Consider the following 72,089-nt stretch of genomic DNA (forward strand, 5'->3'; position numbering starts at 1 on the left):
TCATGTTTATAATCTTAAGACGTAATGTAGAGAACCTGTACTTAAACTGTAATCACAATCATTTTAAAAACTTAGAGCAATTTAATTTTAAAAAAAAAAAGTGTGTGTGTGTTTTGCCCTCGTAGTTTGGGCATGACACTTTAGCAGGGTAGACTTAACGACCTTTCTCTAAATCTCTTAATAGAGTGCATACTTCATTGTGTGTTTGTAAAACCTCTAACAAGGTGGATCTAGTAGTCCAAATTGCTCTTAACAGGGTAAATCATCAGAAGTGGTCAATGTAAGCCTTAACATGCCAACTTTATACTGCAGTAGTGAAGTTTTGTGGGTATCATTCCCACCCCAATTTTACTTTCTATTTGGAAGGTTTTTGGGTCACCAAATTCTGTGTTCATGTGTCATGAATGTTTATCTTTTAGTTTCTTATGCATGCAATAGATTAGATGAATTAATGGTGAATGGATTATGCTGATTAAGTGTTGAATTAATTTAAAGCTTGTAAAGTTATTGATTCAGCCCTCCCCTCTCAATAATCTAGCTAGTCTTGATTATTTCCAACAGAGGCATTTTGACGATCTTGGCTACAAGTAAGAGATTTGAAGATAAATGAATTTACTAAAGACTAAATCATGACCTTTGATTTCCATAAGAGTGCATAAATACTAAATCATTACCAACTAAATAGTAGTATTTGGATGTTTATGATTGAATTTTTCTATTATGCCTATAAAAACTTCAAACCACTACTAAAAGATTTCAAACACTTAGTATCGACTTTCAAATCAGAAAGGTCATCTTCCACCCCTTATTCTTTCGTACTGTACTTGCAAAGTGTCAAGAAATTGCACTGAAATAGGTATATTTTATTGATTTGAAAGCAAGTTTACAATTGGATCTTCCCTCTTTGTCCATTTTTGAATGTCTTAAGCCTAAATAGGTGGTTTCCAACTATTCCACTCAACCATCAAATAGTTTGAGCCGTTGGGACTCCTAAACCAAAAAGTTGCTTAGCAAATTGTAATAGTTGCTTACAACTTTTAAGAAACTTTTGCTGCTATTGCGAGAAATGTTGCATTTAAACTTTATTAACACTTAGAAACCTTGTTAGGCTTCCAAACCCCTAAGATACACTTAGAATAACATGAAATGACTAACATATCATCCATTAGGACCAAGTGATGCCCAAAGTTTATAAACACACCAAGGGGTCTTGTGTCCTTAACAAAATGGATGGGTCATAGGGAGATCATGAGATCTATCCCTTGACCTTATTACAAACATATTGATGAATGAAAGTTAGGATACAATAGTGATTTTCATTCAAAAATTTAGGCTTAACCTTAGGTTCATAAGGTTTATAGTTATATGGTAGTATAATGATCTTATTCAATATCAAAGTATTCAACACTAGTTCAATTAAGTCTCCTAGAGGTGTACAAGTGTGCTTAGATTTGGAAACCCATGATGCTTTATCTCTACTAGGGTAATTATATTTGTTTGAGTCAATATTCAAGTGGAGAAGCGTATTATTTTGTAGTTTGAATGTCATTGGTCATTGGTCAAGTTAATGTCGTTGGTCAAGTTGATCACATTAGGCTCCTTCCTCATTTTTTCCATTTATTTCATAACAACTTCTAAAGGTGAAGGTTCCTCCTTTTGAATCAAGTTGTCAACATTGAGGTTGTATGAAAATTTTACTCCTTGAAAGAATAAGTGCATGAAGCATTTATATTTTTCTTGATCCAAGTTCAATTTCATGAGCTTTTGTTAATATTTATCTTGTTGAAATTGTAAGATTTCTTCCTTAGTGATTTCTGGATTTGGATCATTATCTTGTGAACCATGTCTAGTATGTTTTGACCTTTGGGGTGAAAGTGAACAATGTCTAGAAATTTAATTGGTAAATCCTTAAAAAAATTGTCATACTTCTTCCACATAGCCTTAGGTCACTTTCCTTCGCAAATCTTATATCTAGTTGTAATTGGCATGAAAGAAGATACAATAATTAAATATAATAACTAGAATAGACTATAATAACTAGGTTAGTAATATTTCCACTTTTCCAAAGTGATGATATAAAAAGAGAAAAAATGTATAAATTATTATCCTTTTGCATTTTTTTTCATATTTTTTCATAACATCAAGAAAATAAATTGAAGATTAGGATACCCATTTTTCTTCTCTATAACATATCAAAAGATGACATATGGTTGTTTTGGACAAAATCTTTGCTATAATACTATGAGCCACTTTTTAGACATAAAAACCCCTCTATTTACAAAAGAGCTATATGGGATAATTATCCCCTAACCATACAACTTGATAAATTATCTTAATATGATCCTAAAGTGAGGATTCTTCAATTGGATTGAACCCATCAACTCTCTATATGTTCTTTTTATGAAAACCTCACCAAACAAGGCAAAAAACTAGGGCCTCTTCAAATCTGACCAAGAAATCACTTTTAGGACATGTTAATTGATCCTACACCATGTTTATGATGATTAGTTTGACTGTTTTACATAAAATCATGGCCTCCTTTAGGAAAATCTCCTGTTGCTATACCTATGGCATCAAATTTAATGCAGAGTCTATAATTACAATATACCACCACCTCCTGTAGTGCCTAGTAGCACCCAACCCACTGCAAGATGCCAAAAAAATTTACCAAACTCTTCCCAATGTTGATCTCTATCTTTCTAAGTGGACTTCACTTCTCCAAGGTCTTACCCTCTCCTTAGGGTTCACAAAAAACTTGGGTCTCAATTAGGCTTTAGGGACATTAGCCCTCAACTAGACCAAATAGGAAAAATGAGAGAAAATACTTTCAAGGTTTCAAATAAAGACTATTTTTGTCATAGTCAGACCTATCCCACCAGGATTCATCCACTTTCAAGGTTCAAACACCTCCAATAGACCTAGTTCCCAAATCTAGGCCTAAGAATCCTAGTAGGTCTATTTCTAATTTTCAAGGGTTGGCTCTCAAAATCTCCAAACAAAGTGGCAAAAAAAATACATTTTTGGGTACTCTTTTCTAGACTGTTAAAGATCCCAAAGTTTTATGGGCTGATCCTACTCCAGCATACCCAAACACCAACTAGGTTCATAGTCCTAATAGGCCTAATTAGGTTGGCTTTCCAAAGAAAGTGAGAAGAGATGGGGTCATAGAATAAACACAACCACTTGAGAATCTTCCTCACCATGCCAAAAAAAAATTCCACCCTTCCCCTAGGTCACAGCGACAAGTTTGGGAGTTCTAGACCACTTTTTCTTTAAAACAAGACTGAATACATGGTGATATTCAACCTAGGGCCTGCAAGCAAAAATAAAAAACCACATTTTTTGCCCTTGAAACTCTGCCATATGTGAAAATACTCCCCTAAATTTATTTCCACTAAAAATAAGCCTGGTCCCACCCTTGTGTTGCAAGTTAGAGGTCCATGAATGCAAACTAGTCACATTACAATACTAACCAGACAACCCTTAGTAAAACAACAATAACTTGCACAAATGAATAGATAAAAACCTAAAACTGAATGAAGATGAAAGGTGATTCAAATATCTATTCAACCATATCACTATTTCACATGTTATAGTTTGTACATGTCTATATAATAGTAAAATAATGTAATAAGACCTAAGATGTAAGGTCAATTGAACTCTAGGTGCCATTATAAGGTAGAGTGCCAAATTGAACTAAGGGGTCAAAAATGAGTAATATAGGTGTTTTTTCAAGGAAAAAAGGATTTTAATGTTTCTTAGAAGGTTATAAAGGTCCTTATGGTCATTAGGTTAATTTTTAGGCATTTAGGAGTTAAGATGTCAAAAATTGCAAAAAATTGCAAAAATGTTGACAACCTTGCAGGAGTTTGGGAATTGGTGAAGAGCTAAGCATTTGGAAATAAGTTATTTTAGTATTTTTGAACCTTTTCCAATTCTTAGAAGTGAAATCAAGTGAAAAATGTAAAAATTGCACTTTTTGTGCAAAGTTGCATTGTTGAAAGTTGTAAGAGTTGCTCAAATTTGCAACTTAGTGGAAAAAGGGTCGTGGATCAAATTGTTTATTCTATTAGCTTTAGGTGGCCAGGTAAACCTTATCCCCAAGATCATCCTATCCCACTGAGCACTCAAACATTCTCGGGCACGCCGAACTGAAATGTCCCTAAGGGTCACTAAATTCCATAAGGCAATGATCTTTGACATGGCATATCTCAAAGCTCATGTGAGGTATGGATGTGATTTTAGTTCTTATAGGACCATGTTGTAGAGACCTACAATAACCTCTCTCTCTTTTTGGATATCTTACTCTATTTTGATTTTGCGATGCCATCTCGAGTGATGTTAAAACTTTTAGTGTTGGGGAATACAAAGTTGCAAACTGCCAAATCTCTCTCACCTTTCATTGTGGGATCGAACTATCTATTATGTTAGCTCCAAGAAGCCAAGTAAAACCTATCCCCAAGATTTTCCCATCTTTTTGAGTGCTCAAACATTCTCGAGCATGCCAAACCAAAACATCCCTAAGGGTCACTAAATGCCATAGGGCAGCAATTTTTGATGGGGCATATCTCAGAGCGCGTGCAAGGTATGGATGCAATTATAATTCCTATAGGACCATGTTGTGGAGACCTAAAATAACCTCTGTCACTTTTTTGAGATCTTACTCTATTCTAATTTTATGATAATCAATGCATAAGGTAAAGGCATTACGAAGGAATGAGATCAAAGGAAAATATTCAAGGAAACAAAAGTGAGTATGATGAACAACTTTTTAAACCTTTGTAGTAGTGTAACTATCTATATCTCTAAAAAACTCTTAAATCTTTATCAAAATGCTAAATTCCATGAAAACAATGACATGGTATTAAACTTAATATTTGTAATTATTTCTAGGGCTTTGTGGTAGGGTTAAAGAAAGTGGAATCGTTTCGTATGTAGATGGAATAAGTAAAAGAATGTCAAGTGGAAAAGTATGATCATGACAATATTTAAAATCATTTTGAATTTTCTTTCAACTAAGAACAATAATAGTGCTTAGTCCAAATGAGTAAAAATTACATGTGAGAGGCCTATGTAGTAGTTATGTGCAAATGGAATAGAGGTGTCCAATTGAGATCAATGATTGATTAAAGTATAATGAAAAGCCTCTTAAAAGCTAGTTTACTACTATATCACATAGATTATAGTCATATGATAAAAGACATGGAGAACCTTTATGGTAGAGGTATATAAGAACTAATTTAATGGATCATATGATAGTGAATTTTAAAAATAATAAGACATAGTGAGATAACAATTTTAATAAATCTAGTAATCATGTGTAATAGAATAGAAGACATTTAGTACTATTTATAGTAGGAGTAATAAATTAAAATGTTTCAAGGATCTTTTAACAGAACATCTAGTTCTGTAATTACAAGATGACTCACAATCAAATACTACAATGAGTTGTAAAGTTGTGAGTTAGTTCATAAAGGGATAACTACGAAGGAACAATCACAGTTCTAAAGCTATGAAGAGGAGCTCCAAATTAAATTTACATGGTGGTAGGTTGGTAGTTTTAGGAAACTTATTATCTACTCCTATTTTTTCAATGTTGAACTCTATTAGAATAAATTCACAAGTTTTACCTAGCATGAACTGAGAATTCAACAAAGACTTTTAAATATTTTTGCATCATATTAGTACACTAGTGATATATGGTGAATTTGAGGCTACACTCTATCAATATATTATTATATTGTTATGATGAATTGTGATCTAATGAATAAGAACCTAACAAATCTAGAGGTCCAAAGTTGTGCAATTGTCATAGCATTAAGGATAAGACATTGAAATATTGAGATTTTCCCTTTGGGGAATGTGATAGTTATAGCATCATGGAAATAGTAGTGCTAAATAAGATGAAAATAGATGATCCAAAATTCATGGCCTAAATGAGAAAAGGGATTCCAAAAGATGTCAAAATAACGAAACTCATGGTTGTCTTATTGGTGATGTGAAAGATGATTTGTATAGTAGACAAAGTGTCAAATTCAAGAAATTAAAGAACAAAAAGGTTTAGGAAAGTAGTTTGTCATAGATGAACATGGGACATGCATTCCATTATCTTAAAGCTTTGGCATAATAAGGTTTTAATAATATTCACCATGCATTAGTTATAGTTTGTGACCAAGTTTTGAAAGGTTTTGTAAATTTCTTCAAAGACACTTGTCTTCTGCTAGTTTTGGAGTTGTTTATCATGAAAGGGCTGTAAGTCTTGTCTACACTATGAAAATTCCATGGTCTTCTAAATTTCAAGGCTATAGACCCTAATATATTATATTATGCAAGCAAGGGCCTTGAAAGTGAGTGCAAAGAATTCTTTGACCAAGCCCTAGGTAAGCTAGGCAATGCCCGGCTAAGGATTGTCAACAAAGAAAGAGCTCGAGACAACAAATCTTGAAGAATGAAGACTTTCCCTTCTGAGGGATTGAATAGGGGTATGAGGAGGTTCTAACTTGTGGAGGAGGACTCTTGATGAAGTGTGGAAGGTGTCTTAAAAGTTAGGATGGTGGGAAACCAAGAAAACCCTACCAAACACTCAATTTTGCTATTTTTGTTGTACAACCTATACGCACCCTGAGACCCTAAAAATCCTTGAACATGGGTTCTATGTATCAACTTTTCTTAAGGTTAGATGTGTTGAAACTCTAAGATAAAGGAGCTATTTGCCCTAGAAATCTAGTTGGAGGCCTAATTAGGGGCTCTCCTTGTAGCCCTTTTGTGAAGAAATCTTGAAATCAGGTACAAACCCATTGTTGTTATCCATTCAAGCATAGTACAAGTGTTCCAATAACACCTTAGGAAATCATGGAAACCTTGGTTGGACTAGGGAGTGCTATGGTACCCTAGTAGACCTATGAAAACATTGGAGGGATACTATTCCTAGAAGAGTAAGGGAGTGATGCTGCAAGTTTGGATTAGTTAACCTGGTGAGAAGGTTGGGAAAGGTCAGGGGATGTTCTATGTAGCAAGAGATCATATAGACCACATAGGTGTACAGAAAACACCCAGATCCACATATAATATACAAGGTTGCACAAGGATGGGGGTACTTGGGGTACTTAGGGTATGGGTATGGGTACAACTATTTTTTATAATAGGGGATGGGGGTACTTAGGTATATCAAACTTTATTTTTAATTATACTTTCATATTTATAGAAAACCTGAATTTATGAGTCATGACAATAATTTTTCAAATCAAGAATAGTGATAAAGTTTGCAAATGTAATGTATTGTTTTTAGTTTTAGATTTGTTATATGTTTGTAATAATAATTTATGATAAATGTTTAGATGCATAACATAGAAGGTAGGTTTAAACATGAACAAGAATATCCTAAATCATATGACAATGACATATGAAAATGATAAATTTCTAGCTTTAACACTGATAAAGTTTATTGTTGGTCAATATTGTATCAAAGTTTCAAACTGATTAGGTATTGAATTAAGCTTGATAAACAAATAACAAAGAAGGAAAACTTTAAACATGAACAAGATCATAAATCATATGATGATGACATATTGGAAATGATAAACTTCTGCTTAAATAGTGATAAAGTTTATTGTTAATCAATATTCTATCAAAGTTTCAAATTGATTAGGCATTGAATTAAGCTTGATATACAATGAGTTGATACACAAACAAAAAAATGATTAAAAAAAAAAATCTCAATCAAGGTCCTTAGCTATGATGCTTTCCATTTAGTATCTAGTACTTGGGATACGTGTACTTGGTACTTGGGTATGTGGGTATGAGTACCAGAGGTGTCATACATGAAGGAACATATAATATATTATGATAACCAATAATGTCATAGATGAACAAACATATAATATAAAATGATAACCAATAATGTCATACATTAACAAACACATAATATATTATGATAACCAATAATGTTGTACATGAACAAACATATCATATATCAACCAATTATGTCATGCATCAAATATATGTCATACATCAAATATAAAATTTCATACATACATCAAATGTATATTGAATATATCCACTGACATAAAATCCAACATATATATCCACTGATGCCTATACATGTATGTCTATCAACTATATCTTCTCCTTCCCATGAGGGGAAGGAAAAAAATCTCTAAAGGTCTTTGGTGGTCGTGTGGAGGGAGATGATGGCGATGATGGGGTCTTCCTCACATGCTCGCGCGCCCTCTTGTTGAGGCTCTTCTCTAACTCAAGCTGATACAAACAAAGTAAATATGAATCAATAATTATTATACATTGAAATCAAATACATGTACACACAAAATTAATTATTTTCTTATTGCCATCACATAGTTGCTCTGCAAGTCCACCTCGAAGACTCGCAGATGAACAGGTGTAACAAGACCCTACAACAGTTCAATCAATATAATTACTTGTAAATAATATTAGAAATTTAAATACTAACTTCTATAAACAACAACTAAAACCAAGAAAATTCTTTCATTCCCTAGTCAATGGTTGTGAACTGGCCATAGTTGTAGCTACTCCACGATTGTCGACATGTCGAAGATGAGGAGGAGTCTTCAATGTGAAGAGCTACATGTCATAAATAAATGTTACATGTTACATGTAACATGAAACATGAAAAAAAATAATCAAATGAATTAAATTAACATGAAAAAAATGTACCTCTATGAAGCTTGTATCATGGCTAGGCTTGGAGTCCGTAGTGAATGTCGACGATCCTGTAGAGAACTAATGCACATGCATAAATTTTTTTTTCAATCCTTCATATGATTAATTAATAAATATATGTATTAATTTTAATGATTAAATCGATGCATACCTTTGGACTCATCGACGGGATGAAAAATGGGGCTGAGGGATCACTACCAGGGTCGCCAACACTTTGACCCTAAATTTTGAACAATGTCAATACATGCTAATTAATTAGTCATTCAATATACATATGAAATTTGATAAAATTAGTTTATTATAATTGTAATTTATCTATGTGTCAATGCCAAATGTCTCATTCAAGAATTGATCAGTCACTAGTCCATCATCTGCACCATCTCTAGCATGACTGCCAAATGTGCATAAGGATCCACATGATGTGCACATGTGACCATGATGTGTAGAAGGATCCTCCTCAACTAATGGAATCATGTAATGAATGAGGGTTTGTGTCAAAGCACTAATAGTCATTAGAGTGCTGGCCTCTACATGTTCCTTCACAATTGAAAAAATAGTCACATGCTCACCCTGTGGCTTGACCGCAGGTGCCCTAACCACATGAGGGTCATGATGTGCCCTTGGACTCTCAAATGATGACCCCCCACCTCTACCCTAAGAGTCTAATATATCAAAATAATTGGGGATCTCCCCAAGGAAAAACTCACAATACAATTTCCTTAAGAAAAACATTGGGACCTCATGATTATTGCAAGGAGGTGCATCAACAACCATCCACCAGTTGGAAATATAGATGGAGTAATTGAGAGGGGGGTGAATTAGTTACCACAAAAATAAATCCATAGATCCCTTAGATGTCTGATAAAACTAGTTACTGTTGTCACTCTAAAAACATACAAAAAATGTTGTAACTCAGTAGATGCAATGTATGATAACTTTAATAGATCTTAAACATTCATAGTGATTAACATGCAAGCATAAAAGAAATAACATGAACACATAAGACACCAAATTTAATGTAGAAAACCAATATGGGAAAAACCACCAAGTAACTAGCTACTAATTTTCACTCTTTTGAAGTGAGACGTATTAGGAGCCAACCTAGTTAAAGGTTTCAAAACACATTATTAGGTGTGACCTTGTTAGAGGATTTAATCACCCTGTTAAGAGTGGCCTTGGAAAAGGTCTTTAGAAAAATTCAATGGAACTTTCACCTTGTTAGAGGATTTACAAATGGCTATTAAACCAACTCTATTAAGAGATTTAGGAAGCACTGCTACAATGGAAATAAATAATAAAATGACCTGAATGAGATGCAACTAAATTGTTGATTACAGATCTCTATTTTGCTTCACACAAGATTCTTCCTTATCAAATGAAACTTTTCTACTCCTCAAGGATATTTGACCATCCTTCAAATAATCAATACACTTGCATAATCACTCATACTCCTTAGAATCTCAACTTGACCTTTCATTTATACCTTACAAATTATCAAGTTGGCCCAATTACAACTTACAATTACTAATAATCATTACCTTAGTCAACTAGAATCAATATTTCAAATAATTAAACTTTATTTCTCAAATTAACAAAAATCTTTCATTGGCCAATGCTACTTGGTAAACACTATTCCTGAAAAGATTTCTTGTGTTGACCAACAGAAGCTCAGTTAACACAGTGATCATGTAAAATCCTTTGGTGACCAAGTGAACTTGGTAAACACTAACTTCCCTTCATTAACCATGAGAGCTCAATTAATACTACTTGCTACCACATTTTCCTTCAATGCTTGAGTGAGCTAAATAGACACTATTTCCATAGAGAAATTTCTAGGAATTCTCGATAGACTCTGAAAGTTGTTCTACTAACCAATTGAGCTTGGTAGATACTAACTGCCAACTGATATGACATTTGTATAAAATCAAAGACAACACACAATTAGACAATTGTATCCAACAATTTACCTCTTTGGCATTGATGGCAACACAACATGTTATAGCACAATACAATTTGAAAAAAAGATTTTCTCTCATAGAAATTTTTTCCCTCTTAGATTTTATGCCACAAACTTCTCTAATGTAGTAATCTCCCTCTATGAAGGAATTATATAACTTCTTCTTCAAACAAAAAACTCTCTTAAAAACAAATTTCAGAAAGATATGACAATAAACTCTCCCTCTTTGACAACACATGCCAAAGAAAACACATACCAAATGAGTATCAATGTACCTTGAGTACTAATTCATATGCAATGTTCCCATGTCTATGTTGCATCAACTGATAGATCTTCAACTTGATTCCTATTGATGCATCACTAAAACTTTATTTTAGTGAGCTTCAAATAGAGGAATGACCCTTAACTTAGCTCTTGGATACAAGAATGCATCCTTAGGTAATAGCTTGGTGAATATGTCTACAATCTATTCTTTTGTATGGACATATTCCAATCTAATCTCTTTATCCTACACCAATTCTCTAACAAAGTAATATTTTCTTGCAATGTGCTTGGTTTTGAAATGCATCACTAGATTCTTTGATCTGTTAATTGCACTTGTATTATCACAAAACATAACAATTGGTTCTTTGATCTCAAGCTTCATGCCTTGCAATAACTATTTAAACCTATCAGTGAATAGATTGTCCTTTGAGAAAATGCATGCAAATTTGACCCTGAGTGCCCTAGTGAAAGGACAAATCAACACCAACAGTTGGATAGGTTATCATGGGATTGATAACCTTCCTCTAAATTTTATTGGGTACAACTCCCCATATGAGGTATTTAATGAATCAATTGTGAATGCTTTTAACTAGAAAGCACAAAAGGATATCAAGCACCTATCCATAAATACAACATAAATGTGAAAACCTAAACTACTATAAGAAAATAAATGGTAAATGATACAAAGTCCATTCACCCTAAAAAATTACAAAGGACAAAATTAAGAAATACATTCTCCATCTTCCTGAGTAGGTGCAGAAACAAAGCTATGGAGATGTAAAATAAAATTTTAGAGAAGACTAAAGTGACACAAAGACCACGGTTAGTGGAAAGTAGATTGCTCAAACTCCAAGTTTTGACATACAATTAACTTTCAAGTCTCCCTCCTTTGAAATAATAAAAATGCACTCGCTATTACAATCACCATTAATGAAATCTAAATTTTTTCTTTAAATTTCAAACAAAACACAACTTTGTTATTTCTAACACACACAGTTTAGAAAGAAAGAAAGGAAAACCTTGGCTATGCTCCTCCTGACCTTCACAAGAAAATGGGCTAATGTTGGAAATAATATAGAAAATTTTCCCTCTTTGTTGTAGCACCAAGTCTGTAGTACTAGAGAGAAAGGATGGAACCCCTTTGACTTTTATCTACCTGATTAAATAGAATTCCATGAAAATTTCCTTTGGTTTTTTTAATTGCTTCTTGTTGGTTGGTTCTTTTCATATTCCCAAAAATTTTCTTTTTCCATCCTATTGGTTCTCCTTGATAATCTTTATCAAAATTTATGTTTTTTCCACCATTCTGATGACTCCTCAACTTTATCTTTGTAAGATCAAATCATCTTTAGTTATCAAAACTAATTCTTGAAATTGCCCCTTTTTGCTGTCAAGTTGTCATCGGCTTTTTCTATCTTCATATGATATTTAAATAACATTACCCATTAAAGATGATATAATGTTTTAAAATATTATTTACTTCTTTCCCAATCTTCATTTGCAAACACTTGTCATCATATACCATTAGGTAACTTTAAATGAGGATTGTTAATTTAATTATATGAATTGCTTGACTGGGAGCACTTAGACAACTGACACATATTCCTGAGCACCATCATTATGCACATCTTCCAATTTACACACAACATTCTTTTTCAGATTTCTCTTGACTAACATGTAATTCTATAATCATGAGCTAACCATTGATCTATTGATTGGAACTTGCCTTTGCGTATAGATTTTAATGCAATTTCTAAGCTTAGTGGAGAAGCTTCTTTCAGTTTCTTAATAATATTTTCATACCATGCATCACTTTTACTAGCTACTTCTATTTCCAACACACATATGATATCCTCAACAATATCCCTCAAAAAATAACGATCAATAGCATCCATTCTTCAAAGATAGCTTTTTGCATCTAGCACGTCAACATCATAATATTCTTCCAAAGTAGTTTTAACCACTGATGGACCCTCTATTTCCAATGATCCAATTTTCTCTTTAGTCCATTTAATCCTCATGCTAACTATAAAATGTGTTGCAAGACCAGTAGAAAGAATTTTTGCTCCATTCAATCGTTCTCTAGTTAGAGCCAAGTACTCCTCAAGATAACCAGTCAAGTGAGAGAGAAAAAAAAAGGGGCTCCAACATCAGGATGGAACCCTATATGTACTTCTGGTGTAGCAAATACTTATAGTTTTATCGGTTACCACACATGATGTGCCAGGAACAGAGATACTAGCCCCTCCTCCCATTGTTAACCCATTCAATAATGCCACATGTGTCTTCGCATAGGTCCCAACAAGGTACATAAACTGATAGGCTTTATTGAAGAAGTCTTTGTATTCTTCCACTTTTCCTTTATTGGCCAACTGATAAATTTTCACATCACCCCCACTACAGAAAGCCTTATCACCGGTACCCTTTTACGACATGTAATAGAATCCATTGAAGATGTCATTCATAAAACTTGTAACCCAAGTTTTGTTGGCATATTGCTTGTGCTAGAGTTGGTCTTCCTAATTCTTTATCATATGCCATTTAAGAGAAGCCAAAGCAACATTGGCATGTATTCTTCCTTATCCTCTAATTTTTTTTTGTCTTGAAATATTGAAACTTTGTCTCCAAAAATAGTAGTTTCACCAATGGCTATACTCATGCCATGATCGATTAATATAACCTTTTCGATACAAGCAGCTAGATGCATATCCATAGTGAAGACTTCATTGATGCAACTTTGCAAAACCAAAGCTAATACTTGTTGACCCTGATTCCACAATGCATGTACAACATGATATGATTGTAAAGTATGGTAACCCTTTGGATATAATAAAGCCCAGCTATATGATCTACAAGAAGGATCTTTGTCCTTCAATCGAACTCTTCATGCATACTATCAATGTAATTTGCTTGATATTCTCTAGCCGATAGAGCTATTAAGGAACTTTAGCCTCAACAACTACCTGATTCTATGTTTTATAAGATTTTAGCAACACTTTTCCACATTCTACCATGTGTTGGAGCATTCCATTAAATAATTCACTTCATGCCATCTATGTTTCAATTTATTAGGTTCATTAGTCGCATTGGTGGCTATGAGAAATGTGGTTCCAAACTATGATTCAATTTCATCAATAGTTTTTTTTATCAATAAAATAATACTTGATATGCATGCCATAATGACACTCTCTAGATGTTTTGAAAGTAACTTTGCTAAATATTTTGAACCCATCTGAGCAGCTATCATATCAATACTCATATTGATATAAGTTTGTGAGTGATTAACGAGTCCAACCCATGGATCCTTCAAAAACTTTCAAAGCAATTAGGTTCTTTATTTATGAGATCAAGCTTTGTCAAGACACATTTGATGCTGCCAATCAATGAAGTTTGGTCCCTATATGGTTTAGAGCCTAAATATGCACATTCCCCATTGAACACAGTATCGGGCCTTTCATAGTGCCATTTTTTATTTAACTTCAAATTTCACATTCATTACTTTGCATTTGCTACCAATTTCCATTCAATATCAATGCATATATTTATGAAAGATTTAGGCCCAACTATTTATCTCAACCCAGGATATAACTATTAACTATATGCATGGGTTTTCAAGCATCACATATGTTGCTTTGGTTCGACATAAAGCACTGCAAACTCCTGGGTCTAAGATTAGTGACCTTGTGTTGGAGTGAATAGATCTCTATTGTTTCAAAAAGGAACTTTTGTAGTCCATAGCTTGGTTTCTTTTTCCCAGATCAACCCATTTTTCAGCCAGATGGAGAATCAACTAAATTAGAAGTCACATGTGAATGATCTTTTTTAGTGTATGCTTATATTCCTATTAAAGAATACCCAACATTGAGAATTTCTAAGTCTGACCAGATGTTGATGCTAGCCAATAATTCTAGGTGATATGAATGAAGCTTGAATTTAGAGTGCTTGTACAATTGGATTGCTAGGCCATGAACTGAATTCAATTATATCCTCTCCTTTATTCATCATATTTTATGAATTTAACTCCCACAAGCAATGGTTATTTGCATCTTTATCTTGTTAATATCAATTTGATAAGATTTCTAACTATGGTCATTTCTTTCTAAATGAAATCTTCTATTTGAAAAGATTTGAAGGGATTTGGCACCATGGTCCTGAACTGATTTGTGCCTTTCGAACCAAAAAAACATTGGGACTACATTTGAACCTTTACTCTAACCCTTCGATCTGAAAGTTGAAACTCAGGTTTCTAGATTCTGTACATCATACTCTGCACTATTGAACTGAATGTGAACATCTTAGAATAAACCACAAAACTTGCATGAGCAAATTGAATTGTTTTGAACCATTTCAAACTACTTTGAACTACTTCAAACTTCAGTTCAAAGTGGTTCAAAAACTCTACACTTGAAGTTTTAAAACTATGTTCATATTGTGTGCTAACAAAACCAAACAATATTAGAATAGTTCACTACTACTACAACATACTCTACTTCTGATGTGGATTGAGATGTGCAATTTTTCTTTTTACTTGTCCAAGATACCAATATTTTACCAAGAAAGAATGCTCCACCACTTGTACTCTTTCTATCATCAATGTTTCCTACCCAATTAGCATTAGCAAACACTTTTAAGTCTAGATTTCCTCCAAATTTATACCATAAGCCATAATCGTCAGTTGCTTTCAAGTATGTCAAGATCTTTTTGATTTCCATCATGTGATTTTCTCTGGGTTTTCATGAAAATCTTGCCACTATACCAACTACAAGAGCAATATCAGGTCTTGTATGAACTACATACTATAATTTTCCAATGATTGATCTATATAAAGTTTGATCTACCTCTTTTGAATCATCATCTTTGGTAACTTTAGTCTAGTACACATGCAGGTTCCAACTGGTTTTGAATCTTCCATATCGTACTTTTTGAGTATCTCCTTGATATACTTAGATTGAGTGGTGTAGCTACCATTCCTACTCTACTGATCTAAAGACCAAGAAAGAACTTAATCTCACCAAAAAAAGACATTTCAAATTCTTTTTTCATTTTCTCTAAAAATTCTTTGCATAGATCATCATTCCCTATAAAGAAAGTGTCATCCACAAATATTTCTGCCAAAACAATCTTGTTATTTGGTCCTTCCTTAATGTACAAGCTACTGTATCATTAGTTCTTTGGAAACCAATCTGAATAAGATAGTTATGCAATCTCTCATACCATGCTCTAGGGGCTTGTTTAAGACCATACAATGATTTGTGTAATTTGTAGACCATGTCCCTTTTGTTTGGATCAACAAAACCTTCAGGTTGCTCAACATAGACTTCTTCATCAAGAATACCTTTGAGAAGTGTTGATTTAACATCCATCTGATATACCTTAAATCTTTTATATGCAACATATGCAAGTAAGGTCCTAACACCTTCCAATCTTGCAATAGGAGAAAAAGTCTCTTCATAATCAATTCCTTCTTCTTGAGAGTACCCTTTACATAGCAATCTAGCTTTGTTTATTGATACCTTACCATCTTCATTCAACTTATTCTTGAATACCCATTTTGTTCCAATCACATTTTTATCTTTAGGCCTAGGTACAAGACTCCAGGTTTGTTCTTATCTATTTACTCTATCTCTTCATTCATATCCTCAATCCAACTTTCATTTTCCAATGCATCTTTGACATTTCTAGGTTCAAAATCAGCAAGTAAACAAGTACCTTTTAGCTTACTTCTTGTCATAGTACCTTCTGATTTGTCTCCAATAATCTGATCTGGTGCATGATGTCTCCTGACATACTTGGCCAATATAGGTTCCTTGCCTCTTGAATGAATTGCATTGTCATACTCTTGAATTTCAACTTTAGGTTCTGGCTGCATAAACTTGGTAAGCATTATATCAATAGCTGCAAAATATGACTTGGGTTCTTGTGACTCAGTTTGAACTGCTTGCAACTCAGTGACTAAAGAAGACTTGGGAGTAGAAGTCTCTTGGTTAATAGATGTATCTAGCATTGTATCAGGTTCAGTGAAAACAAATCTCCTATAATCTTCTAGTTCCTTTTTGCTTTCTTCTTCAATTCTTTCTGCAAACTCATCAACTTTCACATGTGCACTTTCTATGATTTTGTGAGTAGACAAATTCAAACATCTAAATGCCTTACTCTTGCAAGAATATCCCAAAAGTACAGCTTCATCACCTTTTACATCAAATTTTCCTTTTCTAGATTCTTTCAAGATACGACATTTACTTCCAAATACTTTCAGGTAACTTACATTGTGTTTATAGCCATAACATAACTCATAGGGGGGTTTGAATGAGTCTTTCAACTATACTCAGTTTAAGGTATGATCTGTAGTGCTAATAGCTTCCTTCCAATATTTGATAGCAATGTTGTTTTCAATCATTAGAGTCCTTACATAATCCATGATAGATCTGTTCCTTCTTTTAGCTATTTCATTTTGCTCGAGATTTCCAAGAGCCGATACCTGTCTTTTGATTCCTCTTTCAATGCAAAATTTATTGAATTCATTGGAGATGAATTCACCACCTCTATCTAATCTCAAAAATTTCATTCTTTTCCCTATTTCATTTTCTACACTAGCCAAATACTATTTGAATTTTTCAAATGCTTCTGACTTCTCTCTCAGATACACACCAGTCATCATTTTAGAGCAGTCATCAACAAAAAGAATGAAGAACTTTTCTCTAGTATAGCTCTTGATTCCAACAGGTCCACACAAATCAATATGCATAATTTCCAAAATATCTTTAGATTGAAAGTTTTTACTTTTAAAGCTAGTCTTTCCCATCTTACCAATCTGACAATTCTTGCATAGACCAACATTAGGTTTCTTCAAACTAGGAATATCTCTTTCCTGAATTTTCTTATCTTTACCATGTTATCAAAATTCACATGACATAACCTTCTATTCCATAGCTAACTTTCTTCAACTTGAGCAATAAAACATGAGCACTCACCAAGATCAAGATAGAACAAGTTACCTTTTGTTTGTTTGCTTGGTCCAATCAGCTTTCCTTTGTCATCCAACAGTCTTGCCTTTCCATACATGAATTCCACCTTGAATCCAATATTGATTAGTTGTGCCACACTCAAGAGATTATGTTTTAGTCCTTCAACCTAATACGTATTATCACATACAAGTTCATTGGTTAATGAGATTCAACCTCTTCCTTTTATACAACATGGTTCATTGTTTCCAAACCTTACATTGCCACCATCATAGTCTTCAAAATGTTCAAACTTAGTTTTGTCACCAATCATATGATGTGAACATCCACTGTCTATGATCCATGTATTATTTTTTCTCACATGAGAGATAAGTGCCATCTTATCTTCTTCATCATTGTCAAATTCATTTTTCACAGCAATGTAAACAATTTCATCTTCACTATTATCAAAATCCTTAAGATTCCTTGGCCATAAAAAATATTTTCTTACCTTTTTCCTTGAAATCTTTCTTTCCATTGCACTTGTGACCTTTCTTCTCATCCTTTCTAGCTTTGTTTGGCCACTTGGCTGCAATATGGCCAATTTCTTCACATGAAAAATAGATTAGGGGAACTTTACTTTTGTATTTTCCTTTGCCTCTAGAATATTTCCTTCCAAGTAGAGCTTCAAGAACTTCAAGATCACTGTTAGAGCTTTCCTCTGATTCTTCTTCACTTTTTGACTGAGTTTCCTTTATTTTATTGCCCTTTTCCTTGAGTGAAAGCTAGGCTTCAAATGCCAATTCAATGTTCCTAGAAGCTAGAACATAATTGTCATAGTTATATAGCTCAAAGGCTGTCAACCTTCTTACTATGGCATCCAAATTTATCTTATGATTTGCTTCACATCTTCTTTCTTAAATTGCAAACACTCTAATTTCATAAATGGGAAGCAATGTTCTAAGAACCTTACAATTGTTTCTTTGATATCTCCTCCAGAAGCTTTGAGTGCATTGACACTTGCTTTGATCCTTTCAACATATTTGGCAATTTTTTCATCCTCTCTTATTCTCATCTAATCAAATTGTCCTCTGAGACTTTCTACTTTGGCTCTCCTTATATTGTCATCACCTTTGTAGATAACCTTCAGCTTGTTCCACATAGCAAAGGTAGTTTTGCAGTCCTTGATGTCATTACATTCATTATAGCTTAGAGTAGATGCAATGTCTATCATCATGGTGTTATGAGTCTTCTTCTCAGCAATGTCATTAATAGATAATGTACCAGAAGGAGTTGTGTGTTCTTCATCAAAATATTTCAATCCTATATCTCCAATGGAAGCCAGAGAAAGTCTCATGAGACCCTACCATGCTAAAAAGTTATCCCTATTAAGCCTTGGAATTTTTCTCTTGTAAGACATCCTGATCTTTAGCTTAGGTCTTTGAAACTCTTCCTACAAGCACCAAAAGCTCTAATACCAATTGTTGGAAATATAGATAGGGTAACTAAGAGGGGAGGTGAATTAGTTACCACAAAAATAAATCCACAGATCCCTTAGATGTTTGATAAAACTAGTTACTGCTATCACTTCGTAAACATATAGAAAATGTTGTAACTTGGTAGATGTAGTGTATGTTGTTAGAATTCTTTAGTATAACTGAGAGGGGGGGTGAGTTAGTTATCCAAGGTCCAAATGCCCTATTAATACCTTTTTACTACTTTTAATGAATCCATACACTTTTCATCCATCCAAACTTAAATCAATCATATAAGCAAGCTATAGTAAATAAATATGCAAAGATAAAACATCCAAGATCAACACATGACACAATGATTTATGTGGAAACCCAATTTGGGAAAAACCACCAGTAACATGCTACTTGATTCTCACTCTTTTGAAGTGATGCCCTGTTAAAGGCTTACAACACACTATTAAATGTGACCCTGTTAGAGGATTTCGCCAAACTATTAGGAATGGGCTAGTTAAAGGTCTTTAGAACATTCACTTGGAATGTCACCCTGTTAAAGGATTTATCTTATGTCTATTAAACCAACCTAAATCCATAGGATTTAAACTTACTATTACAATTGCTAGAAAGTAACGATAATGGTCTTTTGATATGATATAACTTACAATATACTTTGCATATTTTAGATCACACTTTCAATTCAATCCTTATGCTTGGCTTCAATCACTCTAGCTCTAACTGCTTGTCTTCCTCTCAAGATTCATCTCCTTGAGTCTTCTTACTCATTCTTCCAATGCAATCATTCTTGTGGTCATCTATCCAAATAGAGTTCCTATGCTTTCTTCTCCTTAGTACCTTCTTTAGTGCTTCATGCTTTTATGCTTGACCACCTCTCTCTCTCTCTCTCTCTCTCTCTCTCTTTTCATTAACTTATGTCTTCTTAAATAGAAATCTGATTTTCCTTTGCTGCTCAATTCTCCCTCTCTAATTTTAGGATTTCAAAATGGATTAGGTAGAATATAATGTATCTACTCCATATCTTGTTCTCTTATAGAAACTTCACCAGTTGTATCCTTAAAAAAATTCTACATGGTGTTCTGTGCCACTAGCTCATCATTCTTATGTTCCTTTTAATTCACAAATTTCTAGATAACAACCTTTTCAGCTTAGATCTGGCAAATCTTTGCTTTCCAAAATAATGCAGCAACTCGACATTATTGAGTTACTGGTGCTTGGCACCTCTGTATTACTCGGCACCTATACCTGCTCGGCACTTGGTTCTGCTTGGCACTTGATAAACTCTGTGTCATTCGGCATCTAAACTTGCTCAGTATTTGAAGTTTACTCGGCATCTAAAGTTTACTTGGCGTCTAAAGTTTACTCGGCATCTGAAGTTTACTCGACATCTGAAGCTTACTCGGCATTAACTAGGAATTTGTTCGACTCTTACTAGGTTGCTCGACTCCTTCTCTCTAATGAACTTAGTTAAGTTTTACAAAAGACTTAGCTAAAACCTCAAATCTTTGATATGTTTCAGTGTGCCCATTCTTTGTATCTTATAGTATGTCATCAAATACACTTTTTCATCAATGGCTTAGCTGATTCTTGTACTTCATTACAACATCATAACTTCAACCTTTCTCTAGGTGCTCTAGTTACATCTTATTGATTGCCTCCTCCTTGACAATCAACTAATTGATAGTGTTTGGATCACTAAAGCAATTGTCATTCCTGCAAGTAGCAAGTTTGACATCAATGAAAAAAAAATGATTGAGGACATTCTTTACCAATTCCATGTATTATTCCACAACTCTTTTTATGATCATTTCAATCATTTCCAACAATCTCCCTCTTTGGCATTGATGGAAAACCAAACTAATCAATTAATCAACTTAGTTACCACCAAGATTGTAGATGTTGTCAAGATTGTATACGTTGTCTCGTTGCATTTTTACTACCGATCTCATATATCTCCCTGTTTCATATATATCTCCCTCTTTCTTTGTATTGATTAGATTTTTGCATATTTCTCCCTCTTTGACATAAATGCCAAAGATGTAGCATCTTTATCATGAAAAATATAAGCTTTGGCTTCTTGTTGATTTTCTTCCTCTGTCACCATGCTTGTGACTGATTTGGAGTTTCTACTCCTACTGTCATCCTTTGCATCAACCTGTTAATATTTCAATGATTTATTCCTATTGATGTAGGGTAGCTTCCTTGTTGCCTTAAACTACTTGAGTTAGGGGTATTACCCCCAACTTGCCTCTAAGATATTCATAGGCATCCTTGGGCAATGGTTTGGTGAAGATATCTGCAGTTTGTTCCTTTGTGTGAATGTATTCCAACTTTACTTGTTTGTCTTCTACCAATTCTCTGACATAATGATACTTGATTGCAATATGCTTGGTTTTTGCATGCATCACTGAATTTTTGGATATGTTTATAGCACTTGTATTATCACAATACAATATCAAAAGTTTTGTTACTTCTTCTTTCATTCCATTCAATAGATGTGTGAGCCATACAATATTTGTGCAATTGACTACAACTGCCACATATTCTGACTCTGTAGTGGACTGGGATGTACATGTTTGTTTCTTGCTAGTCTAGGTGACCAGCCTTTTGCCTAGAAATAATGCACCTCCACTTGTGCTTTTTCTATCATCAGTGTTTCCTCCCCAGTCTGCATCTATATATGCATTGAGCTTAAATTTTCCATTCTTTTTGTAGTATAGTCCAAAGTTATCAGTTCCTTTAAGATATCTCATTATTCTTTTTACTACTATGAGATGATTTTCTTTAGGATTAGCAGAGAACCTAGCCACTATTCCAACTGCTAATGCTATGTCTGGTCTACTATGTACAACATATTGTAGTTTTCCAATCATGGATCTGTACATTGTTTGATTGACTTCAGCTAACTCATCATTTTTGGATAGCTTTTGCCATTGGTGTGCTGACTGATTTGGATTCCTCCAATCCAAATGTTTTAAGAATTTCTTTGATGTATTTTGATTGTGTACCAAATATTCCATGTTTGAGTTGATGTACTTGCAACCCAACAAAAAATTTGATTTCTCCAAACATAGACATCTCAAATTCATGTTTCATTTTGTCAGCAAAGCCTTTGCAAAGTACTTCCTTACCACCAAACACTATGTCATCCACAAAGATTTCAAATACAATAATGTCTTTACCTTCTTCTACTTTGATGTACATGTTGCTGTTATCATCAATTTTTTCAAATCCAATTTGCACTAGATACTTGTGAAGTCTCTCATACCATGCTCTAGGTGCTTGTTTCAAACCATAGAGTGTTTTATGTAGCTTACACACCATATCCCTATTGTTTTCATCAAAAAATCCTTCTGGTTGTTCAATGTAGACTTCTTCTTCTAGTATACCATTTAAGAAGGCAGATTTTACATCCATCTGATAGACTTTAAAATCTTTGTAGGCAGCATATGCAAGTAAAGTTCTTACTCCTTCCATTCTAGCAACAGGGGAAAATGTTTCCCCATAGTCTATTCCTTCTTCTTGAGCATAACCCTTGCATACTAGTCTAGCTTTGTTTCTGGTAATCTCACCATTCTCATCTAGTTTGTTTCTAAATACCCATTTGGTGCCAATCACATTCTTGTCAGTTGGTCTGGGAACCAAAATCTAGGTTTTGTTTTTTCTTATTTGATCAATTTCTTCTTCCATAGCTTTATACCAGTCATCATCTTGTAATGCACCATATACTATATTGGGTTTAGATTTGTTGATCAGACATGATTCATGTCTTAGTCTATTCCTTGTCATTGGTCTTGTATCTTTGTCACCTATTATTTGTTCAGAAGGGTGATGTCTTTTTACATATTTGGATAACCTTGGCTCTATCCTTGGTTCCATGTTTGATCTTCTAGATTCACGATCACTATGCACTTTGTTGTCAGGTTGTTCTTCATTATGTGTACTATCTTCAGAATCAGATTGTCCATTTCCTTCATTCTGCAACTCAGCTTTTGAATGCAACTTGACATTCACTGGTTAAGACTCAGCTGAGACTGAAGTTTGTTGTTGAGTTTCAATTTGATTGACATCATCCTTATCAACAGTCATTCCTTCATAAGAATACACAAAGGTTCTGTACTCTTCCATTTTTTTTGGTACTTCAGCTTCAACTTTTATGTGCTCATCAAAATTTACATTTTCACTTTCCATAATTTTTTTAGTGTTAGTATTCAAGCACTTATATGCCTTACTTCTAGTGGAATAACCAAGAAATATGCCTTCATTACTTTTTGTATCAAATTTTCCATTTCTAGCATCTTTAAGGATAAAGCATTTACAACCAAACACTTTGAAATGTTTTACATTGGGTGAGTAACCATACCATAATTCAAAAGGTGTTGTATTTGTACCTTTCTTGACTTGTATTCGGTTTAGTGTATGAATAGCTACACTTACCACTTCTCTCCAGTATTTTAGAGCAACAATCTTTTCCATCATTAATGTTCTGGCACAGTCAATCATAGATCTATTTCTTCTCTCAGCAATTCCATTCTATGGAGGAGTTCTAAGAGCTGACGTTTGTCTTTTGATTCCTTTATCATTACAGAATATCTCGAATTCATTTGATGTAAATTCACCACCTCTATCTGATCTTAGGAATTTCAAGCTTTTTCCAGCTTCCTTTTCAACTCTAGCCACATACTACTTAAACATTTGAAAAGCATCAGATTTTTATTTTAAGAACACAACAGTCATCATCCTGGAATAGTCATCAAAAAATAGCATTATGTATTTATCTCCTCTATAGCTTTGTATTTCCATTGGACCACATAAGTGAGTGTGAACTAACTCAAGTATCTCTTTAGATGTATAGTTTTTGCTTTTGAAACTTGACTTTGTCATATTTACAAGCTGACATTGTTTGCACATGATATTATCAGGCTTCTTCAATTTTGGTAAACCTCTAAATTTCTTCATTTTACTGATGTTGACTAGATTATCAAAGTTGACATGACACAATCTTCTATGCCATAACCATTCATCATCAAATTTTGCGAATAAACAAAAAACATCATCCATACCAAGGTAAAAAAAACTACTCTTTGTTTGATCTCCTTTTCCTATCATTTTACCATCAGTATCATAGATTTTTGTAGTTTTGTTTCCAAATTCCACTTTGCAACCTATATTGCCTAAATGTGAGACACTTAGTAAATTGTAGTTTAATCCTTCAACATAGTATGCATTGTCACATGAAATTTGTTCTATGAGCTTAATGGAACCTTTTCCTTTGATTTGACATGGAGCATCATTACCAAATCTAACACTATTTCCATCATACCGAGTAAAGTTAACAAACTTAGTATTGTCTCCTATCATGTGATGTGAGCATCCACTGTCTATGATCCATCTATCATTCTTTTTTATACATGTTACCAGTGCTGTGGGCTCTTCTTCATCAGATTGGTCCTTCATAGCTACATAAACAACTTCATCATCATTGTCATCAGAATTTTCTTCAACAATATAACACTTCTTACCTTTTTCTTTGTAATCTCTCTTGTCATCATCTCTTCTGTACTTGTATTTGTTGCCTTCCTTGGAATCCTTTTTCTGTGGACACCTTGCAGCAATATGACCTACTTCATTGCAATTGAAACAAATGATGGGCATGTTACCTTTGAATTTTCCTTTGCCCATGTGAAATCTTCTAGCGAGCAATGCTTCCAATTGTTCCACATCTTCCTCATCAGTGCTACTATCACTGGATACATACTTCATTTTTCTTCCTTTCTTTAATTTCACCTATTTAGCATCGTTTAGTGATAACTTGGCCTTAAAAGAAAATTCAACATTTTTAGGTCTGTAGTTGTCAAAGTTAGATAACTCAAATGCACTGAGTCTACCTGTTATACCTTCAAAACCTAGATTATTTCTTGGTATACATCTTAGCTCTTGTATTGCTGATACTCTAATAGTATAGATAGGGAGCAAGGTTCTTAAGAACTTACTATTAATAGTATCTTCATCTAGTTGACCACTCAAGCATCTTATTGCACTTACCACTTCCTTTATTCTTGCACCATACTGAGCAGCATTCTCATTTTCTTCCATTTTCATGTCATCAAACTTTCCTCTGAGACTTTCTCTTTTTGCTCTTTGTACATTTTGATCTCCTCCATAGATGTCTGATAGGGCTTTCCACATTTTGAATGTAGTGTCACATCTTTTGATATCATCAAATTTAGCATAGCTGAGTGCAGATTCAATTTCCAACATTGTTTGATTGTGTTCTTGCTTGTTTTTCATGTCTTCTGCAGTAGGAGCACCTGTTGGATCTACATGTTTAGTAACAATTGAATTTTGGGCATAATATCCTATGGATCCAAGATGTAGCTTCATCAAACTTTTCCATGCAACAAAGTTGTCTTTGTTGAGCTTGGGAACTTCTCTCTTTGGCATTTTGATCTTTTCTGCTTGTAGTCCCTTTAAACTGAATCAGCAGTCAGGCTTTGATACCAATTGTTATAATTCTTTAGTATAACTGAGAGGGGGGGTGAATTAGTTATCCAAAGTCCAAATGCCCTATTAATACCTTTTTACTACTTTTAATGAATCCATACACTTTTCATCCATCCAAACTTAAATCAATCATATAAGCAAGTTACAGTAAATCAATATGCAAAGATAAAACATCCAAGATCAACACATGACACAATGATTTACGTGGAAACCCAATTTGGGAAAAATGACCAGTAACATGCTACTTGATTCTCACTCTTTTGAAGTGATGCCTTGTTAAAAGCCTGCCCTATTAAAGGCTTACAACACACTGTTAAATGTGACCCTGTTAGAGGATTTCACCAAACTATTAGGAATGGGCCTGGTTAAAGGTCTTTAGAACATTCACTTGGAATGTCACCCTGTTAAAGGATTTATCTTATGGCTATTAAACCAACCTAAATCCATAGGATTTAAACTTACAGTTACAATTGCTAGAAAGTAATGATAATGGTCTTTTGATCTGATATAACTTACAACATACTTTTCAGATTTTAGATCACACTTTCAGTTCAATCCTTATGCTTGGCTTCAATCACTCTAGCTCTGACTGCTTGTCTTCCTCTCAATCTTTGTCTTCTTGAGTCTTCTTACTCATTTTGCCAATGCAATCATCCTTGTGGTCGTCTATCCAAACAGAGTTCCTGTGCTTTCTTCTCCTTAGCACCTTCTTCAGTACTTCATGCTTTTATGCTTGACCACCTCTCTCTCTCTCTCTCTCTCTCTCTCTCTCTCTCTCTCTCTCTCTCTCTTTCATTAACTTATGTCTTCTTAAATAAAAATTTGATTTTCCTTTGCCACTCAATTCTCCCTCTCCAATTTTAGGGTTTCAAAATGGATTAGGTAGAATACAATGTATCTACCCCATATCTTGTTCTCTTCTAGAAACTTCACCAGTTGTATCCTTAAAAATGTTCTACATGGTGTTTTGTGCCACCAACTTATCATTCTTATCTTCCTTTTAATTCACAAATTTCTAGATAACAACCTTGTCAACTTAGATCTGGCGAATCTTCGATTTCCAAAATAATGCAGCAACTTAGCATTATTGAGTTATTGGTGCTCGGCACCTCTGCGTTACTTGGCACCTATACTTTCTTGGCACTTGATAAACGCTATGTCACTCAACATCTGAACTTGCTCGACATTTGAAGTTTACTCGACATCTGAAGTTTACTCGGAATCTAACTGAAGTTTACTCAGCATCTAAAGTTTACTCGACATCTGAAGTTTACTTGGCATTAACTATTAATTTTCTCGACTCTTACTAGCTTGCTCGGCTCCTTCTCTCTAATGAACTTAGTTGAGTTTTAAAAAAGACTTAGCTAAAACCTTAAATCTTTGATATGTTTCAGTGTGCCCATTCTTTGTATCTTATAGTATGTCATCAAATATACTTTTTCATCAATGGCTTAGCTGATCCTTGTACTTCATTACAACATCATAACTTCAACCTTTCTCTAGGTGTTCTAGTTACATCTTATTGATTTCCTCCTCCTTGACAATCAACTAATTAATAGTATTTGGATCACTAAAGCAATTGTCATTCCTACAAGTAGTAAGTTTCACATCAATGAAAAAACAATGATTGAGGACATTCTTTACCAGTTCCATATATTATTCCAACAACTTTTCTTATAATCATTTCAATCATTTCCAAGATATGTTAACTTTAATAGATCTTAAACATTCATAGTGATTAACATGCAAGCATAAAATAAATAACATGAACACGAGTCACCATATTTAGTGTGGAAATCCAATATGAGAAAAACCACCAAGTAGCTAGCTCCTGATTTTTACTCTTCTAAAGTGAGCCCTATTAGGAGCCAACCTGGTTAAAGGTTACAAAACACACAATTAGGTGTGACCTTGTTAGAGGATTTAATCACCCTATTAAGAGTGACCTTGCAAAAGGTCTTTAGAACAATTCAATGGAACTTTCACCTTGTTAGAGGATTTACTAATGGTTTATTAAACCAACTTTGTTAAGATATTTAGGAATCACTGCTACAATTGTAAGAAAGTAACAATGAAATGACCTGAATGAGATGCAACCGAATTGTTGATTATAGATCTCTATTTTTCTTTACACAAGATCCTTCTTGATCAAATGAAACTTTTCCGCTCCTTAAGGATATCTGACCATCCTTCAAATTTTCTCACACTTTTCTTCTTCAAATAATCAATACACTTGCATACTTGCTCATACTCCTTAGAATCTCAACTTGACCTTTCATTTATATCTTACAAATTATCAAGTCGGCCCAATTACAACTTACAATTACCAATAATCATTACCTCAATCGGCTAAAATCAATACTTCAAATAATTAAACTTTATTTCTCAAATTAACAAAATCTTTCATTGGTGGACCATGCTTGGGAAACACTATTCCTAAAAATATTTCTTGCATTGACCAATAAAAGCTTGGTTAACACAGTGATCCTACAAAATCCTTTAGTGATCGAGTGAACTCGGTAAACACTAACTTCCCTTTGTTAACCATGAGAGCTCAGTTAACACTACTTGCTACCACAATTTCCTTCAACACCCAAGTGAGCTCAATAGATGTTGTTTCCACTGAGTAATTTTCAGGAATGCTCTATAGACTTTGAAAGTTACTTTGCTGGCCAACTGAGCTTGGTAGATATTGACTGCCAACTGATATGACATTTGCATAACATCAAAGACAACACACAATTAGACAATTGTATCCAACACCACCATCTATCCCAAAAATTATTTCTAATACCATCGTGTATGCACCAATAGATGGGGAACCATTTAGTTGTCTCTCTAACAGTATCTTGGTTACCAAGCTTTCTAAATAATGCACAAATCCTCCCTCTTGGTATATCTTTTTTTTCTAAACATCTTGATATGATAATTTATTTGCATAATTTATTTTTTGTTTATCCCTCTTAACCTGCCAAATATCTAACTGACCACTAAAAAAAGCTATGTTGGTCTTAATGGACTCGAGGGAGGATGCCAATTGAGCTCTCATTGGATTGGTTTGTTCACAAGCTTTCAACCTACCAATGAGTGCTTCTAATTCAGTTTTGCCTCTTTCTATTTTATTTATTATGTTTTCTTGTGTGCCAAGAGGAGGTCTTCTAAGTGGTGCAGGTTATGAAATTTGTTGTTCTTATTGTGGAGGATTTTGGTTTGGATCTTGTTGGGGATTTTGGTTTTTATCTTCTTAGGGATTTTTCGTTTCATTATTCATATTTCCTGATAAGAAATCAATTGAAATCTAAATAAATAAATAAATTTAAATAAAAACTAAAAAAAAACTACAAAACAATACAAAAAACATATAAAACAATGCAAAAAGAAGGTCAAACAACACACATTATGCTCATGATCTCAAACTTTGACAGCGAGGAGGCATATTGACAAGGCAAGTGGTGAAAACCTTCAATTTGTTGAAATCACATATGCACTATGACGAGGGGAAGTTGGAAAATGAAGATAAAATGAATGGGCTATGGGTTTGCAGCCCATTTATAATAATTGGAGTTTTTTAAAAGTGCATACATGCTATGGCTTTGAATACCCAAGCTATAGCATGTACACACTATTGAAAGTTAGAAAAGAAAATGGTGTCACCTTTTTGGCACCACAACTTGGTGTAGTTACCCATGTATGTATATATATACATACATACATACATATATATATATATATATATATATATATATATATATATATATATATATATATATATGTATGTATGTATGTATGTATGTATGTATGTATGTATGTATGTATGTATGTATATTGTGAATATATACATGTACTCTTTAAATTTTAATGTTTATATGTTTATTTTTATGTATGCACATGTTACATGTATATTTATTTTTAATGTATATATGTTGATATATATATATATTTGTTTACATATATTTATTTTTAATGTACATATATGTTTAAATTAATGTATGTATGTATATACATACATACATACATACATACATATGCATATGTGTATGCATATAAATTATGTATACTTATGTGTGCAGATATACACACATGTATATATGTGTGTGTGCATGTATGCCACATACATTGTGTACATATAGATATGTAGATATGTCATACACAAGCATACATATGTACATGTCCATATATATGATGTAGTGCTAATCCAGATGTACCCCAAAATGAGGTGATCTGAAAACCAACAAACAAACACACAGTGAAAAATAAACAAGAGGAACAAGGTTTAGATCCAAAGACAAGAGATTTCATATATTTCAATCAAGAAAGTTACATCCAACATACTTGATAGTATGAACTTCTAGGATATGGCCATTACAAAGATGAATGCATCTTTCAAAGAAGAACAAAACTCTAGACTAGAACTACTCTAGACTAAGGCTCCACACTTCCAAATTCTACATCTCCATGCTTGCATAATAATCCATCATCAAATCATAATGCCTAAGACTCTACCCAAGACCCCTTTAAATACTTTCCAAAATGGCTTATAGAAGATTCTAGAATATAGAAAGGCCACAAGTCAGCTCACAACAAATATTAACTACCTATACCTAAATTAAATACAAGCAAGGTCAGCCCAAACTAGAACAAGACACAGACCACTCAACAACCAAAGACTTCAGAAAGAAAAAAACTAGCACTAAACAACCACACAAGCTTGGCATCGAAAGAGTCACTCGAGAGCAACTACAAACTTGACATGCTCCAATGCTCAATAACCACATAGAACTCAGCAACCAATGGATAACTCAACAAGCAAAGGAATCACTTTGAAACCAAAGGAATCACTCAGTAGTGAATAAGAACTCAACATCAACTAAATGCTCGGCAATGCAAGACATTACAACTTGATAGAAAGGAAAACTAAGAACATGTAGGATATTAGTTCTGATGCAGGAGCATCTAGAGGTATAAGGGCAATCCAGTGTCACCCAAAAAAATGTATTTAGACTTAGTTTTTGTTTCATGTGTTTTTATTTTTGGATACTCATTTGGGTCAAATAAAGGTTCCAAATCTCATAGTTCCACTATTAGTGTTCTAGGATAGACTATTTGAACACCTTGGGATACATGTAAATGTTGAAAAATAGGAGTGTGTAATTGAGCCATCATTTTGGTGAACTAGAAGGTTTAAATTGGTTGGATGAATGTAATTATAATTTAGAGCATTCCAGAAAAAGAATCAAGTCAAAAGGCCCCACGGTTTGAAAGTTATTGCAGTTTTTCACTTTCTGAGACCTCCTAAGAATGCTTCAAAGTTAGATTAGGGGCATTAAATGACCTCAAAAAGGACCAAAAAATAGGGGACAGGCAAAGCCTATCCAAAGTGCTATAGAGCACTTCGAGAGCTTTTCGAAAATGTAAATGGTTCATCAATCGGAGCTACGGTTCAAAAGTTATGCCTCTCGAAAGTTCGGTTACCATTTTTGGATTCTTCTAGATTTGCACCAACTTCTAATGTGGCTTTTGGAGCCTTCTACTTGGTCAGTGGATGCCTACTAGCACTTTCTAGAATGTATTCCTAGTCCTTAACCCTCTGGGGTCTATTTAAGGACATTTTTGGCATTGTAAAAGGCAGTTTAGAGTGAAATTTGAGAGGAGGTACCAAAAGGAGAAATTATCTTCAATTTTGTGCTATTGTAAGCCCTTAGGGCATGTTTTGAAGTTTATTTTCTCTGTACTGAATGTACTAGCTTATTTTCACAGTTAATACAATTTCCCTTTTCCTGTTGTGTCCATTCTGTGCTTGGGTTGTGTCCCCATCAAGTGGTATTAGAGGATACCTTTGTTAGTGGTAGCAGAGCGTGTACTCCATCAAGTTCAGCCCATAATGCTCCTACATCAGACTATCAAGGTAAATCAAAAATACCTCAAATGCTCCTGCATTAGTCACCCTAGGTAAATAGAAAAATATGTCCCACATTTTGCATCCAAAAGAAAGTTCCACACTCTACTTCATCTTCAGAAAAGGTTTCTGCTCCATCATAGATAATGATCAAATCTAAAAATCAACCATCTATGCTTTATCAATCCAAAAATTAGAATATCATCCATCCAATCAACATACTCACTCAACTAAAAATTACAATGCTCCATCTAAAACTTATCATCATCATCATCCTCATACATGAAAACTAGATCAGCAACAACATCCAAATCACAAACTCAATCAGCACCAATATATGAACTCAGATCCATTATAGCAAAAGCATATAAATCTATAATATAGGAATCCTCCAAAAAATCAATAGTAAATGAATCTATATTAGGAACATGCAACAAGAAGCCTATGTTAGTAGTATATTTACTCATTTTTCTAGCAACATATAGATCAACAATATCATGAAAATCCATATTAGTAACAACATCTGTATCCTTCAACATCTTAGCAACAACATATAAGTTCAAATCCACATCAAAAACAACAACGTCATGTAAATCCACATCAATAACACCTTTGAAACCTCAACCATATTACCAACAAGTAAATCCATCTTCTTAGCACAAGCAACATCCAAAGAAACTACTGAGCCTCCTCTCATGAACTCCAAAGTAGTCACCGAGAAAACCCAAGATGCTCTTACATGAATATATCAAGCATATATGTATGTGTACATAGATGTTTGAATACACACACACACACACACACACACACACACACACACACACACACACACACACACACAATATATATATATATATATGTTGATGTGTGTGCATGTTTTAAAAATATGTGTACACATACATATCTATTTATCTATCTATCTATCTATCTATCTATATCTATATCTATATCTACACACACACACACACACACACACACACACACACACACACACGCACACACACACACACGAATGTATATATGTACAAAAGAATGTGATATATATATGCATGTGTATGTATATATATTTATATTACACTTTTTTTTAATGTATGTACACACAATATTTTTATTTATACTTGGCTACATAACACAACTTAAACTAAAAACTTTGAATGATAACCCTAAATTAACAACTCACAATTGGAACCCTATAAATATTAATAACTCAAGCATAGTAAGACCCCTTAAAATGAATTATTTATCCACCTCTTACTACTCCTTAAAAAATGTATTGAACTATGAAAAATAACATCACCCTAGCTCCCTATGAAACCTTTAAATGTATACATATATGAACTAAAGACCATGAAACTTGTAGTTTAGAAATTCATGTGATGGATCGATGTTCAATTTTGATATTCTCCCCTTAAGCCATCATTTTAGGATATTTTCAACATTATCATATAGATTTTAATGTTTGATTATAGATTCTCCTAGGTTAATGAACATCCTAAATTAGGACTCCTTTACAAACATGTATGAAATATCTACAAGACCTAGTTTAGAAAATTATGATGGATTAAGGTTTGATTTTAGGCTATCCCATTTTATGACATCTTATTAGGATCCCTTACATTATTATGATCTATTTCAATAAATGTTCAATTGTAGATTATCTCTTTAAGTCATCCTATTAAGACCCCTCAAATATCCATTTGCACATATAAAGTTGAGATCATCTTGCTTAGTTTGGAAAACTATGTTCTAGATTAATTTTATATTATCCCCTTAAGCCATCATTTAGTCCAAAACTTTCAATATTTTCATATAGATTTCAATGTTTGTTTATAAATTCTCCTAGGTTAATGAACATCCTAAATTAGGACTCGTTTAAACACACATTTTTGAACTAAATACAAGGAATATATAATAAATTATGATACATAGAATGATAGAAGATACGTGAGATTTAAGGACCTATATAGTTGAAATTTGGTACATGTGACACATAAGACCATATATATACAAATTGTGATAATCATATATGTTAGGACCTATAATGTATTAGAGGCTCCTTATGACCTACTATATATCCTAGTCCAGCCATGGTACTACTTAATCAACAATTATGACCCTATCGAACCCATTGATTTATCTGCCTCTTACTACCATTTTAGCTCGACCATAAAGTTTTCTTGGACCCTAACTTAGCACACATAAAATATATCCTAGAAGATCATTAACCTATTTTGAGTACATATGAAATATTACTCCTTAATATGAATAAGTACTTGTAAATATTCATTTGGATCCCTTTATATATGTATTAGGACCACTTATTACCCATAATGTATCATAAGCGGTCCCAAGACTCATTGATGGGTCATATGACCCAAGTTAGGACCTTTATTATATATTAAGACCCATGAGGACCCAACATACATTAGAAGGAGTTTTAATGTGTCATGGGGCCATTTATGACCCTTATAACTTAGGTTTTAATGCATTAAGATGATCCCTTAGTAAGACCCCTTAGTATCCCACCTTTAAAGTCCCAAAATTTAACTCTATAAAATAACATGATCTTAGGTCCCTATGACCCCTTTAAATATACATGAATATATGAACTAAATATCGTGACACTTGTAGATTATAAATTCATGTGATGGATTGATGTTCGATTTTGAAATTTTACACATGTGCCATCCTAATCTAGGACAAAAAATTACCACATGTAGACCCTTATATAAATATAGACATGAAGTTACCGAATGATATATATTTAATTAAAGATAATCCTCTTAACATATCCTATCTACAATCCTACTAAACATGTCTGCCTAAACTAGAAACCATGTGATCTATCTAAGAAAATTATGATAGATAGACTTCAGATGTTTAATTTTATATTCTCCTCTTAAGCCATCATTTTAGGATCACTTTCAACATTTAATATGTATGGATTTCAATGTTTGATTATAGATTCTCCTAAGTTAATGAACATCCTAAATTAGGATCCCTTTACACAAATGTATGAACTATATAGATGACCTAGTTTAGAAAATTATGATGGATTAAGATTTGATTTTAGGAACTATCCCATTTTAAGACATCTTATTAGGACCCCTTAAATTATTATAATCTAGCTTGATACATGTTCAATTTTAGATTTTTCCCTTTAAGGAATCTTGTTAGGGCCCCTTTATGCATGTGTGCACATGATATGTGCATGTTCAATTCATGTTTAGGACTTAAGTATGTGTATGCTCATTTCATGTATGTATAATGCTTATATGTTTATGTTCATTTCAAGTTTAGGAAGTTTATGTATGTCCTTGCACACATATGTTCATTTACATATCCTAATTTAATCATGACATATGATCATTTCATGTTTAGGATTTATATGTGTGTATGCTCATTTCACATGTATATGACTTACATTTGTATGCTCATTTTAGGTCTAGGATTTATAGCTATATGTGCATGTTATCTAGATTTTTAAATGCCATTTTAATAAATATTAGGTACACACATTTTCACGCTCATACATAAACTTACATACTAGACAACTTGACAGATGGTGGATTAGTAGCCTCCCATTCCACCCTCATAGCAACCTCTACCCCCCACCTAATAGGCTCCTATCTCTCCCTAGAAGGCTCCTATTTCACCATAGTAGCAACCTATCCCCCCCCCCCCCCCCCCCCCCACCCCCAATAGGCTTCTATTCTACCCCATCATAAATCTATTCCACCTTAGGAGCTCTATCATCACACTAATTAGGAGATTTAGATACTTCAAGAATCCTTGAATAGTAGTAAATGCTCTAGTGTATACAGTCATGCATGCTAGAGTACTTTATGTATCTTGACTTATATTGAAGATGAGATTCATGATTCTTCTCCATATGCTACACATACCATATAGGTAGTCCTTGAGGGTAAGAGATAGGAGGTCTCTTTGGGTTTTTCTTTGTAGGAGGTATAGGGCTTAGTGCCTAAAGAAATCCTAAAGAGGGAATATTTCCTTTATTATCTTCCAAAGAAGTTTGTGAAGGGGTATCAAGTCATGAAGTGTACATATCCACATATGGATTCATTAATATACCTAGGCTTCCTTGTTGCTCATGGTTGTTATCCAAATAGTGACTTGATTCTATTATATTTTGTACTATATCTTTATGTCGATGTTCTCTTACATAGGGTGGGGAACTACACTAATTTACCAAGGCATTTAGGATAGGGGCATAGTAGACTAGCTAATAAGGATGCTTATCTATAGGCAGGTCATTAGACACTAACACAGAGTGTGATTTTCAGAGAGAGGGCACATGCTATTGCCCTTGTATTTGGTCCCTTAGTATATAAGGCTATGTGGAGCACCTAGTTGTCGGGGGTGATTCAATGATTTGGGGATATTATTGTAGTTATCAAATCCATATTGAGTGATGTGGTTGGTCAATACTTGATGTCTTATTAATGTTATTTATTATCATCTAATGCTTAATCTTCAATAGACCTATACAATGCACCAGGCATCCCTTTACTAGCCAGTTTAGAGGGTGTCATTGGAGTGTTGGCATGAGATACACTGATTTATCTAGATGAGGATCTATTAGATTCACATTGATTCATACTAGCAAAGCTTGGTATATCAATATCAAAATTTTGAACTTGTGTGGGTAGTACTAGGTCGCATCCTTAGCCACATTATTCTAATCACTTAGGTGGTCATCATAGTGGTATTGCACATCATAAACCACCTACTAACCACTATTTTTTTACAGAGGGACATACATATACTATAGACCCTTTATCTAGTGCATAACATGCTCAAAATTTAGATATGGGCCTTCATGATGTTGATTTCAACTTTTCGAGCACATGATGGATGGACTTGTTGACATGTGAGGATTCTACTTCTATTCCATCTCATATAGTTATTCTATTTGGGTCATCATTATTGGGATATGTGTTGATCACTAATCATGCCAATGTAGATGCAGAGGTAGGGTTAGATGAGACCTAGTTAAATCTGGATATATTGATGGACACAATTGGTTCTAGATAGTCTGTGTATTATGAGATGCTAGCATCTACATAGGTAAATCTTATTCTTTTCTAGTAAATTAAATTTTTGAATTTTTAATAATTTATGTCTAGACCATATGTATGTATACATTTTCTAATTTTATTTTTTGACTATATTTATTGTAGGGGCCATGCCTCTTGTTACTCCATCTTTGATGCTTGATCGTGTATGTTGCTGAGACTCATTGGATGATGTTAGCCATGGACAATTGAGTTTTAAATGTTTCATTAGACACGCATACATGTATAAAATGCACAAGTTGTAAATACAAGATTTAATTTATGATTAGACATTGATATCACTTTCTCTTTAATATACAGGGGTCAACACATACTTGAGAGAATCTTGATAGTCAGTCTTCGGATTACATTGTGAGGAGACATCACAATGAGATTCATGCACTTAGCGATCCATAGTTTTTTTTATAGTTTATTTGATCTACTTTCATTTAAAGATACACTCATAGATTATATATACACTTAATATGCACATTATTTGTATTTGATTTGATAGATACATATGTATATGCATATTATTTATATTTGATATTATCTTTTGAGATCTAGACAGATACATTTTTGTCATGCATTCGGTGATAGACATATTTTAGACTTGAGAATGATGTTTGACATATGTGATCATGTTCTAGTTCATATACATTTGATGATTCATCTACATATATACATTCTAGAAATTTGTTTTACATGTTAGATTATCTTCTAGTATATATATATATACACTTTGATGATTGATGTATAGATATGTGATTAATTTTGTTCTATGAAAATGATATTTATATATGATGAAATGACATCTGATCTAGAATTTGTAATACATGCACATGTGTATGTATGATGGTGTTTATTGTGAAACATGTTCAAGTTGATCTTTAAAAATTATATATGTTTGATTTAATTTAATTTAAATAAATGTTTGATAATTTTATTTATGTCCTAATTTGAACAAGTAGTTTAGATATTTAGATATAACATGTAATTTATGTCCCTTTTTGAACAAGAGTTAATCTAGTTTCATTCTCTTAAGATGTGTGTCCTAACTAGTTACATTCTCTAAATGTTTCTTTTGTTGTATGTCTTTTCAATAATTTGCATATATCTTGACTAGTTACATATGCTAGTTTGAAAAATTTAAAAGTACAAAACACAATTTTTTTGATGAATAGTCTCTTTCTATTATTATAATATTAAAGTTGCATATTCACAAAAAATGGGGCCAAGTAATATACAAGGATCACCTTGCAGGAGTTCAAACAGCTAGAGATCAAAAACTTAACTATTCATCAAAAAGACATATATAAAGCCCTCAGGTTATAAGCGTAGTCTTAGCCAAGGTAGGAGGATCATGATTTTTAGAACCCCATACATTAGTGAAGTTAGTGGATGGCTCAAGAGGATCCCACCCATCATAAGAGTCATCAATTTTATCTTTATCTTGATGACCCTCTAGCTTAAGAGGAGAAATAGCCAAGTCTAGGTGAGGGAAATACCACTTTCTAGAAGAAGGCAACATAGGAGAAGAAGTAGTAGGAGAAACCACTAGGAATAGGCCAAAACCATGCCTTGGGGGAGGGGAAACTAAGTGTTAGAAACCTCTAAGACCACCACTAGGAGACTAGTGGGGAGGCTATTCCCTAAGGGTGTGAGATCGACAAACAATAGAATTGTGGCCCTACTAGCTACAGGGAGGCATATGGTCTCCAAAAATAGAGTTGGGCAACACCCTGACAACAATACAGGAGGAATTTTCCCAATGAGCCGAAAGCTCTTAAAGGTGGGCCACCTCCAACTTAACTTTATCAATTTGTACTTGTATCTATATCATTACATTGTTAAATATGAAAGCTTTAGTGTACATGTAAATATTAATGTCAAGAAAGCTATGAGAAAATAAGATAAAATTTTGATCTTTTCAAAGAGTGAACATGATTTCCAATCTGAAAGTATGCCAAATTTGATAGTACCTAATGGGGAGCCTGGGTGAATCCCCCAACAGCACCATATGCCAAGAAAAGGGTTCTAGATGGAAGGGCTTGAAAAAATCATGAATCCAATGCCAATACTTTTGGGCACATCTACAAAGCATGAAAATATGAAAAAGTATTTTTGGCTTCCCACAAAAATGGCATCTTGGATTAGGAACACTCAAATATTAGAGTCAAGGGCCCAAAAGAAACCCCTGGAGGAGGATTCACCAAAAAAAGTGTGCAATATTTGGCTCAGTGATAACTTTCCATATAGTGGTGAACCTAAGTCTCCAAGACTTCTGAGAAGATTGCAAGTGCCTATGCTCATTGAGCATGTCCACCATAGGTAGGTGGGGAAGTAGCTAGTGATAACCTAACTTGGGCTTGTACCTAGTCATGGGAGTGGTGGGATACCATTTCCAGTCCTTCCACAAGGGTTTGATAGACTGAATACCAAGCTTGTGCCACATATACGAAGGCATTCGAGAAACTAGAAGATCAAATTCCTATCAATCTGGAAAGGATAATAGGAATTACCCTTGCATATCTTCCCATGAGAAAAGGATCATGGTGATTCTAAAAAAAATATCTTTAGGATTTTGGAAGCCACATTTGAACAAGATGTAGACATCAAAAATCGTCCCAAATGACTATATTAATCTAATTAATACTAGTCACATTCCTCTACTTATTTAATTAAATCATTTTAATTAAATAGGTTCATTTTTGCCTAAGTATTTAAATTTAATTTACATACTCCTAGCTCTAATGTGTTAATTTAAATTAACACATGATTCTCCACATATTCCTTTTTTAAATAAATTTTATTTATTTAAAATCCTCCATATTCCCCTTAATTCTTCTAGACCTTGATTAAAATAAATTTCATTTAATTTAATCTTTATCCAAATCGCCTAGAAGTATGTGCATTCATATGAGTTGTCATCACATGGGTCCATATATCTTTTAAGCACATGTTATCTACACCATAGGAACCTTCTACACACATGCCACCTCATCAGTCTTATCCATCTATCTAGAATGTGAGATAAGGTGCTTAGTTGTCAAACCTTATCCTTATCTCCTAGTGGTTTCTAAGCACATTCTAGATGCTTCCTCCATCTACTTTAAATAGACGTCTTGTCTCAAGCTTTCCCCAGAGGGGGGGGGGGGGGGGTTAGGAGTCATTAGAAGTCATTATCATCCATTAGGTACCATTAGAATCTCTTATCATTGTATCATCATTCTGTCATTTTGATTTCTCATATCATCTAGTCTAGGTACATATTCCATCACTCACACTTGCATTCACACATCCAAGAGATTCATCCATTGTTGTGTTCCTAAGAGCATGCCAAACATACTCTCCATCTAAGATACACCAACAAGGCTTCTTATGGACGCCTTTGTTGAGTTGTAGAGGTGGAATGGTCTTTTTTTGTCATTTTCTTATTCATTTGTTCATAGTTTGAGGTTTGCATAATCTTGGTTACAATTTTATGCAATACATTTTGGCATGCCCGGTGGGACCTACGTCCCTGATCTCGCTTCAGAAGTCTGCTAATAAAACTTTCTGTAGTTTGGATTAGCATTTTGTCATCTCTGATAGTCTCAGTGTCATCTGCGTTGCGCGTCTACGCATACCAGTGTCTCCATAGATCAACATCTCCAAGAACAAGCGTCTGCGTCGCCACCAAAAAATTAACTTCTGCGCTCTACATTTTGGCATCTGCGCTCTGCATTTTGGCATTTGCACTTTGCATTTTGGCATCTATGCTCTACATTTTGGCGTCTGTGCTCTGCACTTTGGCATCTGCGCTCTGCACTTTGGCGTCTGCACTCTGTACTTTGTCATCTTCAAGTATAAGCGTCTTCGAATATTAGCGTCTGTGACTGTTGAGGTTTAAACTAACGGTTAACCGTTTCTTGAGCATTTTGTGAGTTTACAAGTCAAGGATTTATGTTAGAGGACGAACTAGAGTGTAAAAGGCTTGGTCACATTTGAAATTGGAGCATTTTAAATGGGTACATTTAGTATAGAGCACATTTGGATTTGGGCCTTAAAATGAAATCACATCCAAAGCCTTAAGGAAAATTAACTTCATTTCAACATTTTCATTTCAGCATTTTCATTTCAGCATTTTCATTTTCAGCATTTTCTTTTAGTATTATATTTTCTACTATTTAAAGTTGGGAAGAACATTGTATGCTATAAACACGCGTGTCTTCAATTAGAGTAGCAAACTTAAATTTTTGTGGATAACAAACAAGTGTCTTTTAAACCCCAAGTCCACTTACGTATTCTCTCCCCTCGCGCCTTTGGGCGACCTTGGGTGCACAAGAAATAAGTGGATTTGTTTTTCATTTTATTAGGAGGCCTACTTGGGGATTTCATCACCCCTTGGGATGACCTCAACTCCAGCATTCTGGCGGAGTATAAGAATTGGGAGGTGAATCGAAAGACACCTCTCTTGGAAGTGTAAATATTGTCACTCTTGGCTAAGCCCCAAAGAACTTTATACCTTTGGGAAGTGAAGGAGGAGATTTGGGTTACCGTCTTCCCTCGGCTGTGTGGCAGTATTTCCTTTCATCTACAGATTCGGGCCTCACGTACCTTGTGTATATTGAGGACACCCCCTAGTTGAGCCTTGTATAGCCTAGTCAAACCTTATAGGATTATTGGTGTGTTTGGCGTGTTTGAAGCACATTGGCATTGTACATATTTCATTGTTTTCTTTTGCATCTTAAACCTACAAATTCAAAAAAAAATCATAAAAGTTCAAAAATTCAAAAAAATCAAAAAACATTTCAAAAACACAAAAACAACCTCTTCTTAATCATCATTCCAAATCATTTCACGTCACATACTTCTTCCATCCAAGACATCGTTCCCTCTTACATATCTTACCTTCATCATTCAAAATGTTGCTTGACATCTTCATCCTCTTTATTTATCTAAATCATTTCCTTGTCATTCAATCACATTCCTAATCTTCATCCTAGTCATGATTCATCATTATTCATATTCAATTTCCCTATTCAAGCTCATCATGCATTCTTAATTCGATCATTCAAATCAGCATTCTTCTAATCCAATCCCTTGTCAAATTCAGTCATCCAAGTCATAATCAATCTTTCAAAAACTTCATTCGCATCTTCTTTTATTTCAATTTGACATCACATATTCTACTTCAGACATAGGAGCATTGTCTTATCATTGGACTTTCATTCAAATCATTCACTTTGTTTGCACTATCATAGGGTTCTTATCAAATCAAATCGAACCCTCATCCAATCCAAATCCAAACCAAATCAATATCAAATCAATTCAAATTCAATCAAATCAAATCATATCAAGTGCAATCAATTTCAAATCAAATCAAATCAAAGTCCAATCAGCACAAAGCTCCTAATTCCAAGTTCATATTCCCTCTTCAAATCTTTTCATCACTTTTCATCTTGCATCCATGGATTCAAATCCGCTTCTTCCAATGATTGACAATATTGCATGACAACATGGTCTCATACCTCCTCCATATCAAATTCCTTCTCAACACTTCAATTCTAATCTATCTCATGTTCATCATTCTCCTACCTTTGACAAGGGAAATCTATCTCCTTATCCTTCATCTGTAGACAATTCCATCCATAGCCAATATAATTCTTCCATCATAAATAACCTCGCCATAGGAATTGAGGAAATAAAGAATACACTCTTGGACAAAATAAGTCCACAGGAAAAGGTCATTTTCTTTGCTATGTGTCCTTCATTTTCTAGCTCTCATATCCCTCCATACAATTCCATTCATGGCCCACACAATGCCTCAGACGTAAATAACCTTGCCAAGAAAATGGAGCAAATGAAGAATTATCTCTCATATTTCAAAGGCATTAGTTCTCATGTCCCATCCAATCCTAATCCTCCATGTAATCCCCCTTACTATGAACCTAATCCAAATCCTTTATCCATAATTCCACCTCCACAAAATCCTAATCCTATAATAACATTATCCTCTAGTCTTCCAACTACATCATTCCCTAATCCTCCAACAACATCATCTTCTAAGCCTCCAACAATGTCATCCCCACTTCGTTAGGGGTATTTCACATCACTTTTGGCTAGATTGAAAATTCAACATAATGTGAGACAATCACCCAAAGCCACACCTCCAGTTCCATCTCAAGACCTTCCTTCAAAGCATGATGTTATTGATTCCTCTTCTCCTCTAGATCTGAGCACTTCTCCATCCCATCATTCTGCTATCCCTCAAGATTCATCCATCCCTCCTAGTCCATCTTCTGATTCCCCTCCTAATCAAGATCAAGACATTACACCTATCAGGCACATTACCGATTCCATTCCATCTCCAGCATTACCATCCATAGATATTCCCCTTCATGAAAAAGTTTCTTCCACTCCATTCACTAATACTCCTCCATGTCAAGATCAAATTACTCCATCTCATGATTCCATTTCCTCCACGCCCACGTATGATGATCCAATTACCATGCTATATGATCTTCTTTCACCACATGATTCCATTCCTTCCATGTCCTCATATGATTCTAGTCCATTTCATGATCCACTCCTTGAGCTATATGATATTCTTTCATGTCAAGATCAAATTACTCCATCTCATAGTTCCAGTCCCTCCATTCCATCTCATGAACCTATTCCATCTCACAATCCACTCGTTCCACTCAATGATCCTCTTCCAAGTCAAGATCAATGCACCCCTTCATCCATATTTCACGATCCCTCTCCATCTCATGATCCTATTATTCCTCATGATCCCCCTCATAGCCCTACTCCTTCACATGATCCTATCACACCTATCCAATCTCCTCATGAACCCCATACACCTAGACTCACATCTTGCGTTGAGAATACTAAGTATCCCCTTAAAAAAATAATTCCTCAAGATGTTGGTACACCTTCCACTTTTTCCAATTCCAAAACTCTTCCTTCCACACCTAAAACTTCTCCTCCTTCATCTTCCAAGTCCATTTTAGGTCCTTATAGTCCATCCATTCTAGGTTCTTATAGTCCATCCATTCTAGGTCCTTATGTTCCATTGTCAAACTCTTCTTCCCTTCCTTCCATATTAGGTCCTTATATACATCCCTCTACCTTATCCACATTTTCCAATTTATCCCCTCATAGTCCTAGTAAAGATCAACAAAGGCACACGTCCTTGAATTCCTTCCAACGTTCACTTTCCATACGTTCTCCATCTTATTTACCTTCATGCACCCATACCATGGCCAATGGAAGAAAATTGGATGCCAAAGAAAAAGAAAACAAAGTCGAAAATCCACAAAAGCATAAGGATCAACATGTCCCATCTAAGCAACATGTCCAAGAAAAGAAAAATTAGATCCAAAATGCAATCAAAAAGCCACAAAGGCTAAAAATCAAAAGTGCAAAAGTTATGTGGATACCAAAGCTACTTAATGTAGCAATAAATCTCAAAGAAAGATTCCAAATGACATCCAATTCTGCTAATCCAAAGGCCTCCCTCCTTCATAAATTCTCCCAACCTCCATTTTCCAAATCCATTTTGGGTCCTTATACACCCAAATCCACCATCCCAACTCTATCATCTCCTTCATCCATTTTGGGTCCCTATATCCCAAAATTCTAAATTTCTCCTAAAAATCCTTCACAATTTACTCCTTTCCACCACCCTTCAAGGTGTGTGTGCCAATGAAGATCTTTCCACTTCCTTCACAAGTCTTCCAACCTAGTATCCATCAACCATGTCTTCCTCCTACCTACTCAACTCCCTTAATCCAAACTTTTTCATAGGTCATTGTCTTCTATTCCCCAATTCAATTTAGCATTCTTTTCCTTACCCTATCAACATCTACGAGAAACCAACAATTCCTTGAAAATAAAAAATTAATAAACAAATTAAAGAAGCATAAATATCAAGGGATACATCCATATACCTAGATGCTTGAGTCCTCCCTTCATTTTCCTACTATGTATCCATTGTCTTCCACTTTCACTTACCTATCCATTAACTTCCCTTTTTCCACTTGCACTCTATACTAGGGGCAAGTTCCATCCATATTGTTCTTCCTTACCTCTCTTCTATATTCCATCTATCATCCATTGTCATTCCCATCTTAGCTCTTGACTTACACTTTCCATATCCCTTCCGCATTATCCACATGTCTTTATACTTTTCCCATATTTGATTGTGACTTTCCCTTTCCTCTCATCCATCCATAAGTACCTTCCATATCCTTTCCTACATATTCCCATAATTCTTACATATATTTGATCATGTTATCCCTATCCTATAGTCCTTGTCATGTTCATGTTCATTTTTCCATTATCCATACATTATCCTATATACTTCCTACATTCTTCCATATGTTTGATCTTGACATGTTATCCCTATCTGGCATTCCATAGTCCTTGTCACGTTCATGTTCATGCATCCATTTTCCATCCATATGCATACATATTCCCATCCTCTTTTCATGTTCATTCATATCTTTTCCATCCATAATCCTACACACGTCTATCCTTCTTCGATATACCCTTGATCTTGGTTATCCCTTTCATTTCATCCACTTCTTATCACGCATTTCCTTCATATCCTTCATATCATTATCCCTTTTCCATCCATATACTTCATATAATTATCCCTCCTCCATATCCTTCGTATCATTATCCCTTTTTCATGCCTTCCTTCATTCCACTTTCATACCCATGCTCATAATCAATACTAGAGGCACAACAACAAAAATGCTCATACATGCTTAAGAAGAGCACATGCCTTTTCTTCCTCCATATGCGAGCTTTCACACCATCCATCCATTTTCATGTAATCCTTCCCCACCATTATTTCCTTCCATTTTCATATCCTTGGAATGGGGCATTGTTGGTCACTCCTTTGAAATATGGTTCTTGGTTCCCCATTATCTGACACTATATCCGTTGGTCATTCATATTATTCCTCCATTCATATATCTATAAATACCATGGATCTCCCTTGTCATTGGTCTCAATCCATTCTATTCCACATTCATTCACTTCTACTCATTCATATCAAATTCAATCCAAGTCTCCCAATCTATTCAATCAATTCATTTATCCTCTAATCTCATCATATTCTCTTCTTCCAATCACTTTATTAACATCATTTCCATAATCAATTCCTTCATTCTATTTGCATCTACCTTGATCAAATTTCTAGTCTTCCATTCAACACATTTTCCTCTAACAGAATATTTATTATTTTCATAATCGATTCCTTCCAATTTATCCATTATCTTATCCATATTCTCACCACACTGAGCTTCCATCCATAAAACCAACCTCATCAAATAGTGATTGCAAACAAGCTTACACAAATTCACATTTAGATTCAATGATTTGAGAACATCATTCCTTTTATTGTCATTGCTAGCAACCAATCACAAATATCTCATTTCAATTCAATCAATCAATCAATTTTTGCCTTACAGGATGAATCCTTCCTACACAGGCTTAACAAATTTAACAAATTTATCAGGTTCATGGCAAGCATGGTGAATTGAATGACTACTTATTCATAATTTCTTTTTTTTAATTTTATCTTTGTGTGTCAGTGATAGCCTCCCCCAGTGTGCCTTGATCTTCCATATCCTGGTATCATTTGAATGGCTTATCCTGATTACACATGTTATTTTGCAATATGATCTATTTTCATGATTCTTTAGCACATCTATGTAAGTTTCAAGTTATGTTAATGCATTGCTCACTGGGGGCAACGGGTTAGCACACTTTCCACCAAGCTCCTTTAAAAGACTTTGGGTGTGCCCAGACCTCTCCAGTGCGTATATGTCATTTGTTCCCTCATGACTCTGAAACCTACATCCATTGTGTTAAGAGTCTAATACATGCAAAGGAATCTTGTCATCTATGCTTCTATAGCATTTGGTGCATAACTCCTCTTGCAATATTAAAATAAGGTTTGCTCTCCATATGAACACAATTGAATCTCTTGCATTCATGTAGTTAAGTTGCATTTAGATTATCATTTTCCATCACCCTTCTCCTTTGTCGTTGTCACTAGTTCTCTCCTATCTTCTCTGGGGCAACCTATATTTTCTTTGATATGATGCCGTGCTGACATCACATCAAAGAGGGGCAAAATGTAGACATCAAAAATCATCCCAAATGACTATATTAATCTAATTAATACTAGTCACATTCCTCTACTTATTTAATTAAATCATTTTAATTAAAAAGGTTCATTTTTGCCTAAGTATTTAACTTTAATTTAAATACTCCTAGCTCTAATGTGTTAATTTAAATTAACACATGATTCTCCACATATTCCTTTTTTAAATAAATTTTATTTATTTAAAATCCTCCATATTCCCATTAATTCTTCTAGACCTTGATTAAATTAAATTTCATTTAATTTAATCTTTATCCAAACTGCCTAGAAGTATGTGCATTCATATGAGTTGTCATCACATGGGTCCATATATTTTTTAAGCACATGTTGTCTACACCATAGGAACCTTCTACACACACATGCCACCTCATCAGTCTTATCCATCTATCTAGAATGTGAGATAAGGTGCTTAGTTGTCAATCCTTATCCTTATCTCCTAGCGGTTTCTAAGCACATTCTAGATGCTTCCTCCATCTACTTTAAATAGACGTCTTGTCTCAAGCTTTCCCTAGAGGGGAGGGGTTAGGAGTCATTAGAAGTCATTATCATCCATTAGGTACCATTAAAATCTCTTATCATTGCATCATCATTCTGTCATTTTGATTTCTCATATCATCTAGTCTAGGTACATATTCCATCACTCACACTTGCATTCACACATCCAAGAGATTCATCCATTGTTGTGTTCCTAAGAGCATACCAAACATACTCTCCATCTAAGATACACCAACAAGGCTTCTTATGGATGCCTTTGTTGAGTTGTAGAGGTGGAATGGTCTTTGTTTTTCATTTGCTTATTCATTTGTTCATAGTTTGAGGTTTGCATAATCTTGGTTACAATTTTATGCAATACACAAGAAGAACACATGAGCTCTCTGAACTTTGGCCAAAGGGACTCCTTGAATAGTAAACAAGAGAGACCACCACAAATTATGTTGGTTCATAGAGAGGTCATCTTTGAATCCATCTCCATCCCAATGGAGCCATAAATTGATGGCTTCCTAGGCCTTCCAAATGATCTTAGCCATGAAGCTACCCTAGATTTTTCAAGGGTTTGGGAGTGATCAAAAGGGTTGAAAACCAATCCCTTTCTAGGTAGGTTGGTTAACCTAGAAGCCTTAAGAAATGCAATGCTGCAAAAGAATTTTGCAGGCCTCATTTCCAAAGAGAGAATGAATGACCCATTTGGAATAGAGGGAAATACACTACTTCTAAGTAGAAAGAAGAACAAGCCCACTTGACTCCTTCAACAAACAACAATAGTCCCATGCCAACTTATGGAAGCCATGATGAGAGGTATCTGAAGATAGAAAGTTCACATAATAAGTGCTCAAGCTTGAGATAGGAGGCCTTTGAAGGTGACCCATATGAATATTAATACACAAGGATGGAAGTCAACACCATATATAAAATTTTGAATTTTCTAGCTAAGGAAAGAGGTTGGGTAATCCAATATTTTATCTTCTTTCCAATCCTAGTTGGGACTGTGTTCCAAAGCTCCACTGGGGAAGCTTGGAAGGAAAAGGGTATGCTGAGGAAGAATAAAATTTCTCCATGTTAAATCCATTTCCATTGGTATTAGGAAAGCTAAGGCAGGGTAGGTAGGAGATACTTCCTGTAACAAAGGGTTTTGGGCCACTGAATAGCTAAGCTAGAGGCTAGAAGATGTCTAGGCACTGCAAGGTGTTTGAAACATTTTCCTCCTTGTAAATGAATATGAGAAAGGAATCATCAACCAAGTTTCCATTGACCAAATGGTCATATGAGTTTTGGAGTGAAATGCCATGAACCTGATCTGCCAAGATAACATTAGCAAGCAAGTAACCAAACACTCTAGTGGCCAACACATAAAGAGAAGGCATAAGAGGAAACCCTTGGAAAATAGATCTAAAAAGGCCAAAGTCATAGTATTTACTCTCATTAATGGTCATTCATATTGAAACATCCCTAAACATTATTTTCATAGATTGGAGGAAAATGGGGCCATACCTCAAAGCTTGCAACATAGCCAGAATGAAAGGCCATTCAATATGATTATAAGCTTTGGAAAAGTCAATTTTGAGAAATAGGACTTATTTTATGAATTGATGAGTCTATTCCATACCTTTCCAAACTACATTAATGTTATTCAGGATATACTTGGATTTGATAAATCTAGTATTTTCAAGATGCACAATTTTAGGTAGAAGGTCACATATGTTAAGAGAGAGGGCCTTGACAATGATTTTTTATGAGACATTCAAGAGATTGTGTTGACAATAAGTTCAATTTTTCTATAAGTGACTCAACACTTAGTCAATTGGTTACATTTCTACTAAGCTTATCATTCACTTAGCAATGTTAACCAAGTGTTTTAGATCCTCAAGAGCCAAGTAGTCAGAATGCAGTGTCTACTAAGCACTTGAGATAATTTGTAGTGTTTTCCAAGTTACAAAATGTTTATCAAGCTTCAATGACTATCTACAGTAAAAACCAACCATAACAAATGCTATAGAGCTATTTAGTAGAAATGAAGAAGATCATAGTGTTAACTAAGCTCTACTATGTTAACCAAGTGTTATTGTATCTACTAAGCTCATAGTGTTAATGATGCAAATCTAGTGTTGACCAAGTTATGTAGCATCAACTGAGTGATTCTATAGTTACTAAGTTTCTTAGTGTTCATTGAGTCACATAGTGTTGATTGAGTTTGAGCTACTTGGAGGTGATCATTATGGACTAAGCTTCAAGTTCAACTAAGTGCCAAATTTTTCTAAACATTGATAATGTTTATCATGTAATAGAACAACATCGAGTTTATCTTCAAAACCCAAGTTACAATGGTTGGGATGACTTTGTGAACTATGAAGAAATTGGTATTGTAACCAACTCCAACAAGTTGTTATTTGGATTATACATATGTAATACATTGTATCATATCCATGTATGTCATAAAAGAATATTACAAAGTCCATAAGTATGAATTGAAGAAGGATACAAGAAGTATAAGGGATAACAAAGATTTATCGATAAAAACTAGGCAATCATTGTAATATAAGGAATTTCAACCAACAAGTCAAAGTTGTAGATCAGAGATCATTCATTGGTTTATCCTAACAGGTGCATCAGTCAAATCCTTTAACAAGGTAGACTTAATAGTTTTTTTCTAAATCTCCTAACCAAGTGCATACTTCATTGCATACTTGTAAATCCTTTAACAAGGTGGACCTCATAGTCCTTATTTCTCATAAGGGGTTAGATCACTAGAAGTAGTCAATTGTAAGCCTTAACAAGATAAATTTATACTGCAGTACTAAAGCTTCTGGGTGTCATCCCCACACTATTTTCACTTTCTAATCATAAGGTCTCTAGGTCAACATATCTTGTGTCAAAGTGCTATGAATGTTTATTTCTTTCTTTTATTCTTTCATGCATGTAATTATATTAGAATAATATATGAAGGATTAATTGGAGAAGTAAGATAAATTTTAATTGGTTCCTGATTCACCCCTCCCCTCTTAGTAACCTTTCTACCTTATATTTCCAACAATTGGTATCATATTATTTAGTTCTCACATCAGAAGTTTAAGAGCTTGAGATAAGATCAGAGGCAATGGAGATATAGAGGATAGATAAGGATTTTGAGAAATAAAAGTTGGATTTGGAATTAGAAAATGGACAACTAAAGAAAGCAAAGTAGAAACTCTCTCAATCATTGCAAAGAAGGAAAGATCTTGAAGTACAAATGGATGATAATCTCTACATAAATACAATTGAAGACTTCTGTCTAGAAATTTTTTTAGATGAAGATGATGCAACAATTAAAGACCTATTGGAGAAAAGAAAGTGAGAAATCCAATCAGTTGAAATTCAACAAATATCCCTTCAACAAGCAGACTTTATTGATCAACTAACTAGTGCAAATAAAGAACTCATAAATCTAAGGTTAGAGAATTAAAGATTGAAAAATGATCTTAGAATTGAAAATAAAACCAATGAAAGATTTATGAAATCTCATGAAAGAATGAATTAATTGAATGAGAAAAGTAAGTATTGACAGAAACACAAAGTTGGATTATGATATACTAAATAAGGTGAATCATCTTAGCAAGAAGCTCAAAAGGTAAAAATTTGTACTTGTAATCATTGTGGTAAGATAGGTCATACATCAAACAAATGATGGAGAAATAGTAAAGAAAAATTCAATGGAAAGTGTTATAGTTGCAATAAGCAATGTCATGGAGAAAGTGAATACACAGAGAAACCTAAGTTTGAAGGAAAGTGTCACAATTGCAAGAAACAAGGACACAGATCTTTAGGGTGTAAAACCAAGAAGTAGAACCCAACATAAAAAATTGTGAAATCAATATTTGGATGGGATTATGACACATGTTGTAGATGTCACTACTATGGTGAGTTTGGGCACATGGGAGAAAATTGTGTGAAATATCACATAATGAAAAGAGATACTACAAAGAGATGTTTTATCAAAAAACAAATGAGGCAATAGTGGGTACCAAAATATCCAAAGAATACAAGCCAAAATCATGAAGTGAGTGACACCCAAGTCAATGAGTTGGTTTGCACAATCATTTCAACTTAGTTCCCTATGGAGATTACTGGAATTGTAAGTCAGAAGAAGTCATCTAACATCAGCTCCAACTAGCATGCAAAACAATCCAATCAACATTCAACATGTAAAAGGATCACTAAGTGATGATGGTAGATTCAAGACCTTACTGAGCTAGGTCACGTTGCAAGACCTTACCAAGTGAGTTCGAGAGACACTAAAACACTAGATGTAGATACCAAGTTTTTGGTGACACTACCAAGCTATGAATGTCTCTTGAGCATTAAAAGTCAAACTGAGTGGAGGATAGTCTATCACTGAGAGAGTATATGTACAATGTATTAATGTGAATTGAAAGGAGGAACGATGGGGACACAACCCAAGCACAAAATGGACACAATAGGAAAGGGAAAATTTTATTAACTATAAAAATATGCTAGTACACTTAGTGTAGAGAAACAGACTCTAAAACATGTCCTATGGGCTTACAATAGCATAAATCTGGAGATAAATTCTTCTCTGAGTACCTTCTCTCAAACTCCACTCCTAACTACTTTTACAATGCTAGAAATGTTCTTAAATAGACCTCAGAGGGTTAAGGATTAGGAATACATTCTAGAAAGTGCTAGTTGGCATCCACTGACCAAATAGAAGGCTCTAGAAGTCACATTAGAAGTTGGCACAAATTTAGAAGAATCCAAAAATGGTAACCAAAACTTTCAGGAGGCATAACTTTTGAACCGTAGCTTCGATTGACAAATTGTTGACATTTTTGGAAAGCTCTTGAAGAGCTCTATAGCCCTATAGACTATCTCCACTCGTTCCCCATTTTTTTCCCTATTTGAGGTCATTTAATGTCCCTAACCTAACTTTGAAGCATTCTTAGGAGGTCTCTAGAAACTGAAAAACTATGATAACTTTCAAAGCGTGGGGCCTTTTGACCTGATTCTTTTTCTGGAATGCTCTAAATTAAAATTACAATCATCCAACCAATTTAGACCTTCTAGTTCACCAAAATGATGGCTCAATTCCATACTCCCATTTTTCTGGCATTTACATGTATCCCAAGGTGTTCAAATACTCTATCCTAGAACATTGATAGTGGAACTGTGAGAGTTGGAACCTTTATTTGACCCAAATGGGTATCTAGAAATGAAAACACATGAAAAAAAAACCAAGTCTAAGTACATTTTTTTGGGTGACACAAGATTGACCTTATACCTTTGGATGCTCCTGCATCAAGGAAATTCATTAAAAGGAAGAAATCAAATGCATTATTTCACTACAAATTTCCCAAGCTATTTATGAAGATTGAATTTAGAGCCCCCAAATAATTTGAGTATCTTTTGTTGAATAATTCTCAAGCTTTTTGAAACCCTACTAAGCATGACATCTTCAAGAAGAAAATCAAAGAAAGGCTTTGAAATGTTAGTCCTTGGAGTCAACTATAAGACACCTACATTCAAGTTGAGTCGAGTGATTACAGAGGCAATCAACCCAACTAGTAGTTTGTTTCAAATTCTTTCCAAGATATTACTCATCCATGACATCTATTGATTCTACCACTATTCCTTTTAGGAATTTAGAACCCTAGAAATGAATGTGGCATTCAATAAATTTTGTGTGGATGGTGTATTAAAGCTCGAACATCAACATTTGGAAACCAAGGGCTTGGCACATATTTCACATATGCCAAGGGATTTTCGAGTCAAATAGATCAGACTTATCCTAAGAAATGTTCACAATGGACAATTTTGGTTAGATTACCCCATTCAAACTATGAAGAAAATGATTCACAAAATCATAGGACTATCATTGCTAAACAAGAAAAGATGACCAAAACCATAGGTTAGGTTGAATTGGGTAAGAAAACTCTTGCTAAGTAGGATGGAAGAGGCATGAAGCTAAGTGGCATAACAAACATGGAGTTGAAGTTTGACATACATGTGATTTCTCAAAAAATTTACTACTTTAGTCAATTGAACAACATGTCATGTGAAGTTGTTGATCTACAAGGTGGTAAAGAATAATCTATTCTTTGACCTTGCTGAACTACGATTGAACCAATTCAACAAGAACATGGTGAGCATCAAAGTGTCAAAAACCAACCCATGTAAGTTTGGTTCCCTTTTTACATGTATATTCTTCTTTGTTTAAAAGTTTTTCCCTTCCAAAGGTTCTATAATATGGAGGAAGGATATTCCTATTTTATATCAAATCAATGAATCTATAGCATAAATGGGTGAGAATTTTGACAACATCATGGATAATTATTTTGAAAAATTCAAAGAAAAGATGCAAATAGGCTTAGGATTCCCAAGAAGCTTGTGGAAGACTATGATCAAGACATCTAATCTATTTCATGGTTGACCATTACAAATTATATATTCAGGTAGTTAGACCTAGAGTGGCATGGGTTAAGCCTCTAGATTATAAGGTTAACATTGATGGAACTAAGGATATTATTGAAGCTTTTCAAAATGAGCCTATGGATCCCAAAGACACCTATTTTGGAACATATGATGAAGCAAAGGAAAGAATTGAGCTTGAGATCAAGCTAGCTCAAGTAGTGAACAAAGGAAGGAAGAGGATAGAAAAGTTAATGAAAAACACAAAGCAAGAAAGTTCTACTCTCATGATGACATAAGGAAAATGAGATGATGTAGAAGATGATGATGAAGGGGATGAAGCAAAGAAATCTATATCTAAGAAGGAAGAGCCTCAAAAGAAGAAGGGGAAGTTTATCATAACCAAACCTACCAAATCCTGCCTTGCTATATTTACTAGAATAGAAGCCAAATCCAAGAAAAAGTTGAAGTTAGGTGAAGATGAAGCCAAATAGATTATCTTCAAAAGATCTAAATCTACACTCCAAGAAAGATTGGAAAAGATGGAACAAGGAACTGGGATGATATGTTTTAAGTTTCTCAAATATGAGACAAGGAATTAAGAAGATAAAAAACAAATAGAAGATATACTCTTGAAAAAAATAGGCAAGTGGAAGTATTCACCATATGATCTTTCACAAAAAATTCCTAATAAATATATGGAGGAAAAAACCTAGATGGGAAAATGCAAAGAAGGCTGCAAAGGACATCTTTGAATAGACATTGAGGCAATTCATGTTGAGTCTCAATGAGAAGAAAGTGGAGGAATCCTTGAAACAAAATGAGAAGATGTTCACTCTCAAATTAAACACATGTATGATATTTCTTAAGGATATTGAATATGTGGTGAAGAAAGCTACTACTACATAGAAAAAAATCTATCAACTGCATCAACCTTATTGACTTTGTTGTGCACATTGATGACAAAGATGGTGAAAGTGAGGAAGTAGAAGAAATAAAAGATGATGAGGTAGATGCTTTCAATCTTGATGATGAGAAGGAAGAGAAAAAAGCTATCAGAGGAAGCCTTCTAGAGATATAAAGCATTGAGGAAACAAATGTAGAGAAAATTGAAGTAGTAGTCATGGCTTCATTTCCTCACTCTTCGAGAAAGGCCTTAGTGCAATTAGGCTTAGAGAAAGCTTCTATCGAGTTGGTTTTGATTACCACTAGTACATCAAGAACCCAAACAAGGTCTAGATCTATACAACAAAGTGTTACATTAGCTAAAGTGCGCAACACTTCATTTTCCAAGCAAAGTGTTCTTCCATCATTAGGCTTGATGGAGAAACAACAAGATATTCCTATTTTTAGTTCCATTTCTATATTTTCCACAATTGTTTATATTCCAAGTGTATCCATAGCTATTGCAATGATAGTTGAGAATTAGTCTCAATTGAGGACTGGAGTTCTAAAAGGTAAAGAAATTGTTTCTACCATTCTAAAAGAAAAAGGTAAATAAGAGGAAGAAATTGATCTAGATGAGGATATAGTTATTCCAAATTGGGATATCTCTACCCTTATCCCTAATCGAATGAATACCCTAGATGAACTATTATAGAAGAGAGCTAAACAACATAAGATTAGAGAAGAAAAGAAGAACATAAATCAAGTCCTTGAGGACATAAAGAGCATATTTGTTGATGCTCTAAATATTAAGGTTGATAGTACACAAGCTATTCTTGATTAGCCTACTAAAATTATCAACAAATTTGATGAAGATCTGAATGGATATGATAAACTATTGCAAAGAGCTAAAAGAAAATTTGAGAATAGAGTATTGGAACAAGTTGCACAAAAAATTGCAATAGATCAAGTATAGTTATCTACTATTCTTATTTTACCAGAGACATCTATTTTAGATTAAGGTAAAAATAGGTTTTGAGGGGACCCAAAACCCCTTTACATCATAGACTCAAAAGATATTCAAAGAAAGACCAAACATCCCAAAGGTATCCAAGCCAAGGTTATAGAAGGACTAGATACCCCAAGTAAGATCTAAAAACCAAAAGAATACTGCAACAGAAAAACATTATATGTCTAGTAGAACCAACAAAAAAAACTAGAAAAGAAACTGATAGGAGCTCTTAAGCAACCAACCAGCAAGGGGACTAAGAATTCCTTTTCACTCCCTTTTTATGGGATCGTAAATTCATATCAAATCGAGGATGAGAATTTTTAGATCCTTTCCTAGTCACAGGTGTCCACCCCTCCTCAACCATCACAGCCATAGACTACCAATTTTGAGAATCCAAAATAGATGAAAACTTGTCCAAATTTTGACAAGGACCATCTATAATTACTTCTTCCATCAGATTGGAACTAGTACTAATAGTCTGATTACAATTCTAGTAGTAACAATAGAGGGAAAATCATCCTTTTGACAAGGACCATCTATCATCACTTCTTCCATCAGATTAGAACTAATACTAGTAGTCTAATTACCAATTCCAATAGCAACAAAAGTATAACTAGAAGAAGAAATATTACCAAAGCCAACAGATATACAATGACTAGAACCAACAATTTTAGCACAAGGCAACTTACCTTGTCTATAATTTGTAGTCTCAACACCAAAACAACTAGATTTATCTCAACTAGAGTCTACACCAAGAACACCAAATTTAACACCTTGACTAGAAATAGTCTCAACCTCCTTTTGAAAGGATCTAGGACTACTAACAGACAAATGACCAACCCCATAAGAAACTTGGGCATCCATCTTGGAATTTGAAGCATTCACCATCTCAGAAGAACTAGAAGGAATAACTTCCAATATAGAGGATGGAGCCCCCATTTCTATAGATCCAAAAACCTCATCCATCAGAGTAGATTTTTTGACTACTAAATAATGTTGCTCCAATACACCCTTCCACCAAGAGTAGGTTTGTTTATTTCTAGATTTTCCAATCTCACACCTAGTAGCCATATGTCCAGTATCAAAACATTTTTTTACACCTAAAAGGCCCTCATAATCAATTGACTGAGTCCAAGAACCCTTTGAATAACTTAAAATAATCTCAGTTGGGAGACCCTTTGAAACATCAATTTCCACTAGAATCCTAGCATAAGTAGAATGGAAATGCTCAAAAGATTGGGAGTCAACCATATAGAAATCCCCTAAAGCCTTGCCAATTTCCATAAAAATAGAATTCACCCAAAAATGAAGAGCAAGATTAGGAAGCCTTACCCAAGTTGGGATTCTGAAAGACTCAGTTTGAGGGTTAAATTTTGGATGGTATGGTTTAACCATTAAAGGAACAAAGGGAAGATCAAAATAGTAGCCATAATATATGGATACTGATTCTTTGAAATCCATGCATGGAGCTCTGAGAGAGTGGGCCAAAGATCTTTAAAGTGACAAATAATAGAATCCTTCAAAAGATCCCTAGTCCATTCCTCAATTTCTAAAAGTGACTCATCCCATAGACTAAGAAAAATTGGTTTATAGGTGGAGATTGAAGGAAAGACAAAAGGTTTAGTGACCTTTTCCAAACCCCTTCCCTTGTACAAGGACTCAACATATGAAATCCCTTTCTTAAAATCTACTTTATGGGCAGCCACCACATCATTACTAAAAACCATAGCATCAACACCAATGCCCTTGCTAGATTCAAAAGCCACATAACCAAAATCAATACCTAACACACCATTACCAGAAAACTTGGTAGCATCACCAGTATCCTTCCTAGAAATAGAATCCAACACACTAGTTTTGATCACACTACTAGAACCAACAACTGCTACAGCAATGCCAAAAATCCTAGCACTAGTACAAGTATCCTTGCTAGATTTTGAACCAGAATCAATAACCATCACACTAGAACTAGTGTTGGAAGCCACCTCACCATTACTAGAAACCTTGGGACCAACACTAGTGCCCTTACTAGGTACAAAAGCCATAGTACCAAAGCCAACACCCAACTCACCATTTCCAAAAACCCTAGCCCCATCACCAATGCCCTTGCTAGATTCGTAAACCATCACACAATCCTAATCACACCACCAGAGCTAGTTACCACTGCACCATTGCTAGAAACCCTAGCAACATTATTACTACTTTCGCAACAAGCACCCTTATGAGATACACCAGTCTTGATCACACCACTAGATCCAATAACCATTGTACAATTTATAGAAGCCCTAACACCATTTTTACAACTTCCATAGTCAACACCCTTGCTAGATTTAGAAGCCATCACACCAGTAGAACTAGTTACAACTTCACCATTGTGAGAAACCCTAACACCATTTTTACTAGTTTTGTAGCTAGTGCCCTAACTAGAAACATCTGTTAATAATGTTACTTCACTATTTATCAAATTGAGTGACAAATCTATCTTCACAAAGGAGATCAAGGATAAACTATCCAAGGTAGATAAAGATATAAAGGCAAGTGCACAATAGCTATTAGTTGACCCTCGTTATAGGTCTACACACATCACAAACATTAGATATCTGATAAATCTACAAGGAAAATTATTAACGAAAAAAGCTATAATCAAGGTCATAGTTGTAGAAATTTAGGACATGATTCTTCCAACTATGGATGTATTATAGAAACATATTGAACATGCAAAGACACTCATCCATGAAATAAGGTACACTCATCCATGAAGTAAGGTATTAAAAAATATTTGGGAAGAGACTATGGTACTAATTTTGAAGGTACATTCTAAATTCTTGTCACATTTTGGTATTAACATATAGATATTATACACCTTTGGAATTTATGTGAAAAAGGGGGAGAAGATATATGTAAAGGGTGAGAAGATATAAGATATTATATTATTTCTTAAAGAAAGAGAAGATTACTATACTCCAGATTTATGTATATAGGATAGAGATATGTGTGGGAGAGTAGTATAGTAGTATGTAGATACTTGTACAAATAAGAAGAAAGTATCTTTACAAAAGTGATTTTGAAAAATCATAAAAATAGAGAATGCTACCAAGCTACAGCAACAAGAAGTCAAAACTGAGTTGATGACTTAGAATGATGATAAAGAAAGTTTTTAACTTATAGTTTTGAATGTTTAGGTTTTTCGTTTGATAAGTGTTTTTGTCACTAATGCCAAAGGGGGAGATTATTGATATTAAGGCCAATCTACCTATCAGTGAATCAACACTTAGTCAATTGGTTACACTGCTAACAAGATCTATAGTTGCTACCAGGCTTATCATTCACTCAGTAGTGTTAACCAAGTGTTTTATATTCTCCCAAGCCAACTAGTTAGAGTGCAGTGTCTACTAAGCACCTGAGATAGTTTGTAGTGTTTTCCAAGCTACACAATGTTTACCAAGCTTCAAATACTATGTATAGTGCAAACTAATCATAGCAAATGCTATTGATCTATTCAATAGAAATGAAGAATATCATAGTCTTAAGAAAGCTTTAGTATGTTAAGCAAGTTCTACTATATCTACTAAGCTCACAGTGTTAAACATATGAATCTAGTGTTGACCAAGTCATGGAGTATCAACCAAGTGATTATGCAACTAGTGAGTTTCTCAGTGTTCACTGAGTCACACAGTGCTGACCGAGTTTGACCTACTTGGAAGTGATTAATATGGATCAAGCTTCAAGTTCAAGCAAGTGCCAAAGTTTTTCGAGTGTTGCTAGTGTTTTTTGTGTATCAAAACATCACCAAGTTTGTCTTTAGAAAACAAGTTACAATAGTCAAGCCAACTTTGTGAATTATGATGAAATTGGTATTGTAGGCAACTCTAGCAAGCTTTTGTTTGGATTAGTATATACATAATACATTTTATCATATCTATGTATGTCATAAAAGAAGATTATGAAGTGAAGAAGGCTACAACCAATATAAGGGACAACAAATATTTATCTATCATAGCTAGGTGATCATTGTAATACAAAGAATCTCAATCGAAAAGTCAAAGTTACATATCATAGATCAGTCACTAGTTCATCCTAATTGGTACATCAGTCAAATCCTTTAACAAGATAGACTTAATAGTATTTTTCCAAATATCATAACTAAGTGCATAATTCATTGTATGTTTATAAATCCTTTAACAAGGTGGACCTAAAAGTCCTTATTTCTCCTAATAGGGAAGATCACCAAAAGTGGTCAATTATAAGCCTTAGCAAGTTAACCTTATGTTACAATACTAAAGCTTGTGGGTATCAGCCCCACCCTAATTTTTCTTTCTAATTGGAAGGTTTCTTGGTCACCATATCTTGTGTCAAAGTGTTATGAATGTTTATTGCTTTCATTCTTTCATGCATGCAATTAGATTAGAATAATATATGAAGCATTAATTGGAGAAGTAAGATAAATTTTTATTGGTTCTTGATTCACCCCTCCCTTGTCAATAACCTTGACTACCTTATATTTCCAATAGATTAATGGGCCACCAGTTGTAAATATCCTCTAGTTCACCAGATTTAGGTAAGAATTTAGTATTTCCTTTGTTAATTATTATCCCTAATGATTAAAATTGAAAAGCTTCAAGATAGACTTTGTGAAAATCTAGGCCAATGTCATCCCAAAAATATTTGTAAAATTAGTAGGGAAACTCATTGTTCTAGAGAGCTTTATCATCCACCATTGAAAACACAACTTCTTAAAGATCAACAAGCGTTAGAATTTTCTCACATAAAGCATGTTAATCAGATGTAATCCTATTAGGAGCAACAATAATATAAGTCTACAAATATTTCTCTCATGCAATAGAAAGACCCTACATAATGAAAAACTTCTCATAATGGCACACAAAATCCTAGAGAATATTAAGAAGCTCACACAAGGTTTTTTAACCTTTCTTGATTCTCTTGATGCCAATAGAAGAATATTGCTGAGCTCAAAGAGCATCAAAATATTATTTTGAAGCCTAGTTGCCAAACTCTAACTAGTGGAAATAGGCCTTGATCTAGGCTCCCTAAGCCACATAGCTATCTTCAAATTGTTTTTGGTGACGAATTTTGGCAAGATAGATTTGTAGAGTCAAATCAAAGGGGTTCATGGCTAAAGCTTCAAAAGTAGTACAAAGATATTTGGTAGTAGCCTCATAAGATCTTTGATAGTACTTGCCCAACTGTCTACCATAAATATGGAGAAACCTTGTAGTATAGGTGATTTTGTCATTTCACCATTGAATCCACCCAACTATAGTGTGGTGTCGAGGTCGAAGATTCAAAATATGCAAGATATGAGAAGAGGTTGGAGCATGCAAAAAAAGAAGTATTGGTAAAAATTTGTATTTTACAAGTATAGGGCTAATTTTTTTGCCAAGTGATGGTAAAGAAAATGGGAAAATGATCTGACAAAGTTACATCCACCAAAGGAATAACAGGTAATCTTGATCTACATAGAAGAAAAAGAAAGATTGAGTTGTAAGAATGACATGATCCAACCTTTTAAAACCTCTGTCACTACTAGCTTGAAAGTTGGACCAAGTATTCCAAACCCCACCAGGATGATAGAAGTTAGCATTTTTATAAAAAAATGGCCAATATATCATGCATGTAGAACTAGGATTCTTTTTCACAAACTTGTCATTGAAAAGGCAAAAGACCTTCCTTTCCAATAGTCAGATCAACCATGTTAAAGTCCCCACATAAAACCCATATAGTAGGTGGTAGATGATCTTCCACCCAATGCCATAGGTGTGAGCACTTCACCACATCATTAGGAGAGACATTAACAATATCAAGGAATAATTTTGAAAAGATAGCAATGTCAACACTATTCTTTGCATGGGATCTGAACAATGTGAAATGATTGAAGAAAGTAAACGGGGGTGAGAGAAGCGTTACTAAACCATCATGACTAACCTCATATTGGGAAGAAAAGACAACACTATATAGCCAAATAACACAACCAGATGAGTTGAGAAGAAACCCAACATTTTTAACTTCTTTCAAACAAAGGAAATCTAGGTGATTAAACCTACACCTAGTATCACAAATAAAATATTTTTAATGGAAGTATATTAGCCCACACATGTTCTAGGATAAATTTTTTTTATCATAAACCTGCTTGCATGTCATCCTTCTCCCCAAGAGAGGAAAAATTATTATGCAAGACCATATTGGAAGAGTTGAAGAGGGGTCTCCAAGGGATATGATCCTTAGTTTCTCTTCAATATCAAGATTCTTGTTTTGACCATCTAGATTTGTGTGGAAATCATGGTTGCTACTTGTGGCATGTGGACCTAGTTGGGCTGAGAGTTTGTGCCAATAGAACCCACCATCCCTTGAGAACCAAAATTTGAAGGAGGTGGGGGCATGAGAAAAGAAACATGAGAAATAGGTGGTGCCCCCCCCTGAGGAGACCTAATCATTATATTGAGAGGAAGAACCTATTTTGGTAGCAATGTTGGTTTTACCTTTCTTGATGACAATGGTCCATCCATCCTTTTTTGTAGCTTAGTAGGATTAGCTTCTTTGGCTAGCTACTTATTATGCTTGAACAAGGGAAAATCCCTAATCTTGTGGTCAATGGACTAACAATGATAGAAAGTGTTTAGAAATTTCAAGTGAAGAACTTTGTAGGTGAAAAATGTATTACCAATTTGGATATCCATAGTTTCCTTGAGGTCCAAAGAGAGGTTGACCTTAGTACAAACCCTACACTAGGGGAAAGCATTAAAAAAATTGTATGGTTCAAGGAATATCATATTTTTGATAATTTTTGAAATGGGCTACAAGAATGAATAACATGGTATGGGAAGCCTAGGGAACTCAACCCATACTAGAACTTTGAGCTTATAGTCTTTTGAGATAGAAAAGTATCAAGACCATTTTTGGAATAGCAAGAGAGAAAACCTAAAAGACAAGGGACCATGAGAAAAAATATGTTTTTTTTGGCTAGGGTTAGTAAAGTGCAACAAAAAATAACCTTTGGTAAGGCTTTTAAAACCTTCAAGGTAGATGTCTTGAGGTGTCTAGAGCTTGGAAAATCAATCTCTAAGAATACTTTCAGATGAAGTGCAACCAAAAAAATCCTATCAAGGTATGTTTCTCAAGCGATGCATGTGAAGAGTAAATATCTTTTGCATCGGGAAAAATATTAGGAGAGGAATCACCTCATGGAATACCTTGGGAACAAACTTGTGAGAAGGTTTTCTCAGATGGGCCATTAGCACCAACAATAAAACTCCAACACTAACATCAACTGTTGGGCCAAAGAAAGATGAGCCCATTATAACCTTAAAAAAATCTCCTAGTAAATACAAAATGGAAAGTGACAAAAATGAAAGGTTTCAAAAACAAGTGATACAAACCCTAGTAGAGTGCATTCTATTTCATACCTATCACACGTGCCCTCCAAAATGTAATTTGAACTTGAATAGTTAAATGAAATAAAAAATATATAGTTCATCCCCTTAAGACTCATCATAATTCCATCCCCTTAAGAGTAATGCTCTAATTTCTTCCCCTTAAGACACATATTCTAATTAGTCGCAGATGCTAATTTGAATAATTTTAAGACACATAACACAATTTGAACTTGAGTAGTTAAATGAAAGAGTAAATATACAGTCCACCCTCTTAAGACATGTCCTAATTCCATCCCCTTAGGACACATGATCTAATTACTTCCCCTTAAGGCACATTCTAATTAGTTGCATATGTTATTTTGAATACTTTAAAGATACAAAAGATAATTTGAACTTGAGTAGTTAAATAAAAGAGTAAACATATAGTACATCCCCTTAAGAAATGTCCTAATTTCATCCCCTTAAGATGAATTTTCTAATTTATTCCCCTTAAGGCACATATTCTAACTAGTTACATATGCTAATTTGAATAATTTAAAAATACAAAACACAATTTGAACTTGAGTAGTTAAATAAAAGAGTAAATATATAGTATGTCCCCTTAAGACATGTCCTAATTCCATTCCCTTGAGATGAATTTTATAATTTATTCCCCTTAAGACACAGATTTTAATTAGTTACATATGCTAATTTGAATAATTTAAAGATACAAAACACAATTTGAATTTGATTAGTTGAATGAAAGAGTAAATATTTAGTTCATCCCCTTAAGACATATCCTAATTTCATCCGATTAGGAACAATTTTCTAATTTCTTCCCCTTAAGACACATATTCTAATTAGTTACATATAATTATTTGAATAATTTAAAGATACAAAACAAAATTTGAACTTGAGTAGCTAAATGAAAGAATCAGTATATAGTTCATCCCCTTAGGGCACATCCTAATTTCATCTCCTTAAGACAAATTCTAATTTCTTTCCCTTAAGACACATATTATAATTAGTTACATATGATCATTTGAATAATTTAAAGGTACAAAACAAAATTTGATGTTGAGCAGTTAAATGAAAGAGTAAATATATAGTTCATCCCCTTAAGATAGGGCCTAATTTTATTCCCTTAAGATAAATGTTATAATTTCTCCTCCTTAAGATAAATATTATAATTATTTGCATATGCTAATTTGTATAATTTAAAGATACAAAAACAATTTGAATTTGAGTAGTTAAATGAAAGAGTAAATATACAATTCATCCCCTTTTGACAAGTCCTAATTTCATCCCCTTAAGACCAATGTTCTAATCTCTTCCCCTTAAGACACACATTCTAATTAGTTACATATGCTAATTTGAATAATTTAAAGATACATAACACAATTTGAATTTGACTAAAAATAGTTTTGCAATATAGTTTACCCCATTAACAAACACATCCTAATTTAAAATCATTCAACTAAATTTCAAATTCTTCAACCAAATTTCATGCATAGTTCAAGAAAACATGTAATATATATTACATGTTGTTTCTATCTCATAATAAGTGGGTGAACTAATTTTTGGATAACATGTAATATTCTCTCATGATCATCAATATCAAGCCTCAACTTACATATTCCAAGTCCTTTTACTAGATGAAGAGATAGACCAATGGAAATAACATGGTTGCTATAGTGATAAACCTTGTTGTTAGATTGATAATCAGTTAAATGAATCCCATTTTTAAGTACTCTTCATTTCTTCAAATATGTTCCATGTACAAGAACATAACCTACATACACATTTTGAAAATATCATAGGTTAATTAGTTACAGAAGATATATATACATATCCATGCACATCAATCATATAAGTCAATAAATTTGAATTCATAAAAAATAAAGATGTACATTTAACTATACTAACATGTTGGAAACATAATTCTATCACTTATTTTACTCTTCTTTAGCTTCTCTCTTTCCATGGTGTAGTGCAATAAATAATACCTAATATTATCTACATTATTATATTCTTCCATGACTAGAAAAATATTCCCTATGTTGACATTAAGGTCAATTTTCCTATTAGTGACTCAACACTTAGTCAATTGGTTACATTGCCACTGAGCTTAACATTCACTTAGTAGTGTTAACCAAGTGTTTCAGGTGTTCCCAAGCCAAGTAAAATGAATATAGTATCTACAGAACACCTAAGTTAGTTTGTAGTGTTTACCAAGCTACACAGTGGTTTCCAAGCTTCAAAGACTATGTATAGTGCAAACCCAACATAGCAAAGGCTACTAAGTTGTTCAACAAAAATGAAGGAGATCATAGTGTTAACCAAGATTTGGTATATTAACCAAATTATACTATATCTACCAAGCTTATAGTGTTAATTATGTGAATCTTGTGTTGATTGAGTCATGCAATCTCAACCAAGTGATTTAGTAGGTACCAACTTCTTCGTGTTCACTGAGTCACATAGTGTTGATTGAGTTTGAGCTACTTAGAAGTGATTAGTATGGATGAAGCTTCAAGTTCAACTAAGTGCCAAATTTTTCTGAGCATTGACAATTTTTTCCATGCATTAAAACATCACCAAGATTGTCTTTAGAACTTGAGTCACAACAGTTGGGCTGACTTTGTGAATTATGATGAAATTGGTATTGTAGCTAACTCCAACAAGTTGTTTTTAGATTTGTATATATTTAATACATTGTATCACATCCATGTATATCATTGAAGAATATTATGAAGTGCATAAGTGAAAATTGAAGAAGGCTACAAGAAGCATAAGGGATAACAAAGATTTATCTATCGTGGCCAAGTGATCATTGTAATATAATGAATCTCAACTAACAAGTCAAAGTTGAAGATCAAAGATCAGTCACTGGTTCATCCTAATAGGTGCATTAGTCAAATCCTTTAACAAGGTAGACTTAACAGTCTTTTTCTAAATCTCCTAACTGAGTGAATGCTTCATTTTATGTTTGTAAATCCTTTAACAAGGTGTATATTACAATCCTTATTGCTACTAATAGGGTAGATCACTAGAAGTGGTCAATTGTAATCCTTAAGAGGTTAACTTTATACTGTAGCACTAATGTTTGTGGGTGGGTGGGTATCATCCCTACCCAAATTTTACTTTGTAATTGGAAGGATCTCGGTCACCATATCTTGTGTCAAAGTGTTATGAATATTTATTGCTTTCATTCTTTCATACATGAAATTAGATCATAATAGTATATGAAGGATTAATTGGAGAAGTAAGATAAAATTGTATTGGTTCATAATTCACCCCTCCCCTCTTAGTAACCTTACCTACTTTATATTTCCAACAATTGGTATCAGGGCATTTGGTTCTCACATAATAAGTTTAATAGCTTGAGACAAGATTAGAGGCAATGGAGGTATGAAGGCTAGATAAGGCTATTGAGAATGAAAATTTGGATCAAGAATTAACCATTGGAAAAGTAAAGAAAGAAAAAGAACAACTCTCTCAATCATTTAAAAGAAGGGAAGATATTGTAGTACAAATGGATGACAATCTCTATTAAAAAATTACAATTATAGACTTATGTTCCAAAAGAAATTCAAATGAAGTTGATGCAACAATCAAAGACCTATTGGAGAAAAACTCCAATCTTTAAGAAGAAGACAAAAAGATAAAAAGAGAACAAGAAATCCAATTAGTTAGATTATGTAAAGTTATGGAAGAGAAAAAAAAGCCAAAGAAGTGATAGAAGACAAGGATAATGAGATTCAACAACTATCCCTTCAGCAAGAAGACTTTATTGACCAATTCATTGGTGCAAATGAAGAACTCATGAATCTAAGATCAAAAAATGAAAGGTTACATAATGATCTCAGCATTGAAAAGAAAATCAATGAGAGAATGGTGAAATATTAGGAAAGCATGAATCAATTGAATGAGAAAAGTAAGTATAGACACAAAGGCAATGCTAGATTAGGATATATAGAAGAAGGTGAATCACCTCAGCAAGGAGATCAAAAGAAAAAAGACCTACTTGAAATCATTATGGTAAGATAGGTCATACATCAAAAAAATGCTAGAGAAATGGTAAATAAAAATTCAATGGAAAGTGTTACATTTGCAACAAGCATGGTCATAGAGAAAGTGAATACACAGAGGAACCTAAGTTTGAAGGAAAGTGTCACAATTGCAAGAAACAAGGACATAAATTTTCAGAGTACAAAACCAAGAAGTGGAACCCAACAGAACAAATTGTGAAAGCAATAGTTGAATGAGATTATAACACATGGTGTAGATGTCACTGTTGGAGTTGATGAAATCCAACTTCAAAGATGCCCAAGATCACCTGCATGCAAAAAACCTGTCAAAGAGAAGCCAAGGAGAGAAGAGCATGGAGCAAGGGAAAACCCCTAAGAAGACATGAGAGAGAAAATGATATTGCAACACAAGAGAAATTGTATTTATAATATGCAATGATGTCTTGATGTTATGATGATACAATAGGGAAGCCCGAATAGGAATCTTCTAGAACAAGTTAGAAAATGTTAGGAGATAAGTGTGGCAACTAAGCATACATCCACATAAGGTAGAAAGTCCTCAAACAATGTGAGAGGATAAGTATGACTTAGGAGAGAAAAAACTCCAATATTGTCAACAACTTATAACAAACTCCTAGACTACAACTAATAAATTAAATGCATTTACCTAAGTAAGCCTAAGTAAATAGAATAAATAATTAGTAAATTAATTATTTACTCTTACACCCCCCCTTAAGTGCAACTTAGGGAAATGCCTTAAGCTCACAAAAATAAGATGAAATGCAAAATGGGTCCCAAAAACAAGGCCATGTTAGGTACCCATGAAAAAATGCAACAAAAATGAAACCTCTGAAAATGGAGAAAGAGAGAAAACCATGTGGGAAAAACCCTCTCCCAAAAAGAGGTAAACCTAGTGAAGAACTGAGGAAGCCTCCAACTAGGGGAATGTCCAATAAAATAGGAACAAGGAGTGATCATGAAGAGCATCACTGAAGCATGAAGAAGCCACAAAATCTACCATCAAGAAGAAAACTATTGATCTGAAGAACCTACATGGAAGAAGAAGGCATGAACCAAGTGTTTCTATATTGTAGATGATCCATCTCACTGAAATGCATAGGTAGCTAGCCACTGCAATCGCCTTGTATATAGGATCAATCACTAAATACATAGTTCACACTAATGAAGCATTGAACCAAGGATGCATTAGAACAATAGCATAACCCCCCCTTAATGCAGATGGGGTGTGATGATAGGCAACTAAGAAGGTGGGCCAAAGTCTCTTGCAAACAAACCAAGAATGACGAGAGAGGAAAAGAGGTACAAACACCTATAAAGACATGATCACACTGACGCTGCACAGGGCTAATGTCATGGAAGGGACACTTACTTAATAAAAGGAGAATGCCTAAAATAGCAAACAACTATCCCCCCCATGGTGCTTTATGAAATAGTACATGTACAATTGACTCAAAAACAACATTCATGACCCCCGAAATGCAAAAGTGGCACTTTATCTCAGTGTGATAGAAAAAATAGTTTTAAAATGATAGCTATAATGATAAAAACTAAAAACAAGCTGATATAAAACAAAGTACAACCTAAAACAAAGGAAACCATGCCAGGAAAATGATCCTCAGGCCTAAAACACTCAAGATATCCACCATATAGCAAAAATGCCAAAAATATGACAGAAAGACAATGGGCCAAAATCTAAGGAAAAGAACCACATTTCTAAAAAGGTGACAAAACTAGCTTTCCAAAAATATAAAGTTTTCAAAAAACTGACATGGGATGTAAAAGATATGCTTGCCGGAGTTAAAAACATAACTTTAGACTTTAACTAAAAAAATTATGAATAAAAATGCATCAAAACCTAAAAATACCTACACCAATGTCTTCATCTCAGAACCAACTTTCTAACACTTCTTTTGGATCAAAAATAGCTCCGAATGCTCAAGTTATTGCCAAAAAATTACAAGTAGTTCCAAAATTGACCTTGAAGGAGAGGCAGGAAGGTGCTGATGTCAGCATTTCACAATAAAAAAATTGATGGCATGTGGCCTGTCAAGGCAAAAAAGAAGGCAACATGGTAGGCATTTGACATAGCAGGTGACATGGTAGGGTCCACATGGCAAGGTGCCATGTGTCACCCCCACAGCTACTGACTGGGCTACAATGTGTAGAGGGTACATTGATGATGCTCCATGTGATGCTAATGGAGTGCTATGTTGTTGGAGCATCATAGGGGTGGCAAAAATTGGCTAGGCTGCCAACAGAGCTAAGCATGGGGGTGGTAGGGAGGTTGAGGCAAAGGGAGGGGTGGTAGGCTGGCTGAGCTATGGTAGCCACGTAGTGGCTGTCCTGCGGTTGCACTGCCGGTGGTAATGGTGCCTATGTGGTGCATGGGTGGGGTCATGGTGATGCAACAACGGCCCTGCATTTTTTTTAAAAAATTGTAATAAATAACAAAAAATCGTCCGTACGGCTTGCCGAGCTAAATTTTTTTTGCCTCCTGGAGCCCTGTCTCCAAATTCGATAAGTTTTATATGAATCATGATTGCAAACAGCCTTTTGGATCCAATGGCAACATCTATTTGTACTGAAAATGCTCTAAAAATTTGTTGATCCCCTGATTTGAAGAAAAATGCATAAACAAACTAGGGTTTGTGATTTCAAATCACAACTTCAAAAATCCTTCAATGAAGTAGCAACAAGGAGGCTTTGATACCATGTTGGAGTTGATGAAATCCAACTCCAAAGATGCCTAAGATCACCTGCATGCAAAAAATTTGTTAAAGAGAAGCCAAGGAGAGAAGAGCATGGAGCAAGGGAAGACCCCCAAATGGACATAAGAGAGAAAATGATATTGCAACACAAGAGAAAATGTATTTACAATATGTAATGATGTCTTTATGTTATGATGATACAATGAGGGAGCCCAAATATAAAGAGCTCTAGGAGTCCTCTAGAATGAGCTAGAAGACACAAGGAGATAAGTGTGACAACTAAGCATACATCCACATAAGGTGGAAATTCCTTGAACAATGTGAGAGGATAAGTATGACTTAGGAGAGAAAAAACTCCCGTACTGTCAACAACTTATAACAAACTCCTAGACTACAACTAATAAATTAAATGCATTTACATAAGTAAGCTTAAGTAAATAGAATAAATAATTAGTAAATTAATTATTTACTCTAACAGTCACTACTATGGTGAGTTTGGGCACATTGTAGCAAACTATGCGAAACATCACACAAGGAAAAGAGATACTACAAAGAGATGTTTTATTTGTACAAAACTTGGACATCTTGTGAAGAGTTGTACGAACACAAGAAAAATTAAAGATGAAAAGAAAGCCAAAGATGACAATATAAGAAAAAGATGAGGCTATAATGGGTACCAAAATCTTCAGAAAATGAAAAACAAAATCATGAAGTGAATGATACCCAAGTTAATGAGTTGGGTAGCACAATCATTTCAACTTAGTTCCCTATGAAGATTACTTGAACTGTGAATTAGAAGAAGTAACCTAACATCAATTCTAGCTAGCAAGCAGAATGATCCAATTAAAATTTAAGATATACAAGGATCACCGAGTGATTATGGGAAATTCAAGACTTTACTAAGCTAGGTCAGGTCACAAGATCTTATTGAGCGAGGTTGGGATACACTAAATCACTAGATGCAGATGTTGAGTTGATGGTGACTCTAATAAGCTATGAATGTCTCCTAAGCATTAAAAGCCAAACTGAGTGGAGGATAGTCTATCACTGAGAAATTATATGTATGAAGCATTAATGGTGATTGAAAAGAGGAAATTTCTTAAAACAAAGAAATTGAATGCATTATTTCACTGTGAATTTTTAGAGCTATTTGTGAAGAGTGAATTCAGAGCCCCAGAGCAATTTGAGTATTTTTTGTTGAAGAATTCTTGATTTTTTAGTAACCCTACCAAGCATGTCATCTTCCTATAGAAAAATTGAGAAAGATTCTAAAATGTTAGTTTGTGGAGTTGACTTTAGGGCACCTACATTTAAGTTGAGTCCAATAGTTGCAGAGGAGCTCGACCTAGCTGGTGCTTAGTCTCAAATCCCTCCCAAGGGATTTTCAAGTGAAATGGATTAGACTTATCCTAAACCATGATTAAAATGGGAAATTATGGTTAGATCACCCCCATTTAGATTACAAAGAAAATAATTCACAGAATTATAGGACTACCAATGTTAAACAAAGGAAAAACAACCAAAACCTTAGGTTGGGCTGAATTAGGCAAGAGAACTTTTTTGAGTGGGATAAAAGAAGGATGAAGCTAAGTGGTGTAATAAAAGTTGAGATAAATTTCAGTGTACATGTGCTTGCTCACAAGATTTATAGCACTAGTCGATTAAAAAATGTGTCATGTGAAGCTGTTGATCTAGCATACAAGGTGGTAAAGAATAATCTATCCTTTGACCTTGCCAAGTTATCGTTGAACCAATTCAACAAGAAAATGAAGAGCATTAGAGTGTCAAAGAACAATGCATGTAAGTTTAGTTCCCTTTTGACATGTATATTCCTCTTTGTTCAAAAGTTTTTCCCTCGAAAAAGGTTATGTCGTATGGTGGAAGGATGTTCCAATTTTACATACATCAATGAATATATAGTAGAAATGGAAGAGAATTTTGGAAACATCATGGATAATTATTTTGAAACATACAAATAAAAGATGAAAAATAGGTTTAGAATTCCAATGAAGCATTGTGGAAGACTATGAGCAAGATATCTGTTTCATGGTTGACTATCACAAAGGATACATTCAAGTAGTCAGACCTAGAGTGGCATGGGTTAAGCCTCTAGAGTATGAGGTTAACATTGAAGTAACTAAGGATATCATTAAAGATCTACTAAATGATACTGTGGATC

At 34.2% G+C, this 72,089-nt stretch overlaps 1 pseudogene; it reads right to left on the reverse strand.

The window, feature by feature from the left end:
* Positions 1 to 12,588: 12,588 nt before the first annotated feature.
* Positions 12,589 to 57,906, reverse strand: LOC149580087 (small ribosomal subunit protein mS47-like; annotated as a pseudogene).
* Positions 57,907 to 72,089: the final 14,183 nt, after the last annotated feature.

Source organism: Cupressus sempervirens, chromosome 1 (assembly GCF_028749045.1).
Source record: "Cupressus sempervirens isolate cs-2001-9-10 chromosome 1, ASM2874904v1, whole genome shotgun sequence".
Lineage (NCBI taxonomy): Eukaryota > Viridiplantae > Streptophyta > Pinopsida > Cupressales > Cupressaceae > Cupressus > Cupressus sempervirens.